The following is a 72089-nucleotide window of genomic DNA, read 5'->3' on the forward strand; positions in this document are numbered from 1 at the left end:
TGTTTGAGAGATCCTACCAGTCTTTGAAAACATCCTTGTGCCTTGTTTCAGTTCCAGTTTTTTTTATATTTTCTGCCTTGCACCCGATTATTCCTTCATTTGTTGGATGGCCTTGGGAATCTAATTCAGGTATTGATGGTTTTGGCTGATTGTCTCCCCTTGTAGCTGCTTTCTTCATTATTGTGTAAATTTAGATCATGAGCTCATGTTTAGCTAAACAGCTGACCTTGTAAGAGGCTTAGGTGTGAACGCTCGTAAGTTTCAGCAGAAAGTCGGCAAAGATTTATTTGTGTCCCTCCAATGAGTGGCCCGCAAGGACCCCATTTTCTACAAGTGTTGGTCCAATACTCCCTCTAGAGGCAGGGGACTCAGACAGGGCTGCTTTACGGGCCCCAATCTGGGGCAGGGGCTGTGGGCGGCCTGTGACCCGGGCAGGAGTCCCTCCGTGTGTGTCACAGGGACCCACCTGCCTGCGAACTTCGGTCAACTGGCAGAAAGCTACGATGCCCAGAACTATGCTTAGCTGTGCAGCGCGGTGTACTGCGCGGACACGTTCCACACACACTTCAAGTAAGAGGGCGGCCTGAGTGGAAAGGTGAGAGTTTGGGCAGCTGTGCAGACAAAGAAGGCGCCCTTTGGCCTGGGCCTAAAAACTTGTGACTCTCTACTGAGCCTGCCGGGCTCTGAGGGCCCTGCTCTGGGCCCCCTGCTCCCCTGCCCTTTGTTCAGTCACAGCAGGGATGGCCACACCCACTCCCTCAGTGAGGGCAGTGTTCCAAACTCCCTCAGCCCCGCCCCCTCTCCGCAGGTTACCATGGACTACAGAGGCTGCATTCTGAGGCCGGGGCGTTCCGAGAATGACAAGGGCAGACATGATGACCTTAAATGATTTCCTCTTGTGTCAGTGTTGGTAAACTTTAGGAGCTAGGAAATGTTCCACTTGACAGAAATGTTCAAATTTACTGGCATTTCATATATTCTCTGCTCTAACATTGTCCTGACTCTTTCTGTATATTCTCTAATTTTGTTTTGGTTTTCGTTAATCAAAGTGTGTCATTTAATTCTTTTCAAAGAAGATTCTTTGGACTTACTAAATCACCTCAATTTTATACGTTTTCTGTTGTATTAAGTTCTGCTCATATCTTTATTTATCTTTTCTCTATGTTCTCAGGGTTTATTGTTTTCATCTTCTGATGTCAATTAAAACACTTGGTTATTCATTTTAATAAATCTTTTTACTTGTAAAGATTTGAACTTTTGAAGATTCCAGCTTACTTGTACGTGTCTAAGGGTCAGGTCCTCTCCATTGTTGCTGGCCTAAGGCTTAGTTCACCATACAGCAATGTATATATTGACCTATTTTCCCCTCGACTTTCTGTGATTCCCTACATCTCACCTTTCTTTGCAGACAAGCCATTTGAAATACCCTTAACTTATTTCACAGCCAATAAGTCTTTGAAATAATGTGTATTTTTAAGAGAAATCTTCTTATATAATTAGGCAGAAAATCTGACCTGCCATAGTTTTCAAAACAGCATAATTTCACTCTTCTCAATGATTAATCTGTTGTATTACACAACCTTGGAGTATTTAGCTTTATCAATGACATGTCCTTGAAAAATGTTTTAGAGATCCTACCAGTCTTTGAAAACATCCTTGTGCCTTGTTTCAGTTCCAGTTTTATGTATATTTTCTGCCTTGCACCCGATTATTCCTACATCTGATGGATGGCCTTGGGAATCTAATTCTGGTATTAATGGTTTTGGCTGATTGTCTCCCCTTGTAGCTGCTTTCTTCAATATTGAGTAAATTTAGATCATGAGCTCATGTTTAGCTAAACAGCTGACATTGTAAGAGGCTTAGGTGTGAACGCTCGTAAGTTTCAGCAGAGAGTCGGCAAAGATTTATTTGTGTCCCTCCAATGAGTGGCCCGCAAGGACCCTGTTTTCTACAAGTGTTGGTCCAATACTCCCTCTAGAGGCAGGGGACTCAGACAGGGCTGTTTGCGGCCCCCGATCTGGGGCAGGGGCAGTGGGCGGCCTGTGACCCGGGCAGGAGCCTCTCCGCGTGTGTCCCAGGGACCCATCTGCCTGCGAACTTCGGTCACCTGGCAGGAAGCTACGATGCCCAGACCTATGCTTAGCTGTGCAGCGCGGTATACTGCGCGGACACGTTCCACACACACTTCAAGTTAGAGGGCGGCCTGAGTGGAAAGGTGAGAGTTTGGGCAGCTGTGCAGACAAAGAAGGCGCCCTTTGGCCTGGGCCTAAAAGCTTGTGACACTCCACTGGGCCTGCCGGGCTCTGAGGGCCCTGCCCTGGGCCCCCTGCTCCCCTGCCCTTTGTTCAGTCACTGCAGAGATGGCCACACCCACTCCCTCAGTGAGGGCAGTGTTCCAACCTCCCTCAGCCCCGCCCCCTCTCCGCAGGTTACCATGGACTACAGAGGCTGCATTCTGAGGCCAGGGCGTTCCGAGAATGCCAAGGGCAGACATGATGACCTTAAATGATTTCCTCTTGTGTCAGTGTCCGTAAACTTTAGGAGCTAGGAAATGGTCCACTTGACAGAAATGTTCAAATTTACTGGCATTTCATATATTCTCTGCTCTAACATTGTCCTGTCTCTTTCTGTATATCCTTTACTTATGTTTTGGTTTTCCTTAATCAAAGTGTGTCTTTTAAATCTTTTCAAAGAAGATTCTTTGGACTTACTAAATCACCTGAATTTTATACGTTTTCTGTTGTATTAAGTTCTGCTCATATCTTTATTTATCTTTTCTCTATGTTCTCAGGGTTTATTGTTTTCATCTTCTGATGTCAATTAAAACACTTGGTTATTCATTTTAATAAATGTTTTTACTTATAAGGATTTGAACTTTTGAAGATTCCAGCTTACTTGTACGTGTCTAAGGGTCAGGTCCTCTCCATTGTTGCTGGCCTAAGGCTTAGTTCACCATACAGCAATGTATATATTGACCTATTTTCCCCTCGACTTTCTGTGATTCCCTACATCTCACCTTTCTTTGCAGACAAGCCATTTGAAATACCCTTAACTTATTTCACAGCCAATAAGTCTTTGAAATAATGTGTATTTTTTAGAGAAATCTTCTTCTATAATTAGGCAGAAAATCTGACCTGCCATAGTTTTCAAAACAGCATAATTTCACTCTTCTCAATGATTAATCTGTTGTATTACACAACCTTGGAGTATTTAGCTTTATCAATGACATGTCCTTGAAAAATGTTTTAGAGATCCTACCAGTCTTTGAAAACATCCTTGTGCCTTGTTTCAGTTCCAGTTTTATGTATATTTTCTGCCTTGCACCCGATTATTCCTACATCTGATGGATGGCCTTGGGAATCTAATTCTGGTATTGATGGTTTTGGCTGATTGTCTCCCCTTGTAGCTGCTTTCTTCATTATTGTGTAAATTTAGATCATGAGCTCATGTTTAGCTAAACAGCTGACCTTGTAAGAGGCTTAGGTGTGAACGCTCGTAAGTTTCAGCAGAAAGTCGGCAAAGATTTATTTGTGTCCCTCCAATGAGTGGCCCGCAAGGACCCCGTTTTCTACAAGTGTTAGTCCAATACTCCCTCTAGAGGCAGGGGACTCAGACAGGGCTGCTTTGCGGCCCCCGATCTGGGGCAGGGGCAGTGGGCGGCCTGTGACCCGGGCAGGAGCCTCTCCGCATGTGTCCCAGGGACCCATCTGCCTGCGAACTTCGGTCACCTGGCAGGAAGCTACGATGCCCAGACCTATGCTTAGCTGTGCAGCGCGGTATACTGCGTGGACACGTTCCACACACACTTCAAGTTAGAGGGCGGCCTGAGTGGAAAGGTGAGAGTTTGGGCAGCTGTGCAGACAAAGAAGGCGCCCTTTGGCCTGGGCCTAAAAGCTTGTGACACTCCACTGGGCCTGCCGGGCTCTGAGGGCCCTGCCCTGGGCCCCCTGCTCCCCTGCCCTTTGTACAGTCACAGCAGATATGGCCACACCCACTCCCTCAGTGAGGGCAGTGTTCCAACCTCCCTCAGCCCCGCCCCCTCTCCGCAGTTTACCATGGACTACAGAGGCTGCATTCTGAGGCCAGGGCATTCCGAGAATGCCAAGGGCAGACATGATAACCTTAAATGATTTCCTCTTGTGTCAGTGTCGGTAAACTTTAGGAGCTAGGAAATGGTCCACTTGACAGAAATGTTCAAATTTACTGGCATTTCATATATTGTCTGCTCTAACATTGTCCTGACTCTTTCTGTATATCCTTTATTTATGTTTTGGTTTTCCTTAATCAAAGTGTGTCTTTTAAATCTTTTCAAAGAAGATTCTTTGGACTTACTAAATCACCTGAATTTTATACGTTTTCTGTTGTATTAAGTTCTGCTCATATCTTTATTTATCTTTTCTCTATGTTCTCAGGGTTTATTGTTTTCATCTTCTGATGTCAATTAAAACACTTGGTTATTCATTTTAATAAATCTTTTTACTTATAAAGATTTGAACTTTTGAAGATTCCAGCTTACTTGTACGTGTCTAAGGGTCAGGTCCTCTCCATTGTTGCTGGCCTAAGGCTTAGTTCACCATACAGCAATGTATATATTGACCTATTTTCCCCTCGACTTTCTGTGATTCCCTACATCTCACCTTTCTTTGCAGACAAGCCAGTTGAAATACACTTAACTTATTTCACAGCCAATAAGTCTTTGAAATAATGTGTATTTTTTAGAGAAATCTTCTTATATAATTAGGCAGAAAATCTGACCTGCCATAGTTTTCAAAACAGCATAATTTCACTCTTCTCAATGATTAATCTGTTGTATTACACAACCTTGGAGTATTTAGCTTTATCAATGACATGTCCTTGAAAAATGTTTTAGAGATCCTACCAGTCTTTGAAAACATCCTTGTGCCTTGTTTCAGTTCCAGTTTTATGTATATTTTCTGCCTTGCACCCGATTATTCCTACATCTGATGGATGGCCTTGGGAATCTAATTCTGGTATTAATGGTTTTGGCTGATTGTCTCCCCTTGTAGCTGCTTTCTTCAATATTGAGTAAATTTAGATCATGAGCTCATGTTTAGCTAAACAGCTGACATTGTAAGAGGCTTAGGTGTGAACGCTCGTAAGTTTCAGCAGAAAGTCGGCAAAGATTTATTTGTGTCCCTCCAATGAGTGGCCCGCAAGGACCCCGTTTTCTACAAGTGTTGGTCCAATACTCCCTCTAGAGGCAGGGGACTCAGACAGGGCTGCTTTGTGTCCCCCGATCTGGGGCAGGGGCAGTGGGCGGCCTGTGACCCGGGCAGGAGCCTCTCCGCGTGTGTCCCAGGGACCCATCTGCCTGCGAACTTCGGTCACCTGGCAGGAAGCTACGATGCCCAGACCTATGCTTAGCTGTGCAGCGCGGTATACTGCGCGGACACGTTCCACACACACTTCAAGTTAGAGGGCGGCCTGAGTGGAAAGGTGAGAGTTTGGGCAGCTGTGCAGACAGAGAAGGCGCCCTTTGGCCTGGGCCTAAAAGCTTGTGACACTCCACTGGGCCTGCCGGGCTCTGAGGGCCCTGCCCTGGGCCCCCTGCTCCCCTGCCCTTTGTTCAGTCACAGCAGAGATGGCCACACCCACTCCCTCAGTGAGGGTAGTGTTCCAACCTCCCTCAGCCCCGCCCCCTCTCCGCAGGTTACCATGGACTACAGAGGCTGCATTCTGAGGCCAGGGCGTTCCGAGAATGCCAAGGGCAGACATGATGACCTTAAATGATTTCCTCTTGTGTCAGTGTTGGTAAACTTTAGGAGCTAGGAAATGGTCCACTTGACAGAAATGTTCAAATTTACTGGCATTTCATATATTGTCTGATCTAACATTGTCCTAACTCTTTCTGTATATCCTTTACTTATGTTTTGGTTTTCCTTAATCAAAGTGTGTCTTTTAAATCTTTTCAAAGAAGATTCTTTGGACTTACTAAATCACCTGAATTTTATACGTTTTCTGTTGTATTAACTTCTGCTCATATCTTTATTTATCTTTTCTCTATGTTCTCAGGGTTTATTGTTTTCATCTTCTGATGTCAATTAAAACACTTGGTTATTCATTTTAATAAATCTTTTTACTTATAAAGATTTGAACTTTTGAAGATTCCAGCTTACTTGTACGTGTCTAAGGGTCAGGTCCTCTCCATTGTTGCTGGCCTAAGGCTTAGTTCACCATACAGCAATGTATATATTGACCTATTTTCCCCTCGACTTTCTGTGATTCCCTACATCTCACCTTTCTGTGCAGACAAGCCATTTGAAATACCCTTAACTTATTTCACAGCCAATAAGTCTTTGAAATAATGTGTATTTTTTAGAGAAATCTTCTTATATAATTAGGCAGAAAATCTGACCTGCCATAGTTTTCAAAACAGCATAATTTCACTCTTCTCAATGATTAATCTGTTGTATTACACAACCTTGGAGTATTTAGCTTTATCAATGACATGTCCTTGAAAAATGTTTTAGAGATCCTACCAGTCTTTGAAAACATCCTTGTGCCTTGTTTCAGTTCCAGTTTTATGTATATTTTCTGCCTTGCACCCGATTATTCCTACATCTGATGGATGGCCTTGGGAATCTAATTCTGGTATTAATGGTTTTGGCTGATTGTCTCCCCTTGTAGCTGCTTTCTTCAATATTGAGTAAATTTAGATCATGAGCTCATGTTTAGCTAAACAGCTGACATTGTAAGAGGCTTAGTTGTGAACGCTCGTAAGTTTCAGCAGAAAGTCGGCAAAGATTTATTTGTGTCCCTCCAATGAGTGGCCCGCAAGGACCCCGTTTTCTACAAGTGTTGGTCCAATACTCCCTCTAGAGGCAGGGGACTCAGACAGGGCTGCTTTGCGGCCCCCGATCTGGGGCAGGGGCAGTGGGCGGCCTGTGACCCGGGCAGGAGCCCCTCCGCGTGTGTCCCAGGGACCCATCTGCCTGCGAACTTCGGTCACCTGGCAGGAAGCTACGATGCCCAGACCTATGCTTAGCTGTGCAGCGCGGTATACTGCGCGGACACGTTCCACACACACTTCAAGTTAGAGGGCGGCCTGAGTGGAAAGGTGAGAGTTTGGGCAGCTGTGCAGACAAAGAAGGCGCCCTTTGGCCTGGGCCTAAAAGCTTGTGACACTCCACTGGGCCTGCCGGGCTCTGAGGGCCCTGCCCTGGGCCCCCTGCTCCCCTGCCCTTTGTTCAGTTACAGCAGAGATGGCCACACCCAATCCCTCAGTGAGGGCAGTGTTCCAACTTCCCTCAGCCCCGCCCCCTCTCCGCAGGTTACCATGGACTACAGAGGCTGCATTCTGAGGCCAGGGCGTTCCAAGAATGCCAAGGGCAGACATGATGACCTTAAATGATTTCCTCTTGTGTCAGTGTTGGTAAACTTTAGGAGCTAGGAAATGGTCCACTTGACAGAAATGTTCAAATTTACTGGCATTTCATATATTGTCTGCTCTAACATTGTCCTAACTCTTTCTGTATATCCTTTACTTATGTTTTGGTTTTCCTTAATCAAAGTGTGTCTTTTAAATCTTTTCAAAGAAGATTCTTTGGACTTACTAAATCACCTGAATTTTATACGTTTTCTGTTGTATTAAGTTCTGCTCATATCTTTATTTATCTTTTCTCTATGTTCTCAGGGTTTATTGTTTTCATCTTCTGATGTCAATTAAAACACTTGGTTATTCATTTTAATAAATCTTTTTACTTATAAAGATTTGAACTTTTGAAGATTCCAGCTTACTTGTACGTGTCTAAGGGTCAGGTCCTCTCCATTGTTGCTGGCCTAAGGCTTAGTTCACCATACAGCAATGTATATATTGACCTATTTTCCCCTCGACTTTCTGTGATTCCCTACATCTCACCTTTCTTTGCAAACAAGCCATTTGAAATACCCTTAACTTATTTCACAGCCAATAAGTCTTTGAAATAATGTGTATTTTTTAGAGAAATCTTCTTATATAATTAGGCAGAAAATCTGACCTGCCATTGTTTTCAAAACAGCATAATTTCACTCTTCTCAATGATTAATCTGTTGTATTACACAACCTTGGAGTATTTAGCTTTATCAATGACATGTCCTTGAAAAATGTTTTAGAGATCCTACCAGTCTTTGAAAACATCCTTGTGCCTTGTTTCAGTTCCAGTTTTATGTATATTTTCTGCCTTGCACCCGATTATTCCTACATCTGATGGATGGCCTTGGGAATCTAATTCTGGTATTGATGGTTTTGGCTGATTGTCTCCCCTTGTAGCTGCATTCTTCAATATTGTGTAAATTTAGATCATGAGCTCATGTTTAGCTAAACAGCTGACCTTGTAAGAGGCTTAGGTGTGAACGCTCGTAAGTTTCAGCAGAAAGTCGGCAAAGAGTTATTTGTGTCCCTCCAATGAGTGGCCCGCAAGGACCCCGTTTTCAACCAGTGTTGGTCCAATACTCCTTCTAGAGGCAGGGGACTCAGACAGGGCTGCTTTGCGGCCCCCGATCTGGGGCAGGGGCAGTGGGCGGCCTGTGACCCGGGCAGGAGCCTCTCCGCGTGTGTCCCAGGGACCCATCTGCCTGCGAACTTCGGTCACCTGGCAGGAAGCTACGATGCCCAGACCTATGCTTAGCTGTGCAGCGCGGTATACTGCGCGGACACGTTCCACACACACTTCAAGTTAGAGGGCGGCCTGAGTGGAAAGGTGAGAGTTTGGGCAGCTGTGCAGACAAAGAAGGCGCCCTTTGGCCTGGGCCTAAAAGCTTGTGACACTCCACTGGGCCTGCCGGGCTCTGAGGGCCCTGCCCTGGGCCCCCTGCTCCCCTGCCCTTTGTTCAGTCACAGCAGAGATGGCCACACCCACTCCCTCAGTGAGGGCAGTGTTCCAACCTCCCTCAGCCCCGCCCCCTCTCCGCAGGTTACCATGGACTACAGAGGCTGCATTCTGAGGCCAGGGCTTTCCGAGAATGCCAAGGGCAGACATGATGACCTTAAATGATTTCCTCTTGTGTCAGTGTCGGTAAACTTTAGGAGCTAGGAAATGGTCCACTTGACAGAAATGTTCAAATTTACTGGCATTTCATATATTGTCTGCTCTAACATTGTCCTAACTCTTTCTGTATATCCTTTACTTATGTTTTGGTTTTCCTTAATCAAAGTGTGTCTTTTAAATCTTTTCAAAGAAGATTCTTTTGACTTACTAAATCACCTGAATTTTATACGTTTTCTGTTGTATTAAGTTCTGCTCATATCTTTATTTATCTTTTCTCTATGTTCTCAGGGTATATTGTTTTCAACTTCTGATGTCAATTAAAACACTTGGTTATTCATTTTAATAAATCTTTTTACTTATAAAGATTTGAACTTTTGAAGATTCCAGCTTACTTGTACGTGTCTAAGGGTCAGGTCCTCTCCATTGTTGCTGGCCTAAGGCTTAGTTCACCATACAGCAATGTATATATTGACCTATTTTCCCCTCGACTTTCTGTGATTCCCTACATCTCACCTTTCTTTGCAGACAAGCTATTTGAAATACCCTTAACTTATTTCACAGCCAATAAGTCTTTGAAATAATGTGTATTTTTTAGAGAAATCTTCTTATATAATTAGGCAGAAAATCTGACCTGCTATAGGTTTCAAAACAGCATAATTTCACTCTTCTCAATGATTAATCTGTTGTATTACACAACCTTGGAGTATTTAGCTTTATCAATGACATGTCCTTGAAAAATTTTTTAGAGATCCTACCAGTCTTTGAAAACATCCTTGTGCCTTGTTTCAGTTCCAGTTTTATGTATATTTTCTGCCTTGCACCCGATTATTCCTACATCTGATGGATGGCCTTGGGAATCTAATTCTGGTATTGATGGTTTTGGCTGATTGTCTCCCCTTGTAGCTGCTTTATTCATTATTGTGTAAATTTAGATCATGAGCTCATGTTTAGCTAAACAGCTGACCTTGTAAGAGGCTTAGGTGTGAACGCTCGTAAGTTTCAGCAGAAAGTCGGCAAAGATTTATTTGTGTCCCTCCAATGAGTGGCCCGCAAGGACCCCGTTTTCTACAAGTGTTGGTCCAATACTCCCTCTAGAGGCAGGGGACTCAGACAGGGCTGCTTTGCGGCCCCCGATCTGGGGCAGGGGCAGTGGTCGGCCTGTGGCCCGGGCAGGAGCCTCTCCGCGTGTGTCCCAGGGACCCATCTGCCTGCGAACTTCGGTCACCTGGCAGGAAGCTACGATGCCCAGACCTATGCTTAGCTGTGCAGCGCGGTATACTGCGCGGACACGTTCCACACACACTTCAAGTTAGAGGGCGGCCTGAGTGGAAAGGTGAGAGTTTGGGCTGCTGTGCAGACAAAGAAGGCGCCCTTTGGCCTGGGCCTAAAAGCTTGTGACACTCCACTGGGCCTGCCGGGCTCTGAGGGCCCTGCCCTGGGCCCCCTGCTCCCCTGCCCTTTGTTCAGTCACAGCAGAGATGGCCACACCCACTCCCTCAGTGAGGGCAGTGTTCCAACCTCCCTCAGCCCCGCCCCCTCTCCGCAGGTTACCATGGACTACAGAGGCTGCATTCTGAGGCCAGGGCGTTCCGAGAATGCCAAGGGCAGACATGATGACCTTAAATGATTTCCTCTTGTGTCAGTGTTGGTAAACTTTAGGAGCTAGGAAATGGTCCACTTGACAGAAATGTTCAAATTTACTGGCATTTCATATATTCTCTGCTCTAACATTGTCCTGACTCTTTCTGTATATTCTTTACTTATGTTTTGGTTTTCCTTAATCAAAGTGTGTCTTTTAAATCTTTTCAAAGAAAATGCTTTGGACTTACTAAATCACCTGAATTTTATACGTTTTCTGTTGTATTAAGTTCTGCTCATATCTTTATTTATCTTTTCTCTATGTTCTCAGGGTTTATTGTTTTCATCTTCTGATGTCAATTAAAACACTTGGTTATTCATTTTAATAAATCTTTTTACTTATAAAGATTTGAACTTTTGAAGATTCCAGCTTATTTGTACGTGTCTAAGGGTCAGGTCCTCTCCATTGTTGCTGGCCTAAGGCTTAGTTCACCATACAGCAATGTATATATTGACCTATTTTCCCCTCGACTTTCTGTGATTCCCTACATCTCACCTTTCTTTGCAGACAAGCCATTTGAAATACCCTTAACTTATTTCACAGCCAAGAAGTCTTTGAAATAATGTGTATTTTTTAGAGAAATCTTCTTATATAATTAGGCAGAAAATCTGACCTGCCATAGTTTTCAAAACAGCATAATTTCACTCTTCTCAATGATTAATCTGTTGTATTACACAACCTTGGAGTATTTAGCTTTATCAATGACATGTCCTTGAAAAATGTTTTAGAGATCCTACCAGTCTTTGAAAACATCCTTGTGCCTTGTTTCAGTTCCAGTTTTATGTATATTTTCTGCCTTGCACCCGATTATTCCTACATCTGATGGATGGCCTTGGGAATCTAATTCTGGTATTAATGGTTTTGGCTGATTGTCTCCCCTTGTAGCTGCTTTCTTCAATATTGTGTAAATTTAGATCATGAGCTCATGTTTAGCTAAACAGCTGACATTGTAAGAGGCTTAGGTGTGAACGCTCGTAAGTTTCAGCAGAAAGTCGGCAAAGATTTATTTGTGTCCCTCCAATGAGGGGCCCGCAAGGACCCCGTTTTCTACAAGTGTTGGTCCAATACTCCCTCTAGAGGCAGGGGACTCAGACAGGGCTGCTTTGCGTCCCCCGATCTGGGGCAGGGGCAGTGGGCGGCCTGTGACCCGGGCAGGAGCCCCTCCGCGTGTGTCCCATGGACCCATCTGCCTGCGAACTTCGGTCACCTGGCAGGAAGCTACGATGCGCAGACTTATGCTTAGCTGTGCAGCGCGGTATACTGCGCGGACACGTTCCACACACACTTCAAGTTAGAGGGCGGCCTGAGTGGAAAGGTGAGAGTTTGGGCAGCTGTGCAGACAAAGAAGGCGCCCTTTGGCCTGGGCCTAAAAGCTTGTGACACTCCACTGGGCCTGCCGGGCTCTGAGGGCCCTGCCCTGGGCCCCCTGCTCCCCTGCCCTTTGTTCAGTCACAGCAGAGATGGCAACACCCACTCCCTCAGTGAGGGCAGTGTTCCAACCTCCCTCAGCCCCGCCCCCTCTCCGCAGGTTACCATGGACTACAGAGGCTGCATTCTGAGGCCAGGGCGTTCCGAGAATGCCAAGGGCAGACATGATGACCTTAAATGATTTCCTCTTGTGTCAGTGTTGGTAAACTTTAGGAGCTAGGAAATGGTCCACTTGACAGAAATGTTCAAATTTACTGGCATTTCATATATTGTCTGCTCTAACATTGTCCTAACTCTTTCTGTATATCCTTTACTTATGTTTTGGTTTTCCTTAATCAAAGTGTGTCTTTTAAATCTTTTCAAAGAAGATTCTTTGGACTTACTAAATCACCTGAATTTTATACGTTTTCTGTTGTATTAAGTTCTGCTCATATCTTTATTTATCTTTTCTCTATGTTCTCAGGGTTTATTGTTTTCATCTTCTGATGTCAATTAAAACACTTGGTTATTCATTTTAATAAATCTTTTTACTTATAAAGATTTGAACTTTTGAAGATTCCAGCTTACTTGTTCGTGTCTAAGGGTCAGGTCCTCTCCATTGTTGCTGGCCTAAGGCTTAGTTCACCATACAGCAATGTATATATTGACCTATTTTCCCCTCGACTTTCTGTGATTCCCTACATCTCACCTTTCTTTGCAGACAAGCCATTTGAAATACACTTAACTTATTTCACAGCCAATAAGTCTTTGAAATAATGTGTATTTTTTAGAGAAATCTTCTTCTATAATTAGGCAGAAAATCTGACCTGCCATAGTTTTCAAAACAGCATAATTTCACTCTTCTCAATGATTAATCTGTTGTATTACACAACCTTGGAGTATTTAGCTTTATCAATGACATGTCCTTGAAAAATGTTTTAGAGATCCTACCAGTCTTTGAAAACATCCTTGTGCCTTGTTTCAGTTCCAGTTTTATGTATATTTTCTGCCTTGCACCCGATTATTCCTACATCTGATGGATGGCCTTGGGAATCTAATTCTGGTATTGATGGTTTTGGCTGATTGTCTCCCCTTGTAGCTGCTTTATTCATTATTGTGTAAATTTAGATCATGAGCTCATGTTTAGCTAAACAGCTGACCTTGTAAGAGGCTTAGGTGTGAACGCTCGTAAGTTTCAGCAGAAAGTCGGCAAAGATTTATTTGTGTCCCTCCAATGAGTGGCCCGCAAGGACCCCGTTTTCTACAAGTGTTGGTCCAATACTCCCTCTAGAGGCAGGGGACTCAGACAGGGCTGCTTTGCGGCCCCCGATCTGGGGCAGGGGCAGTGGTCGGCCTGTGGCCCGGGCAGGAGCCTCTCCGCGTGTGTCCCAGGGACCCATCTGCCTGCGAACTTCGGTCACCTGGCAGGAAGCTACGATGCCCAGACCTATGCTTAGCTGTGCAGCGCGGTATACTGCGCGGACACGTTCCACACACACTTCAAGTTAGAGGGCGGCCTGAGTGGAAAGGTGAGAGTTTGGGCTGCTGTGCAGACAAAGAAGGCGCCCTTTGGCCTGGGCCTAAAAGCTTGTGACACTCCACTGGGCCTGCCGGGCTCTGAGGGCCCTGCCCTGGGCCCCCTGCTCCCCTGCCCTTTGTTCAGTCACAGCAGAGATGGCCACACCCACTCCCTCAGTGAGGGCAGTGTTCCAACCTCCCTCAGCCCCGCCCCCTCTCCGCAGGTTACCATGGACTACAGAGGCTGCATTCTGAGGCCAGGGCGTTCCGAGAATGCCAAGGGCAGATATGATGACCTTAAATGATTTCCTCTTGTGTCAGTGTTGGTAAACTTTAGGAGCTAGGAAATGGTCCACTTGACAGAAATGTTCAAATTTACTGGCATTTCATATATTCTCTGCTCTAACATTGTCCTGACTCTTTCTGTATATTCTTTACTTATGTTTTGGTTTTCCTTAATCAAAGTGTGTCTTTTAAATCTTTTCAAAGAAAATGCTTTGGACTTACTAAATCACCTGAATTTTATACGTTTTCTGTTGTATTAAGTTCTGCTCATATCTTTATTTATCTTTTCTCTATGTTCTCAGGGTTTATTGTTTTCATCTTCTGATGTCAATTAAAACACTTGGTTATTCATTTTAATAAATCTTTTTACTTATAAAGATTTGAACTTTTGAAGATTCCAGCTTATTTGTACGTGTCTAAGGGTCAGGTCCTCTCCATTGTTGCTGGCCTAAGGCTTAGTTCACCATACAGCAATGTATATATTGACCTATTTTCCCCTCGACTTTCTGTGATTCCCTACATCTCACCTTTCTTTGCAGACAAGCCATTTGAAATACCCTTAACTTATTTCACAGCCAATAAGTCTTTGAAATAATGTGTATTTTTTAGAGAAATCTTCTTATATAATTAGGCAGAAAATCTGACCTGCCATAGTTTTCAAAACAGCATAATTTCACTCTTCTCAATGATTAATCTGTTGTATTACACAACCTTGGAGTATTTAGCTTTATCAATGACATGTCCTTGAAAAATGTTTTAGAGATCCTACCAGTCTTTGAAAACATCCTTGTGCCTTGTTTCAGTTCCAGTTTTATGTATATTTTCTGCCTTGCACCCGATTATTCCTACATCTGATGGATGGCCTTGGGAATCTAATTCTGGTATTAATGGTTTTGGCTGATTGTCTCCCCTTGTAGCTGCTTTCTTCAATATTGTGTAAATTTAGATCATGAGCTCATGTTTAGCTAAACAGCTGACATTGTAAGAGGCTTAGGTGTGAACGCTCGTAAGTTTCAGCAGAAAGTCGGCAAAGATTTATTTGTGTCCCTCCAATGAGGGGCCCGCAAGGACCCCGTTTTCTACAAGTGTTGGTCCAATACTCCCTCTAGAGGCAGGGGACTCAGACAGGGCTGCTTTGCGTCCCCCGATCTGGGGCAGGGGCAGTGGGCGGCCTGTGACCCGGGCAGGAGCCCCTCCGCGTGTGTCCCATGGACCCATCTGCCTGCGAACTTCGGTCAACTGGCAGGAAGCTACGATGCGCAGACTTATGCTTAGCTGTGCAGCGCGGTATACTGCGCGGACACGTTCCACACACACTTCAAGTTAGAGGGCGGCCTGAGTGGAAAGGTGAGAGTTTGGGCAGCTGTGCAGACAAAGAAGGCGCCCTTTGGCCTGGGCCTAAAAGCTTGTGACACTCCACTGGGCCTGCCGGGCTCTGAGGGCCCTGCCCTGGGCCCCCTGCTCCCCTGCCCTTTGTTCAGTCACAGCAGAGATGGCCACACCCACTCCCTCAGTGAGGGCAGTGTTCCAACCTCCCTCAGCCCCGCCCCTTCTCCGCAGGTTACCATGGACTACAGAGGCTGCATTCTGAGGCCAGGGCGTTCCGAGAATGCCAAGGGCAGACATGATGACCTTAAATGATTTCCTCTTGTGTCAGTGTTGGTAAACTTTAGGAGCTAGGAAATGGTCCACTTGACAGAAATGTTCAAATGTACTGGCATTTCATATATTGTCTGCTCTAACATTGTCCTAACTCTTTCTGTATATCCTTTACTTATGTTTTGGTTTTCCTTAATCAAAGTGTGTCTTTTAAATCTTTTCAAAGAAGATTCTTTGGACTTACTAAATCACCTGAATTTTATACGTTTTCTGTTGTATTAAGTTCTGCTCATATCTTATTTATCTTTTCTCTATGTTCTCAGGGTTTATTGTTTTCATCTTCTGATGTCAATTAAAACACTTGGTTATTCATTTTAATAAATCTTTTTACTTATAAAGATTTGAACTTTTGAAGATTCCAGCTTACTTGTACGTGTCTAAGGGTCAGGTCCTCTCCATTGTTGCTGGCCTAAGGCTTAGTTCACCATACAGCAATGTATATATTGACCTATTTTCCCCTCGACTTTCTGTGATTCCCTACATCTCACCTTTCTTTGCAGACAAGCCATTTGAAATACCCTTAACGTAGTTCACAGCCAATAAGTCTTTGAAATAATGTGTATTTTTTAGAGAAATCTTCTTATATAATTAGGCAGAAAATCTGACCTGCCATAGTTTTCAAAACAGCATAATTTCACTCTTCTCAATGATTAATCTGTTGTATTACACAACCTTGGAGTATTTAGCTTTATCAATGACATGTCCTTGAAAAATGTTTTAGAGATCCTACCAGTCTTTGAAAACATCCTTGTGCCTTGTTTCAGTTCCAGTTTTATGTATATTTTCTGCCTTGCACCCGATTATTCCTACATCTGATGGATGGCCTTGGGAATCTAATTCTGGTATTAATGGTTTTGGCTGATTGTCTCCCCTTGTAGCTGCTTTCTTCAATATTGTGTAAATTTAGATCATGAGCTCATGTTTAGCTAAACAGCTGACATTGTAAGAGGCTTAGGTGTGAACGCTCGTAAGTTTCAGCAGAAAGTCGGCAAAGATTTATTTGTGTCCCTCCAATGAGTGGCCCGCAAGGACCCCGTTTTCTACAAGTGTTGGTCCAATACTCCCTCTAGAGGCAGGGGACTCAGACAGGGCTGCTTTGCGTCCCCCGATCTGGGGCAGGGGCAGTGGGCGGCCTGTGACCCGGGCAGGAGCCCCTCCGCGTGTGTCCCATGGACCCATCTGCCTGCGAACTTCGGTCACCTGGCAGGAAGCTACGATGCCCAGACCTATGCTTAGCTGTGCAGCGCGGTATACTGCGCGGACACGTTCCACACACACTTCAAGTTAGAGGGCGGCCTGAGTGGAAAGGTGAGAGTTTGGGCAGCTGTGCAGACAAAGAAGGCGCCCTTTGGCCTGGGCCTAAAAGCTTGTGACACTCCACTGGGCCTGCCGGGCTCTGAGGGCCCTGCCCTGGGCCCCCTGCTCCCCTGCCCTTTGTTCAGTCACAGCAGAGATGGCCACACCCACTCCCTCAGTGAGGGCAGTGTTCCAACCTCCCTCAGCCCCGCCCCCTCTCCGCAGGTTACCATGGACTACAGAGGCTGCATTCTGAGGCCAGGGCGTTCCGACAATGCCAAGGGCAGACATGATGACCTTAAATGATTTCCTCTTGTGTCAGTGTTGGTAAACTTTAGGAGCTAGGAAATGGTCCACTTGACAGAAATGTTCAAATTTACTGGCATTTCATATATTGTCTGCTCTAACATTGTCCTAACTCTTTCTGTATATCCTTTACTTATGTTTTGGTTTTCCTTAATCAAAGTGTGTCTTTTAAATCTTTTCAAAGAAGATTCTTTGGACTTACTAAATCACCTGCATTTTATACGTTTTCTGTTGTATTAAGTTCTGCTCATATCTTTATTTATCTTTTCTCTATGTTCTCAGGGTTTATTGTTTTCATCTTCTGATGTCAATTAAAACACTTGGTTATTCATTTTAATAAATCTTTTTACTTATAAAGATTTGAAATTTTGAAGATTCCAGCTTACTTGTTCGTGTCTAAGGGTCAGGTCCTCTCCATTGTTGCTGGCCTAAGGCTTAGTTCACCATACAGCAATGTATATATTGACCTATTTTCCCCTCGACTTTCTGTGATTCCCTACATCTCACCTTTCTTGGAAGACAAGCCATTTGAAATACCCTTAACTTATTTCACAGCCAATAAGTCTTTGAAATAATGTGTATTTTTTAGAGAAATCTTCTTATATAATTAGGCAGAAAATCTGACCTGCCATAGTTTTCAAAACAGCATAATTTCACTCTTCTCAATGATTAATCTGTTGTATTACACAACCTTGGAGTATTTAGCTTTATCAATGACATGTCCTTGAAAAATGTTTTAGAGATCCTACCAGTCTTTGAAAACATCCTTGTGCCTTGTTTCAGTTCCAGTTTTATGTATATTTTGTGCCTTGCACCCGATTATTCCTACATCTGATGGATGGCCTTGGGAATCTAATTCTGGTATTAATGGTTTTGGCTGATTGTCTCCCCTTGTAGCTGCTTTCTTCAATATTGAGTAAATTTAGATCATGAGCTCATGTTTAGCTAAACAGCTGACATTGTAAGAGGCTTAGGTGTGAACGCTCGTAAGTTTCAGCAGAAAGTCGGCAAAGATTTATTTGTGTCCCTCCAATGAGTGGCCCGCAAGGACCCCGTTTTCTACAAGTGTTGGTCCAATACTCCCTCTAGAGGCAGGGGACTCAGACAGGGCTGCTTTGCATCCCCCGATCTGGGGCAGGGGCAGTGGGCGGCCTGTGACCCGGGCAGGAGCCCCTCCGCGTGTGTCCCGGGGACCCATCTGCCTGCGAACTTCGGTCACCTGGCAGGAAGCTACGATGCCCAGACCTATGCTTAGCTGTGCAGCGCGGTATACTGCGCGGACACGTTCCACACACACTTCAAGTTAGAGGGCGGCCTGAGTGGAAAGGTGAGAGTTTGGGCAGCTGTGCAGACAAAGAAGGCGCCCTTTGGCCTGGGCCTAAAAGCTTGTGACACTCCACTGGGCCTGCCGGGCTCTGAGGGCCCTGCCCTGGGCCCCCTGCTCCCCTGCCCTTTGTTCAGTCACAGCAGAGATGGCCACACCCACTCCCTCAGTGAGGGCAGTGTTCCAACCTCCCTCAGCCCCGCCCCTTCTCCGCAGGTTACCATGGACTACAGAGGCTGCATTCTGAGGCCAGGGCGTTCCGAGAATGCCAAGGGCAGACATGATGACCTTAAATGATTTCCTCTTGTGTCAGTGTTGGTAAACTTTAGGAGCTAGGAAATGGTCCACTTGACAGAAATGTTCAAATGTACTGGCATTTCATATATTGTCTGCTCTAACATTGTCCTAACTCTTTCTGTATATCCTTTACTTATGTTTTGGTTTTCCTTAATCAAAGTGTGTCTTTTAAATATTTTCAAAGAAGATTCTTTGGACTTACTAAATCACCTGAATTTTATACGTTTTCTGTTGTATTAAGTTCTGCTCATATCTTTATTTATCTTTTCTCTATGTTCTCAGGGTTTATTGTTTTCATCTTCTGATGTCAATTAAAACACTTGGTTATTCATTTTAATAAATCTTTTTACTTATAAAGATTTGAACTTTTGAAGATTCCAGCTTACTTGTACGTGTCTAAGGGTCAGGTCCTCTCCATTGCTGCTGGCCTAAGGCTTAGTTCACCATACAGCAATGTATATATTGACCTATTTTCCCCTCGACTTTCTGTGATTCCCTACATCTCACCTTTCTTTGCAGACAAGCCATTTGAAATACCCTTAACTTATTTCACAGCCAATAAGTCTTTGAAATAATGTGTATTTTTTAGAGAAATCTTCTTATATAATTAGGCAGAAAATCTGACCTGCCATAGTTTTCAAAACAGCATAATTTCACTCTTCTCAATGATTAATCTGTTGTATTACACAACCTTGGAGTATTTAGCTTTATCAATGACATGTCCTTGAAAAATGTTTTAGAGATCCTACCAGTCTTTGAAAACATCCTTGTGCCTTGTTTCAGTTCCAGTTTTATGTATATTTTCTGCCTTGCACCCGATTATTCCTACATCTGATGGATGGCCTTGGGAATCTAATTCTGGTATTAATGGTTTTGGCTGATTGTCTCCCCTTGTAGCTGCTTTCTTCAATATTGTGTAAATTTAGATCATGAGCTCATGTTTAGCTAAACAGCTGACATTGTAAGAGGCTTAGGTGTGAACGCTCGTAAGTTTCAGCAGAAAGTCGGCAAAGATTTATTTGTGTCCCTCCAATGAGTGGCCCGCAAGGACCCCGTTTTCTACAAGTGTTGGTCCAATACTCCCTCTAGAGGCAGGGGACTCAGACAGGGCTGCTTTGCGTCCCCCGATCTGGGGCAGGGGCAGTGGGCGGCCTGTGACCCGGGCAGGAGCCCCTCCGCGTGTGTCCCATGGACCCATCTGCCTGCGAACTTCGGTCACCTGGCAGGAAGCTACGATGCCCAGACCTATGCTTAGCTGTGCAGCGCGGTATACTGCGCGGACACGTTCCACACACACTTCAAGTTAGAGGGCGGCCTGAGTGGAAAGGTGAGAGTTTGGGCAGCTGTGCAGACAAAGAAGGCGCCCTTTGGCCTGGGCCTAAAAGCTTGTGACACTCCACTGGGCCTGCCGGGCTCTGAGGGCCCTGCCCTGGGCCCCCTGCTCCCCTGCCCTTTGTTCAGTCACAGCAGAGATGGCCACACCCACTCCCTCAGTGAGGGCAGTGTTCCAACCTCCCTCAGCCCCGCCCCCTCTCCGCAGGTTACCATGGACTACAGAGGCTGCATTCTGAGGCCAGGGCGTTCCGACAATGCCAAGGGCAGACATGATGACCTTAAATGATTTCCTCTTGTGTCAGTGTTGGTAAACTTTAGGAGCTAGGAAATGGTCCACTTGACAGAAATGTTCAAATTTACTGGCATTTCATATATTGTCTGCTCTAACATTGTCCTAACTCTTTCTGTATATCCTTTACTTATGTTTTGGTTTTCCTTAATCAAAGTGTGTCTTTTAAATCTTTTCAAAGAAGATTCTTTGGACTTACTAAATCACCTGCATTTTATACGTTTTCTGTTGTATTAAGTTCTGCTCATATCTTTATTTATCTTTTCTCTATGTTCTCAGGGTTTATTGTTTTCATCTTCTGATGTCAATTAAAACACTTGGTTATTCATTTTAATAAATCTTTTTACTTATAAAGATTTGAAATTTTGAAGATTCCAGCTTACTTGTACGTGTCTAAGGGTCAGGTCCTCTCCATTGTTGCTGGCCTAAGGCTTAGTTCACCATACAGCAATGTATATATTGACCTATTTTCCCCTCGACTTTCTGTGATTCCCTACATCTCACCTTTCTTGGCAGACAAGCCATTTGAAATACCCTTAACTTATTTCACAGCCAATAAGTCTTTGAAATAATGTGTATTTTTTAGAGAAATCTTCTTATATAATTAGGCAGAAAATCTGACCTGCCATAGTTTTCAAAACAGCATAATTTCACTCTTCTCAATGATTAATCTGTTGTATTACACAACCTTGGAGTATTTAGCTTTATCAATGACATGTCCTTGAAAAATGTTTTAGAGATCCTACCAGTCTTTGAAAACATCCTTGTGCCTTGTTTCAGTTCCAGTTTTATGTATATTTTCTGCCTTGCACCCGATTATTCCTACATCTGATGGATGGCCTTGGGAATCTAATTCTGGTATTAATGGTTTTGGCTGATTGTCTCCCCTTGTAGCTGCTTTCTTCAATATTGTGTAAATTTAGATCATGAGCTCATGTTTAGCTAAACAGCTGACATTGTAAGAGGCTTAGGTGTGAACGCTCGTAAGTTTCAGCAGAAAGTCGGCAAAGATTTATTTGTGTCCCTCCAATGAGTGGCCCGCAAGGACCCCGTTTTCTACAAGTGTTGGTCCAATACTCCCTCTAGAGGCAGGGGACTCAGACAGGGCTGCTTTGCGTCCCCCGATCTGGGGCAGGGGCAGTGGGCGCCCTGTGACCCGGGCAGGAGCCCCTCCGCGTGTGTCCCATGGACCCATCTGCCTGCGAACTTCGGTCACCTGGCAGGAAGCTACGATGCCCAGACCTATGCTTAGCTGTGCAGCGCGGTATACTGCGCGGACACGTTCCACACACACTTCAAGTTAGAGGGCGGCCTGAGTGGAAAGGTGAGAGTTTGGGCAGCTGTGCAGACAAAGAAGGCGCCCTTTGGCCTGGGCCTAAAAGCTTGTGACACTCCACTGGGCCTGCCGGGCTCTGAGGGCCCTGCCCTGGGCCCCCTGCTCCCCTGCCCTTTGTTCAGTCACAGCAGAGATGGCCACACCCACTCCCTCAGTGAGGGCAGTGTTCCAACCTCCCTCAGCCCCGCCCCCTCTCCGCAGGTTACCATGGACTACAGAGGCTGCATTCTGAGGCCAGGGCGTTCCGACAATGCCAAGGGCAGACATGATGACCTTAAATGATTTCCTCTTGTGTCAGTGTTGGTAAACTTTAGGAGCTAGGAAATGGTCCACTTGACAGAAATGTTCAAATTTACTGGCATTTCATATATTGTCTGCTCTAACATTGTCCTAACTCTTTCTGTATATCCTTTACTTATGTTTTGGTTTTCCTTAATCAAAGTGTGTCTTTTAAATCTTTTCAAAGAAGATTCTTTGGACTTACTAAATCACCTGCATTTTATACGTTTTCTGTTGTATTAAGTTCTGCTCATATCTTTATTTATCTTTTCTCTATGTTCTCAGGGTTTATTGTTTTCATCTTCTGATGTCAATTAAAACACTTGGTTATTCATTTTAATAAATCTTTTTACTTATAAAGATTTGAAATTTTGAAGATTCCAGCTTACTTGTACGTGTCTAAGGGTCAGGTCCTCTCCATTGTTGCTGGCCTAAGGCTTAGTTCACCATACAGCAATGTATATATTGACCTATTTTCCCCTCGACTTTCTGTGATTCCCTACATCTCACCTTTCTTGGCAGACAAGCCATTTGAAATACCCTTAACTTATTTCACAGCCAATAAGTCTTTGAAATAATGTGTATTTTTTAGAGAAATCTTCTTATATAATTAGGCAGAAAATCTGACCTGCCATAGTTTTCAAAACAGCATAATTTCACTCTTCTCAATGATTAATCTGTTGTATTACACAACCTTGGAGTATTTAGCTTTATCAATGACATGTCCTTGAAAAATGTTTTAGAGATCCTACCAGTCTTTGAAAACATCCTTGTGCCTTGTTTCAGTTCCAGTTTTATGTATATTTTCTGCCTTGCACCCGATTATTCCTACATCTGATGGATGGCCTTGGGAATCTAATTCTGGTATTAATGGTTTTGGCTGATTGTCTCCCCTTGTAGCTGCTTTCTTCAATATTGTGTAAATTTAGATCATGAGCTCATGTTTAGCTAAACAGCTGACATTGTAAGAGGCTTAGGTGTGAACGCTCGTAAGTTTCAGCAGAAAGTCGGCAAAGATTTATTTGTGTCCCTCCAATGAGTGGCCCGCAAGGACCCCGTTTTCTACAAGTGTTGGTCCAATACTCCCTCTAGAGGCAGGGGACTCAGACAGGGCTGCTTTGCGTCCCCCGATCTGGGGCAGGGGCAGTGGGCGCCCTGTGACCCGGGCAGGAGCCCCTCCGCGTGTGTCCCATGGACCCATCTGCCTGCGAACTTCGGTCACCTGGCAGGAAGCTACGATGCCCAGACCTATGCTTAGCTGTGCAGCGCGGTATACTGCGCGGACACGTTCCACACACACTTCAAGTTAGAGGGCGGCCTGAGTGGAAAGGTGAGAGTTTGGGCAGCTGTGCAGACAAAGAAGGCGCCCTTTGGCCTGGGCCTAAAAGCTTGTGACACTCCACTGGGCCTGCCGGGCTCTGAGGGCCCTGCCCTGGGCCCCCTGCTCCCCTGCCCTTTGTTCAGTCACAGCAGAGATGGCCACACCCACTCCCTCAGTGAGGGCAGTGTTCCAACCTCCCTCAGCCCCGCCCCCTCTCCGCAGGTTACCATGGACTACAGAGGCTGCATTCTGAGGCCAGGGCGTTCCGACAATGCCAAGGGCAGACATGATGACCTTAAATGATTTCCTCTTGTGTCAGTGTTGGTAAACTTTAGGAGCTAGGAAATGGTCCACTTGACAGAAATGTTCAAATTTACTGGCATTTCATATATTGTCTGCTCTAACATTGTCCTAACTCTTTCTGTATATCCTTTACTTATGTTTTGGTTTTCCTTAATCAAAGTGTGTCTTTTAAATCTTTTCAAAGAAGATTCTTTGGACTTACTAAATCACCTGCATTTTATACGTTTTCTGTTGTATTAAGTTCTGCTCATATCTTTATTTATCTTTTCTCTATGTTCTCAGGGTTTATTGTTTTCATCTTCTGATGTCAATTAAAACACTTGGTTATTCATTTTAATAAATCTTTTTACTTATAAAGATTTGAAATTTTGAAGATTCCAGCTTACTTGTACGTGTCTAAGGGTCAGGTCCTCTCCATTGTTGCTGGCCTAAGGCTTAGTTCACCATACAGCAATGTATATATTGACCTATTTTCCCCTCGACTTTCTGTGATTCCCTACATCTCACCTTTCTTGGCAGACAAGCCATTTGAAATACCCTTAACTTATTTCACAGCCAATAAGTCTTTGAAATAATGTGTATTTTTTAGAGAAATCTTCTTATATAATTAGGCAGAAAATCTGACCTGCCATAGTTTTCAAAACAGCATAATTTCACTCTTCTCAATGATTAATCTGTTGTATTACACAACCTTGGAGTATTTAGCTTTATCAATGACATGTCCTTGAAAAATGTTTTAGAGATCCTACCAGTCTTTGAAAACATCCTTGTGCCTTGTTTCAGTTCCAGTTTTATGTATATTTTCTGCCTTGCACCCGATTATTCCTACATCTGATGGATGGCCTTGGGAATCTAATTCTGGTATTAATGGTTTTGGCTGATTGTCTCCCCTTGTAGCTGCTTTCTTCAATATTGTGTAAATTTAGATCATGAGCTCATGTTTAGCTAAACAGCTGACATTGTAAGAGGCTTAGGTGTGAACGCTCGTAAGTTTCAGCAGAAAGTCGGCAAAGATTTATTTGTGTCCCTCCAATGAGTGGCCCGCAAGGACCCCGTTTTCTACAAGTGTTGGTCCAATACTCCCTCTAGAGGCAGGGGACTCAGACAGGGCTGCTTTGCGTCCCCCGATCTGGGGCAGGGGCAGTGGGCGGCCTGTGACCCGGGCAGGAGCCCCTCCGCGTGTGTCCCATGGACCCATCTGCCTGCGAACTTCGGTCACCTGGCAGGAAGCTACGATGCCCAGACCTATGCTTAGCTGTGCAGCGCGGTATACTGCGCGGACACGTTCCACACACACTTCAAGTTAGAGGGCGGCCTGAGTGGAAAGGTGAGAGTTTGGGCAGCTGTGCAGACAAAGAAGGCGCCCTTTGGCCTGGGCCTAAAAGCTTGTGACACTCCACTGGGCCTGCCGGGCTCTGAGGGCCCTGCCCTGGGCCCCCTGCTCCCCTGCCCTTTGTTCAGTCACAGCAGAGATGGCCACACCCACTCCCTCAGTGAGGGCAGTGTTCCAACCTCCCTCAGCCCCGCCCACTCTCCGCAGGTTACCATGGACTACAGAGGCTGCATTCTGAGGCCAGGGCGTTCCGAGAATGCCAAGGGCAGACATGATGACCTTAAATGATTTCCTCTTGTGTCAGTGTCGGTAAACTTTAGGAGCTAGGAAATGGTCCACTTGACAGAAATGTTCAAATTTACTGGCATTTCATATATTGTCTGCTCTAACATTGTCCTAACTCTTTCTGTATATCCTTTACTTATGTTTTGGTTTTCCTTAATCAAAGTGTGTCTTTTAAATCTTTTCAAAGAAGATTCTTTGGACTTACTAAATCACCTGAATTTTATACGTTTTCTGTTGTATTAAGTTCTGCTCATATCTTTATTTATCTTTTCTCTATGTTTTCAGGGTTTATTGTTTTCATCTTCTGATGTCAATTAAAACACTTGGTTATTCATTTTAATAAATCTTTTTACTTATAAAGATTTGAACTTTTGAAGATTCCAGCTTACTTGTACGTGTCTAAGGGTCAGGTCCTCTCCATTGTTGCTGGCCTAAGGCTTAGTTCACCATACAGCAATGTATATATTGACCTATTTTCCCCTCGACTTTCTGTGATTCCCTACATCTCACCTTTCTTGGCAGACAAGCCATTTGAAATACCCTTAACTTATTTCACAGCCAATAAGTCTTTGAAATAATGTGTATTTTTTAGAGAAATCTTCTTATATAATTAGGCAGAAAATCTGACCTGCCATAGTTTTCAAAACAGCATAATTTCACTCTTCTCAGTGATTAATCTGTTGTATTACACAACCTTGGAGTATTTAGCTTTATCAATGACATGTCCTTGAAAAATGTTTTAGAGATCCTACCAGTCTTTGAAAACATCCTTGTGCCTTGTTTCAGTTCCAGTTTTATGTATATTTTCTGCCTTGCACCCGATTATTCCTACATCTGATGGATGGCCTTGGGAATCTAATTCTGGTATTGATGGTTTTGGCTGATTGTCTCCCCTTGTAGCTGCTTTCTTCAATATTGTGTAAATTTAGATCATGAGCTCATGTTTAGCTAAACAGCTGACATTGTAAGAGGCTTAGGTGTGAACGCTCGTAAGTTTCAGCAGAAAGTCGGCAAAGATTTATTTGTGTCCCTCCAATGAGTGGCCCGCAAGGACCCCGTTTTCTACAAGTGTTGGTCCAATACTCCCTCTAGAGGCAGGGGACACAGACAGGGCTGCTTTGCGTCCCCCGATCTGGGGCAGGGGCTGTGGGCGGCCTGTGACCCGGGCAGGAGCCCCTCCGCGTGTGTCCCATGGACCCATCTGCCTGCGAACTTCGGTCACCTGGCAGGAAGCTACGATGCCCAGACCTATGCTTAGCTGTGCAGCGCGGTATACTGCGCGGACACGTTCCACACACACTTCAAGTTAGAGGGCGGCCTGAGTGGAAAGGTGAGAGTTTGGGCAGCTGTGCAGACAAAGAAGGCGCCCTTTGGCCTGGGCCTAAAAGCTTGTGACACTCCACTTGGCCTGCCTGACTCTGAGGGCCCTGCCCTGGGCCCGCTGCTCCCCTGCCCTTTGTTCAGTCACAGCAGAGATGGCCACACCCACTCCCTCAGTGAGGGCAGTGTTCCAACCTCCCTCAGCCCCGCCCCCTCTCCGCAGGTTACCATGGACTACAGAGGCTGCATTCTGAGGCCAGGGCGTTCCGAGAATGCCAAGGGCAGACATGATGACCTTAAATGATTTCCTCTTGGGTCAGTGTTGGTAAACTTTAGGAGCTAGGAAATGGTCCACTTGACAGAAATGTTCAAATTTACTGGCATTTCATATATTGTCTGCTCTAACATTGTCCTAACTCTTTCTGTATATCCTTTACTTATGTTTTGGTTTTCCTTAATCAAAGTGTGTCTTTTAAATCTTTTCAAAGAAGATTCTTTGGACTTACTAAATCACCTGAATTTTATACGTTTTCTGTTGTATTAAGTTCTGCTCATATCTTTATTTATCTTTTTTCTATGTTCTCAGGGTTTATTGTTTTCATCTTCTGATGTCAATTAAAACACTTGGTTATTCATTTTAATAAATCTTTTTACTTATAAAGATTTGAACTTTTGACGATTCCAGCTTACTTGTTCGTGTCTAAGGGTCAGGTCCTCTCCATTGTTGCTGGCCTAAGGCTTAGTTCACCATACAGCAATGTATATATTGACCTATTTTCCCCTCGACTTTCTGTGATTCCCTACATCTCACCTTTCTTTGCAGACAAGCCATTTGAAATACCCTTAACTTATTTCACAGACAATAAGTCTTTGAAATAATGTGTATTTTTTAGAGAAATCTTCTTATATAATTAGGCAGAAAATCTGACCTGCCATAGTTTTCAAAACAGCATAATTTTACTCTTCTCAATGATTAATCTGTTGTATTACACAACCTTGGAGTATTTAGCTTTATCAATGACATGTCCTTGAAAAATGTTTTAGAGATCCTACCAGTCTTTGAAAACATCCTTGTGCCTTGTTTCAGTTCCAGTTTTATGTATATTTTCTGCCTTGCACCCGATTATTCCTACATCTGATGGATGGCCTTGGGAATCTAATTCTGGTATTGATGGTTTGGGCTGATTGTCTCCCCTTGTAGCTGCTTTCTTCAATATTGTGTAAATTTAGATCATGAGCTCATGTTTAGCTAAACAGCTGACCTTGTAAGAGGCTTAGGTGTGAACGCTCGTAAGTTTCAGCAGAAAGTCGGCAAAGAGTTATTTGTGTCCCTCCAATGAGTGGCCCGCAAGGACCCCGTTTTCTACAAGTGTTGGTCCAATACTCCCTCTAGAGGCAGGGGACTCAGACAGGGCTGGTTTGCGGCCCCCGATCTGGGGCAGGGGCAGTGGGCGGCCTGTGACCCGGGCAGGAGCCTCTCCGCGTGTGTCCCAGGGACCCATCTGCCTGCGAACTTCGGTCACCTGGCAGGAAGCTACGATGCCCAGACCTATGCTTAGCTGTGCAGCGCGGTATACTGCGCGGACACGTTCCACACACACTTCAAGTTAGAGGGCGGCCTGAGTGGAAAGGTGAGAGTTTGGGCAGCTGTGCAGACAAAGAAGGCGCCCTTTGGCCTGGGCCTAAAAGCTTGTGACACTCCACTGGGCCTGCCGGGCTCTGAGGGCCCTGCCCTGGGCCCCCTGCTCCCCTGCCCTTTGTTCAGTCACAGCAGAGATGGCCACACCCACTCCCTCAGTGAGGGCAGTGTTCCAACCTCCCTCAGCCCCGCCCCCTCTCCGCAGGTTACCATGGACTACAGAGGCTGCATTCTGAGGCCAGGGCGTTCCGAGAATGCCAAGGGCAGACATGATGACCTTAAATGATTTCCTCTTGTGTCAGTGTCGGTAAACTTTAGGAGCTAGGAAATGGTCCACTTGACAGAAATGTTCAAATTTACTGGCATTTCATATATTGTCTGCTCTAACATTGTCCTAACTCTTTCTGTATATCCTTTACTTATGTTTTGGTTTTCCTTAATCAAAGTGTGTCTTTTAAATCTTTTCAAAGAAGATTCTTTGGACTTACTAAATCACCTGAATTTTATCCGTTTTCTGTTGTATTAAGTTCTGCTCATATCTTTATTTATCTTTTCTCTATGTTTTCAGGGTTTATTGTTTTCATCTTCTGATGTCAATTAAAACACTTGGTTATTCATTTTAATAAATCTTTTTAGTTATAAAAATTTGAACTGTTGAAGATTCCAGCTTACTTGTACGTGTCTAAGGGTCAGGTCCTCTCCATTGTTGCTGGCCTAAGGCTTAGTTCACCATACAGCAATGTATATATTGACCTATTTTCCCCTCGACTTTCTGTGATTCCCTACATCTCACCTTTCTTTGCAGACAAGCCATTTGAAATACCCTTAACTTATTTCACAGCCAATAAGTCTTTGAAATAATGTGTATTTTTTAGAGAAATCTTCTTATATATTTAGGCAGAAAATCTGACCTGCCATAGTTTTCAAAACAGCATAATTTCACTCTTCTCAATGATTAATCTGTTGTATTACACAACCTTGGAGTATTTAGCTTTATCAATGACATGTCCTTGAAAAATGTTTTAGAGTTCCTACCAGTCTTCTAAAACATCCTTGTGCCTTGTTTCAGTTCCAGTTTTATGTATATTTTCTGCCTTGCACCAGATTATTCCTATATCTGATGGATGGCCTTGGGAATCTAATTCTGGTATTGATGGTTTTGGCTGATTGTCTCCCCTTGTAGCTGCTTTCTTCATTATTGTGTAAATTTAGATCATGAGCTCATGTTTAGCTAAACAGCTGACCTTGTAAGAGGCTTAGGTGTGAACGCTCGTAAGTTTCAGCAGAAAGTCGGCAAAGATTTATTTGTGTCCCTCCAATGAGTGGCCCGCAAGGACCCCGTTTTCTACAAGTGTTGGTCCAATACTCCCTCTAGAGGCAGGGGACTCAGACAGGGCTTCTTTGCGGCTCCCGATCTGTGGCAGGGGCATTGGGCGGCCTGTGACCCAGGCAGGAGCCTCTCCGCGTGTGTCCCAGGGACCCATCTGCCTGCGAACTTCGGTCACCTGGCAGGAAGCTACGATGCCCAGACGTATGCTTAGCTGTGCAGCGCGGTATACTGCGCGGACACGTTCCACACACACTTCAAGTAAGAGGGCGGCCTGAGTGGAAAGGTGAGAGTTTGGGCAGCTGTGCAGACAAAGAAGGCGCCCTTTGGCCTGGGCCTAAAAGCTTGTGACACTCCACTGGGCCTGCCGGGCTCTGAGGGCCGTGCCCTGGGCCCTCTGCTCCCCTGCCCTTTGTTCAGTCACAGCTGTGATGGCCACACCCACTCCCTCAGTGAGGGCAGTGTTCCAACCTACCTCAGCCCCGCCCCCTCTCCGCAGGTTACCATGGACTACAGAGGCTGCATTCTGAGGCCAGGGCGTTCCGAGAATGCCAAGGGCAGACATGATGACCTTAAATGATTTCCTCTTGTGTCAGTGTTGGAAAACTTTAGGAGCTAGGAAATGGTCCACTTTACAGAAATGTTCAAATTTACTGGCATTTCATATATTGTCTGCTCTAACATTGTCCTGACTCTTTCTGTATATTCTTTACTTATGTTTTGGTTTTCCTTAATCAAAGTGTTTCTTTTAAATCTTTTCAAAGAAAATTCTTTGGACTTACTAAATCACCTGAATTTTATACGTTTTCTGTTGTATTAAGTTCTGCTCATATCTTTATTTATCTTTTCTCTATGTTCTCAGGGTTTATTGTTTTCATCTTCTGATGTCAATTAAAACACTTGGTTATTCATTTTAATAAATCTTTTTACTTATAAAGATTTGAACTTTTGAAGATTCCAGCTTACTTGTACGTGTCTAAGGGTCAGGTCCTCCCCATTGTTGCTGGCCTAAGGCATAGTTCACCATACAGCAATGTATATATTGACCTATTTTCCCCTCGACTTTCTGTGATTCCCTACATCTCACCTTTCTTTGCAGACAAGCCATTTGAAATACCCTTAACTTATTTCACAGCCAATAAGTCTTTGAAATAATGTGTATTTTTTAGAGAAATCTTCTTATATAATTAGGCAGAAAATCTGACCTGCCATAGTTTTCAAAACAGCATAATTTCACTCTTCTCAATGATTAATCTGTTGTATTACACAACCTTGGATTATTTAGCTTTATCAATGACATGTCCTTGAAAAATGTTTTAGAGATCCTACCAGTCTTTGAAAACATCCTTGTGCCTTGTTTCAGTTCCAGTTTTATGTATATTTTCTGCCTTGCACCCGATTATTCCTACATCTGATGGATGGCCTTGGGAATCTAATTCTGGTATTGATGGTTTTGGCTGATTGTCTCCCCTTGTAGATGCTTTCTTCATTATTGTGTAAATTTAGATCATGAGCTCATGTTTAGCTAAACAGCTGACCTTGTAAGAGGCTTAGGTGTGAACGCTCGTAAGTTTCAGCAGAAAGTCGGCAAAGATGTATTTGTGTCCCTCCAATGAGTGGCCCGCAAGGACCCCGTTTTCTACAAGTGTTGGTCCAATACTCCCTCTAGAGGCAGGGGACTCAGAGAGGGCTGCTTTGCGGCCCCCGATCTGGGGCAGGGGCCGTGGGTGGCCTGTGACCCGGCCAGGAGCCTCTCCGCGTGTGTCCCAGGGACCCATCTGCCTGCGAACCTCGGTCACCTGGCAGGAAGCTACGATGCCCAGACATATGCTTAGCTGTGCAGCGCGATGTACTGCGCGGACACGTTCCACACACACTTCAAGTAAGAGGGCGGCCTGAGTGGAAAGGTGAGAGTTTGGGCAGCTGTGCAGACAAAGAAGGCGCCCTTTGGCCTGGGCCTAAAAGCTTGTGACACTCCACTGGGCCTGCCGGGCTCTGAGGGCCCTGCCCTGGGCCCCCTGCTCCCCTGCCCTTTGTTCAGTCACAGCAGAGATGGCCACACCCACTCCCTCAGTGAGGGCAGTGTTCCAACCTCCCTCAGCCCCGCCCCCTCTCCGCAGGTTACCATGGACTACAGAGGCTGCATTCTGAGGCCAGGGCGTTCTGAGAATGCCAAGGGCAGACATGATGACCTTAAATGATTTCCTCTTGTGTCCGTGTTGGTAAACTTTAGGAGCTAGGAAATGGTCCACTTTACAGAAATGTTCAAATTTACTGGCATTTCATATATTCTCTGCTCTAACATTGTCCTGACTCTTTCTGTATATTCTTTACTTATGTTTTGGTTTTCCTTAATCAAAGTGTGTCTTTTAATTCTTTTCAAAGAAGATTCTTTGGACTTACTAAATCACCTGAATTTTATACGTTTTCTGTTGTATTAAGTTCTGCTCATATCTTTATTTATCTTTTCTCTATATTCTCAGGGTTTATTGTTTTCATCTTCTGATGTCAATTAAAACACATGGTTATTCATTTTAATAAATCTTTTTACTTATAAAAGATTTGAACTTTTGAAGATTCCATCTTACTTGTTCGTGTCTAAGGGTCAGGTCCTCTCCATTGTTGCTGGCCTAAGCTTAGTTCACCATACAGCAATGTATATATTGACCTATTTTCCCCTCGACTTTCTGTGATTCCCTACATCTCACCTTTCTTTGCAGACAAGCCATTTGAAATACCCTTAACTTATTTCACAGCCAATAAGTCTTTGAAATAATGTGTATTTTTTAGAGAAATCTTCTTATATAATTAGGCAGAAAATCTGACCTGCCATAGTTTTCAAAACAGCATAATTTCACTCTTCTCAATGATTAATCTGTTGTATTACACAACCTTGGAGTATTTAGCTTTATCAATGACATGTCCTTGAAAAATGTTTTAGAGTTCCTACCAGTCTTCTAAAACATCCTTGTGCCTTGTTTCAGTTCCAGTTTTATGTATATTTTCTGCCTTGCACCAGATAATTCCTATATCTGATGGATGGCCTTGGGAATCTAATTCTGGTATTGATGGTTTTGGCTGATTGTCTCCCCTTGTAGCTGCTTTCTTCATTATTGTGTAAATTTAGATCATGAGCTCATATTTAGCTAAACAGCTGACCTTGTAAGAGGCTTAGGTGTGAACGCTCGTAAGTTTCAGCAGAAAGTCGGCAAAGATTTATTTGTGTCCCTCCAATGAGTGGCCCGCAAGGACCCCGTTTTCTACAAGTGTTGGTCCAATACTCCCTCTAGAGGCAGGGGACTCAGACAGAGCTGCTTTGCGGCTCCCGATCTGTGGCAGGGGCATTGGGCGGCCTGTGACCCAGGCAGGAGCCTCTCCGCGTGTGTCCCAGGGACCCATCTGCCTGCGAACTTCGGTCACCTGGCAGGAAGCTACGATGCCCAGACGTATGCTTAGCTGTGCAGCGCGGTATACTGCACGGACAGGTTCCACACACACTTCAAGTAAGAGGGCGGCCTGAGTGGAAAGGTGAGAGTTTGGGCAGCTGTGCAGACAAAGAAGGCGCCCTTTGGCCTGGGCCTAAAAGCTTGTGACACTCCACTGGGCCTGCCGGGCTCTGAGGGCCCTGCCCAGGGCACCCTGCTCCCCTGCCCTTTGTTCAGTCACAGCAGAGATGGCCACACCCACTCCCTCAGTGAGGGCAGTGTTCCAACCTCCCTCAGCCCCGCCCCCTCTCCGCAGGTTACCATGGACTACAGAGGCTGCATTCTGAGGCCAGGGCGTTCCGAGAATGCCAAGGGCAGACATGATGACCTTAAATGATTTCCTCTTGTGTCAGTGTTGGTAAACTTTAGGAGCTAGGAAATGGTCCACTTGACAGAAATGTTCAAATTTACTGGCATTTCATATATTCTGTGCTCTAACATTTTCCTGACTCTTTCTGTATATTCTTTACTTATGTTTTGGTTTTCCTTAATCAAAGTGTGTCTTTTAAATCTTTTCAAAGAAGATTCTTTGGACTTACTAAATCACCTGAATTTTATACGTTTTCTGTTGTATTAAGTTCTGCTCATATCTTTATTTATCTTTTTTCTATGTTCTCAGGGTTTATTGTTTTCATCTTCTGATGTCAATTAAAACACTTGGTTATTCATTTTAATAAATCTTTTTACTTATAAAGATTTGAACTTTTGAAGATTCCAGCTTACTTGTTCGTGTCTAAGGGTCAGGTCCTCTCCATTGTTGCTGGCCTAAGCTTAGTTCACCATACAGCAATGTATATATTGCCCTATTTTCCCCTCGACTTTCTGTGATTCCCTACATCTCACCTTTCTTTGCAGACAAGCCATTTGAAATACCCTTAACTTATTTCACAGCCAATAAGTCTTTGAAATAATGTGTATTTTTTAGAGAAATCTTTTTATATAATTAGGCAGAAAATCTGACCTGGCATAGTTTTCAAAACAGCATAATTTCACTCTTCTCAATGATTAGTCTGTTGTATTACACAACCTTGGAGTATTTAGCTTTATCAATGACATGTCCTTGAAAAATGTTTTAGAGATCCTACCAGTCTTTGAAAACATCCTTGTGCCTTGTTTCAGTTCCAGTTTTATGTATATTTTCTGCCTTGCACCAGATTATTCCTATATCTGATGGTTGGCCTTGGGAATCTAATTCTGGTATTGATGGTTTTGGCTGATTATCTCCCCTTGTAGCTGCTTTCTTCATTATTGTGTAAATTTAGATCATGAGCTCATGTTTAGCTAAACAGCTGACCTTGTAAGAGGCTTAGGTGTGAACGCTCGTAAGTTTCACCAGAAAGTCGGCAAAGATTTATTTGTGTCCCTCCAATGAGTGGCCCCCAAGGACGCCGTTTTCTACAAGTGTTGGTCCAATACTCCCTCTAGAGGCAGGGGACTCAGACAGGGCTGCTTTGCGGCCCCCGATCTGTGGCAGGGGCAGTGGGCGGCCTGTGACCCGGGCAGGAGCCTCTCCGCGTGTGTCCCAGGGACCCATCTGCCTGCGAACTTCGGTCACCTGGCAGGAAGCCACGATGCCCAGACGTATGCTTAGCTGTGCAGCGCGGTATACTGCACGGACAGGTTCCACACACACTTCAAGTAAGAGGGCGGCCTGAGTGGAAAGCTGAGAGTTTGGGCAGCTGTGCAGACAAAGAAGGCGCCCTTTGGCCTGGGCCTAAAAGCTTGTGACACTCCACTGGGCCTGCCGGGCTCTGAGGGCCCTGCCCTGGGCCCCCTGCTCCCCTGCCCTTTGTTCAGTCACAGCAGAGATGGCCACACCCACTCCCTCAGTGAGGGCAGTGTTCCAATGTCCCTCAGCCCAGCCCCCTCTCCGCAGGTTACCATGGACTACAGAGGCTGCATTCTGAGGCCAGGGCGTTCCGAGAATGCCAAGGGCAGACATGATGACCTTAAATGATTTCCTCTTGTGTCAGTGTTGGTAAACTTTAGGAGCTAGGAAATGGTCCACTTGACAGAAATGTTCAAATTTACTGGCATTTCATATATTCTGTGCTCTAACATTTTCCTGACTCTTTCTGTATATTCTTTACTTATGTTTTGGTTTTCCTTAATCAAAGTGTGTCTTTTAAATCTTTTCAAAGAAGACTCTTTGGACTTACTAAATCACCTGAATTTTATACGTTTTCTGTTGTATTAAGTTCTGCTCATATCTTTATTTATCTTTTTTCTATGTTTTCAGGGTTTATTGTTTTCATCTTCTGATGTCAATTAAAACACTTGGTTATTCATTTTAATAAATCTTTTTACTTGTAAAGATTTGAACTTTTGAAGATTCCAGCTTACTTGTACGTGTCTAAGGGTCAGGTCCTCTCCATTGTTGCTGGCCTAAGGCTTAGTTCACCATACAGCAATGTATATATTGACCTATTTTCCCCTCGACTTTCTGTGATTCCCTACATCTCACCTTTCTTTGCAGACAAGCCATTTGAAATACCCTTAACTTATTTCACAGCCAATAAGTCTTTGAAATAATGTGTATTTTTTAGAGAAATCTTCTTATATAATTAGGCAGAAAATCTGACCTGGCATAGTTTTCAAAACAGCATAATTTCACTCTTCTCAATGATTAATCTGTTGTATTACACAACCTTGGAGTATTTAGCTTTATCAATGACATGTCCTTGAAAAATGTTTTAGAGATCCTACCAGTCTTTGAAAACATCCTTGTGCCTTGTTTCAGTTCCAGTTTTATGTATATTTTCTGCCTTGCACCCGATTATTCCTACATCTGATGGATGGCCTTGGGAATCTAATTCTGGTATTGATGGTTTTGGCTGATTGTCTCCCCTTGTAGCTGCTTTCTTCATTATTGTGTAAATTTAGATCATGAGCTCATGTTTAGCTAAACAGCTGACCTTGTAAGAGGCTTAGGTGTGAACGCTCGTAAGTTTCAGCAGAGAGTCGGCAAAGATTTATTTGTGTCCCTCCAATGAGTGGCCCGCAAGGACCCCGTTTTCTACAAGTGTTGGTCCAATACTCCCTCTAGAGGCAGGGGACTCAGACAGGGCTGCTTTGCGGCCCCCGATCTGGGGCAGGGGCAGTGGGCGGCCTGTGACCCGGGCAGGAGCCTCTCCGCGTGTGTCCCAGGGACCCATCTGCCTGCGAACTTCGGTCACCTGGCAGGAAGCTACGATGCCCAGACGTATGCTTAGCTGTGCAGCGCGGTATACTGCACGGACAGGTTCCACACACACATCAAGTAAGAGGGCGGCCTGAGTGGAAAGGTGAGAGTTTGTGCAGCTGTGCAGACAAAGAAGGCGCCCTTTGGCCTGGGCCTAAAAGCTTGTGACACTCCACTGGGCCAGCCGGGCTCTGAGGGCCCTGCCCTGGGCCCCCTGCTCCCCTGCCCTTTGTTCAGTCACAGCAGAGATGGCCACAACTACTCCCTAAGTGAGGGCAGTGTTCCAACCTCCCTCAGCCCCGCCCCCTCTCCGCAGGTTACCATGGACTACAGAGGCTGCATTCTGAGGCCAGGGCGTTCCGAGAATGCCAAGGGCAGACATGATGACCTTAAATGATTTCCTCTTGTGTCAGTGTTGGTAAACTTTAGGAGCTAGGAAATGGTCCACTTGACAGAAATGTTCAAATTTACTGGCATTTCATATATTCTCTGCTCTAACATTGTCCTGACTCTTTCTGTATATTCTTTACTTATGTTTTGGTTTTCCTTAATCAAAGTGTGTCTTTTAATTCTTTTCAAAGAAGATTCTTTGGACTTACTAAATCACCTGAATTTTATACGTTTTCTGTTGTATTAAGTTCTGCTCATATCTTTATTTATCTTTTCTCTATGTTCTCAGGGTTTATTGTTTTCATCTTCTGATGTCAATTAAAACACATGGTTATTCATTTTAATAAATCTTTTTACTTATAAAGATTTGAACTTTTGAAGATTCCAGCTTACTTGTTCGTGTCTAAGGGTAAGGTCCTCTCCATTGTTGCTGGCCTAAGGCTTAGTTCACCATACAGCAATGTATATATTGACCTATTTTCCCCTCGACTTTCTGTGATTCCCTACATCTCACCTTTCTTTGCAGACAAGCCATTTGAAATACCCTTAACTTATTTCACAGGCAATAAGTCTTTGAAATAATGTGTATTTTTTAGAGAAATCTTCTTCTATAATTAGGCAGAAAATCTGACCTGCCATAGTTTTCAAAACAGCATAATTTCACTCTTCTCAATGATTAATCTGTTGTATTACACAACCTTGGAGTATTTAGCTTTATCAATGACATGTCCTTGAAAAATGTTTTAGAGATCCTACCAGTCTTTGAAAACATCCTTGTGCCTTGTTTCAGTTCCAGTTTTATGTATATTTTCTGCCTTGCACCCGATTATTCCTACATCTGATGGATGGCCTTGGGAATCTAATTCTGGTATTGATGGTTTTGGCTGATTGTCTCCCCTTGTAGCTGCTTTCTTCATTATTGTGTAAATTTAGATCATGAGCTCATGTTTAGCTAAACAGCTGACCTTGTAAGAGGCTTAGGTGTGAACGCTCGTAAGTTTCAGCAGAGAGTCGGCAAAGATTTATTTGTGTCCCTCCAATGAGTGGCCCGCAAGGACCCCGTTTTCTACAAGTGTTGGTCCAATACTCCCTCTAGAGGCAGGGGACTCAGACAGGGCTGCTTTGCGGCCCCCGATCTGGGGCAGGGGCAGTGGGCGGCCTGTGACCCGGGCAGGAGCCTCTCCGCGTGTGTCCCATTGACCCATCTGCCTGCGAATTTCGGTCACCTGGCAGGAAGCTACGATGACCAGAACTATGCTTAGCTGTGCAGCACGGTGTACTGCGCGGACACGTTCCACACACACTTCAAGTAAGAGGGCGGCCTGAGTGGAAAGGTGAGAGTTTGGGCAGCTGTGCAGACAAAGAAGGCGCCCTTTGGCCTGGGCCTAAAAACTTGTGACACTCCACTGGGCCTGCCGGGCTCTGAGGGCCCTGCCCTGGGCCCCCTGCTCCCCTGCCCTTTGTTCAGTCACTGCAGAGTTGGCCACACCCACTCCCTCAGTGAGGGCAGTGTTCCAACCTCCCTCAGCACCGCCCCCTCTCCGCAGGTTACCATGGACTACAGAGGCTGCATTCTGAGGCCAGGGCGTTCCGAGAATGCCAAGGGCAGACATGATGACCTTAAATGATTTCCTCTTGTGTCAGTGTTGGTAAACTTTAGGAGCTAGGAAATGGTCCACTTTACAGAAATGTTCAAATTTACTGGCATTTCATATATTCTCTGCTCTAACATTGTCCTGACTCTTTCTGTATATTCTTTTCTTATGTTTTGGTTTTCCTTAATCAAAGTGTGTCTTTTAATTCTTTTCAAAGAAGATTCTTTGGACTTACTAAATCACCTGAATTTTATACGTTTTCTGTTGTATTAAGTTCTGCTCATATCTTTATTTATCTTTTTTCTATGTTCTCAGGGTTTATTGTTTTCATCTTCTGATGTCAATTAGAACACTTGGTTATTCATTTTAATAAATCTTTTTACTTATAAAGATTTGAACTTTTGAAGATTCCAGCTTACTTGTTCGTGTCTAAGGGTCAGGTCCTCTCCATTGTTGCTTGCCTAAGGCTTAGTTCACCATACAGCAATGTATATATTGACCTATTTTCCCCTCGACTTTCTGTGATTCCCTACATCTCACCTTTCTTTGCAGACAAGCCATTTGAAATACCCTTAACTTATTTCACAGGCAATAAGTCTTTGAAATAATGTGTATTTTTTAGAGAAATCTTCTTATATAATTAGGCAGAAAATCTGACCTGCCATAGTTTTCAAAACAGCATAATTTCACTCTTCTCAATGATTAATCTGTTGTATTACACAACCTTGGAGTATTTAGCTTTATCAATGACATGTCCTTGAAAAATGTTTTAGAGATCCTACCAGTCTTTGAAAACATCCTTGTGCCTTGTTTCAGTTCCAGTTTTATGTATATTTTCTTCCTTGCACCCGATTATTCCTACATCTGATGGATGGCCTTGGGAATCTAATTCTGGTATTGATGGTTTTGGCTGATTGTCTCCCCTTGTAGCTGCTTTCTTCATTATTGTGTAAATTTAGATCATGAGCTCATGTTTAGCTAAACAGCTGACCTTGTAAGAGGCTTAGGTGTGAACGCTCGTAAGTTTCAGCAGAGAGTCGGCAAAGATTTATTTGTGTCCCTCCAATGAGTGGCCCGCAAGGACCACGTTTTCTACAAGTGTTGGTCCAATACTCCCTCTAGAGGCAGGGGACTCAGACAGGGTTGCTTTGCGGCCCCCGATCTGGGGCAGGGGCAGTGGGCGGCCTGTGACCCGGGCAGGAGCCTCTCCGCGTGGGTCCCAGTGACCCATCTGCCTGCGAATTTCGGTCAACTGGCAGGAAGCTACGATGACCAGAACTATGCTTAGCTGTGCAGCACGGTGTACTGCGCGGACACGTTCCACACACACTTCAAGTAAGAGGGCGGCCTGAGTGGAAAGGTGAGAGTTTGGGCAGCTGTGCAGACAAAGAAGGCGCCCTTTGGCCTGGGCCTAAAAACTTGTGACACCCCACTGGGCCTGCCGGGCTCTGAGGGCCCTGCCCTGGGCCCGCTGCTCCCCTGCCCTTTGTTCAGTCACTGCAGAGATGGCCACACCCACTCCCTCAGTGAGGGCAGTGTTCCAACCTCCCTCAGCCCCGCCCCCTCTCTGCAGGTTACCATGGACTACAGAGACTGCATTCTGAGGCCAGGGCGTTCCGAGAATGCCAAGGGCAGACATGATGACCTTAAATGATTTCCTCTTGTGTCAGTGTTGGTAAACTTTAGGAGCTAGGAAATGGTCCACTTTACAGAAATGTTCAAATTTACTGGCATTTCATATATTCTCTGCTCTAACATTGTCCTGACTCTTTCTGTATATTCTTTACTTATGTTTTGGTTTTCCTTAATCAAAGTGTGACTTTTAATTCTTTTCAAAGAAGATTCTTTGGACTTACTAAATCACCTGAATTTTATACGTTTTCTGTTGTATTAAGTTCTGCTCATATCTTTATTTATCTTTTCTCTATGTTCTCAGGGTTTATTGATTTCATCTTCTGATGTCAATTAAAACACTTGGTTATTCATTTTAATAAAACTTTTTACTTATAAAGATTTGAACTTTTGAAGTTTCCAGCTTACTTGTCCGTGTCTAAGGGTCAGGTCCTCTCCATTGTTGCTGGCCTAAGGCTTAGTTCACCATACAGCAATGTATATATTGACCTATTTTCCCCTCGACTTTCTGTGATTCCCTACATCTCACCTTTCTTTGCAGACAAGCCATGTGAAATACCCTTAACTTATTTCACAGCCAAGAAGTCTTTGAAATAATGTGTATTTTTTAGAGAAATCTTCTTATATAATTAGGCAGAAAATCTGACCTGCCATAGTTTTCAAAACAGCATAATTTCACTCTTCTCAATGATTAATCTGTTGTATTACACAACCCTGGAGTATTTAGCTTTATCAATGACATGTCCTTGAAAAAAGTTTTAGAGATCCTACCAGTCTTTGAAAACATCCTTGTGCCTTGTTTCAATTCCAGTTTTTTGTATATTTTCTGCCTTGCACCCGATTATTCCTACATCTGATGGATGGCCTTGGGAATCTAATTCTGGTATTGATGGTTTTGGCTGATTGTCTCCCCTTGTAGCTGCTTTCTTCAATATTGTGTAAATTTAGATCATGAGCTCATGTTTAGCTAAACAGCTGACCTTGTAAGAGGCTTAGGTGTGAACGCTCGTAAGTTTCAGCAGAAAGTCGGCAAAGATTTATTTGTGTCCCTCCAATGAGTGGCCCGCAAGGACCCCGTTTTCTACAAGTGTTGGTCCAATACTCCCTCTAGAGGCAGGGGACTCAGACAGGGCTGCTTTGCGGCGCCCGATCTGGGGAAGGGGCAGTGGGCGGCCTGTGACCCGGGCAGGAGCCTCTCCGCGTGTTTCCCAGGGTCCCATCTGCCTGCGAACTTTGGTCACCTGGCAGGAAGCTACGATGCCCAGACCTATGCTTAGCTGTGCAGCGCGGTATACTGCGCGGACACGTTCCACACACACTTCAAGTAAGAGGGCGGCCTGAGTGGAAAGGTGAGAGTTTGGGCAGCTGTGCAGACAAAGAAGGCGCCCTTTGGCCTGGGCCTAAAAGCTTGTGACACTCCAGTGGGCCAGCCGGTCTCTGAGGGCCCTGCCCTGGGCCCCCTGCTCCCCGGCCATTTGTTCAGTCACAGCAGAGATGGCCACACCCACTCCCTCAGTGAGGGCAGTGTTCCAACCTCCCTCAGCCCCGCCCCCTCTCTGCAGGTTACCATGGACTACAGAGGCTGCATTCTGAGGCCAGGGCGTTCCGAGAATGCCAAGGGCAGACATGATGACCTTAAATGATTTCCTCTTGTGTCAGTGTTGGTAAACTTTAGGAGCTAGGAAATGGTCCACTTTACAGAAATGTTCAAATTTACTGGCATTTCATATATTCTCTGCTCTAACATTGTCCTGACTCTTTCTGTATATTCTTTACTTATGTTTTGGTTTTCCTTAATCAAAGTGTGTCTTTTAATTCTTTTCAAAGAAGATTCTTTGGACTTACTAAATCACCTGAATTTTATACGTTTTCTGTTGTATTAAGTTCTGCTCATATCTTTATTTATCTTTTTTCTATGTTCTCAGGGTTTATTGTTTTCATCTTCTGATGTCAATTAAAACACTTGGTTATTCATTTTAATAAATCTTTTTACTTATAAAGATTTGAACTTTTGAAGATTCCAGCTTACTTGTACGTGTCTAAGGGTCAGGTCCTCTCCATTGTTGCTGGCCTAAGGCTTAGTTCACCATACAGCAATGTATATATTGACCTATTTTCCCCTCGACTTTCTGTGATTCCCTACATCTCACCTTTCTTTGCAGACAAGCCATTTGAAATACCCTTAACTTATTTCACAGCCAAGAAGTCTTTGAAATAATGTGTATTTTTTAGAGAAATCTTCTTATATAATTAGGCAGAAAATCTGACCTGCCATAGTTTTCAAAACAGCATAATTTCACTCTTCTCAATGATTAATCTGTTGTATTACACAACCTTGGAGTATTTAGCTTTATCAATGACATGTCCTTGAAAAATGTTTTAGAGATCCTACCAGTCTTTGCAAACATCCTTGGGCCTTGTTTCAGTTCCAGTTTTATGTATATTTTCTGCCTTGCACCCGATTATTCCTACATCTGATGGATGGCCTTGGGAATCTAATTCTGGTATTGATGGTTTTGGCTGATTGTCTCCCCTTGTAGCTGCTTTCTTCAATATTGTGTAAATTTAGATCATGAGCTCATGTTTAGCTAAACAGCTGACCTTGTAAGAGGCTTAGGTGTGAACGCTCGTAAGTTTCAGCAGAAAGTCGGCAAATATTTTTTTGTGTCCCTCCAATGAGTGGCCCGCAAGGACCCCGTTTTCTACAAGTGTTGGTCCAATACTCCCTCTAGAGGCAGGGGACTCAGACAGGGCTGCTTTGCGGCCCCCGATCTGGGGCAGGGGCAGTGGGCGGCCTGTGACCCGAACAGGAGCCTCTCCGCGTGTGTCCCAGTGACCCATTTGCCTGCGAAATTCGGTCACCTGGCAGGAAGCTACGATGCCCAGAACTATGCTTCGCTGTGCAGAGCGGTGTACTGCGCGGACACGTTTTACACACACTTCAAGTAAGAGGGCGGCCTGAGTGGAAAGGTGAGAGTTTGGGCAGCTGTGCAGACAAAGAAGGCGCCCTTTGGCCTGGGCCTAAAAACTTGTGACACTCCACTGGGCCTGCCGGGCTCTGAGGGCCCTGCCCTGGGCCCCCTGCTCCCCTGCCCTTTGTTCAGTCAGAGCAGAGATGGCCACACCCACTCCCTCAGTGAGGGCAGTGTTCCAACCTCCCTCAGCCCCGCCCCCTCTCTGCAGGTTACCATGGACTACAGAGGCTGCATTCTGAGGCCAGGGCGTTCCGAGAATGCCAAGGGCAGACATGATGACCTTAAATGATTTCCTCTTGTGTCAGTGTTGGTAAATTTTAGGAGCTAGGAAATGGTCCACTTTACAGAAATGTTCAAATTTACTGGCATTTCATATATTCTCTGCTCTAACATTTTCCTGACTCTTTCTGTATATTCTTTACTTATGTTTTGGTTTTCCTTAATCAAAGTGTTTCTTTTAATTCTTTTCAAAGAAGATTCTTTGGACTTACTAAATCACCTGAATTTTATACGTTTTCTGTTGTATTAAGTTCTGCTCATATCTTTATTTATCTTTTCTCTATGTTCTCAGGGTTTATTGTTTTCATCTTCTGATGTCAATTAAAACACTTGGTTATTCATTTTAATAAATCTTTTTACTTATAAAGATTTGAACTTTTGAAGATTCCAGCTTACTTGTCCGTGTCTAAGGGTCAGGTCCTCTCCATTGTTGCTGGCCTAAGGCTTAGTTCACCATACAGCAATGTATATATTGACCTATTTTCCCCTCGACTTTCTGTGATTCCCCACATCTCACCTTTCTTTGCAGACAAGCCATTTGAAATACCCTTAACTTATTTCACAGCCAATAAGTCTTTGAAATAATGTGTATTTTTTAGAGAAATCTTCTTATATAATTAGGCAGAAAATCTGACCTGCCATAGTTTTCAAAACAGCATAATTTCACTCTTCTCAATGATTAATCTGTTGTATTACACAACCTTGGAGTATCTAGCTTTATCAATGACATGTCCTTGAAAAATGTTTTAGAGATCCTACCAGTCTTTGAAAACATCCTTGTGCCTTGTTTCAGTTCCAGTTTTATGTATATTTTCTGCCTTGCACCCGATTATTCCTACATCTGATGGATGGCTTTGGGAATCTAATTCTGGTATTGATGGTTTTGGCTGATTGTCTCCTCTTGTAGCTGCTTTCTTCAATATTGTGTAAATTTAGATCATGAGCTCATGTTTAGCTAAACAGCTGTCCTTGTAAGAGGCTTAGGTGCGAACGATCGTAAGTTTCAGAAGAAAGTCGCCAAAGATTTATTTGTGACCCTCCAATGAGTGGCCCGCAAGGACCCCGTTTTCTACAAGTGTTGGTCCAATACTCCCTCTAGAGGCAGGGGACTCAGACAGGGCTGCTTTGCGGCCCCCGATCTGGGGCAGGGGCAGTGGGAGGCCTGTGACCCGGGCAGGAGCCTCTCCGCGTGTGTCCCAGGGACCCATCTGCCTGCGAACTTCGGTCACCTGGCAGGAAGCTACGATGCCCACACCTATGCTTAGCTGTGCAGAGCGGTATACTGCACGGACACGTTCCACAAACACTTCAAGTAAGAGGGCGGCCTGAGTGGAAACGTGAGAGTTTGGGCAGCTGTGCAGACAAAGAAGGCGCCCTTTGGCCTGGGCCGAAAAGCTTGTGACACTCCACTGGGCCTGCCGGGCTCTGAGGGCCCTGCCCTGGGCCCCCTGCTCCCCTGTCCTTTGTTCAGTCACAGCAGAGATGGCCACACCCACTCCCTCAGTGAGGGCAGTGTTCCAAGCTCCCTTAGCCCCGCCCCCTCTCCGCAGGTTACCATGGACTACAGAGGCTGCATTCTGAGGCCAGAGCGTTCCGAGAATGCCAAGGGCAGACATGATGACCTTAAATGATTTCCTCTTGTGTCAGTGTTGGTAAACTTTAGGAGCTAGGAAATGGTCCACTTTACAGAAATGTTCAAATTTACTGGCATTTCATATATTCTCTGCTCTAACATTGTCCTCACTCTTTCAGTATATTCTTTACTTATGTTTTGGTTTTCCTTAATCAAAGTGTGTCTTTTAATTCTTTTCAAAGAAGATTCTTTGGACTTACTAAATCACCTGAATTTTATACGTTTTCTGTTGTATTAAGTTCTGCTCATATCTTTATTTATCTTTTCTCTATGTTCTCAGGGTTTATTGTTTTCATCTTCTGATGTCAATTAAAACACTTGGTTATTCATTTTAATAAATCTTTTTACTTATAAAGATTTGAACTTTTGACGATTCCAGCTTACTTGTTCATGTCTAAGGGTCAGGTCCTCTCCATTGTTGCTGGCCTAAGGCTTAGTTCACCATACAGCTATGTATATATTGACCTATTTTCCCCTCGACTTTCTGTGATTCCCTACATCTCACCTTTCTTTGCAGACAAGCCATGTGAAATACCCTTAACTTATTTCACAGCCAAGAAGTCTTTGAAATAATGTGTATTTTTTAGAGAAATCTTCTTATATAATTAGGCAGAAAATCTGACCTGCCATAGTTTTCAAAACAGCATAATTTCACTCTTCTCAATGATTAATCTGTTGTATTACACAACCTTGGAGTATTTAGCTTTATCAATGACATGTCCTTGAGAAATGTTTTAGAGATCCTACCAGTCTTTGAAAACATCCTTGTGCCTTGTTTCAGTTCCAGTTTTATGTATATTTTCTGCCTTGCACCCGATTATTCCTACATCTGATGGATGGCCGTGGGAATCTAATTCTGGTATTGATGGTTTTGGCTGATTGTCTCCCCTTGTAGCTGCTTTCTTCATTATTGTGTAAATTTAGATCATGAGCTCATGTTTAGCTAAACAGCTGACCTTGTAAGAGGCTTAGGTGTGAACGCTCGTAAGTTTCAGCAGAAAGTCGGCAAAGATTTATATGTGTCCCTCCAATGAGTGGCCCGCAAGGACCCCATTTTCTACAAGTGTTGGTCCAATAATCCCTCTAGAGGCAGCGGAATCAGACAGGGCTGCTTTGCGGCCCCAGATCTGGGGCAGGGGCAGTGGGCGGCCTGTCACCCGGCAGGAGCCTCTCCGCGTGTGTCCCAGAGACCCATCTGCCTGCGAACTTCGGTCACCTGGCAGGAAGCTACGATGCCCAGACCTATGCTTAGCTGTGCAGCGCGGTGTACTGCGCGGACACGTTCCACACACACTTTAAGTAAGAGGGCGGCCTGAGTGGAAAGGTGAGAGTTTGGGCAGCTGTGCAGACAAAGAAGGCGCCCTGTGGCCTGGGCCTAAAAGCTTGTGACACTCCACTGGTCCTGCCGGGTTCTGAGGGCCCTGCCCTGGGCCCCCTGCTCCCCTGCCGTTTGTTCAATCACAGCAGAGATGGCCACACCCACTCCCTCAGTGAGGGCAGTGTTCCAACCTCCCTCAGCCCCGCCCCCTCTCCACAGGTTACCATGGACTACAGAGGCTGCATTCTGTGGCCAGGGCGTTCCGAGAATGCCAAGGGCAGACATGATGACCTTAAATGATTTCCTCTTGTGTCAGTGTTGGTAAACTTTAGGAGCTAGGAAATGGTCCACTTTACAGAAATGTTCAAATTTACTGGCATTTCATATATTCTCTGCTCTAACATTGTCCTGACTCTTTCTGTATATTCTTTACTTATGTTTTGGTTTTCCTTAATCAAAGTGTGTCTTTTAAATCTTTTCAAAAAGATTCTTTGGACTTACTAAATCACCTGAATTTTATACGTTTTCTGTTGTATTAAGTTCTGCTCATATCTTTATTTATCTTTTCTCTATGTTCTCAGGGTTTATTGTTTTCATCTTCTGATGTCAATTAAAACACTTGTTATTCATTTTAATAAATCTTTTTACTTATAAAGATTTGAACTTTTGAAGATTCCAGCTTACTTGTCCGTGTCTAAGGGTCAGGTCCTCTCCATTGTTGCTGGCCTAAGGCTTAGTTCACCATACAGCAATGTATATATTGACCTATTTTCCCCTCGACTTTCTGTGATTCCCTACATCTCACCTTTCTTTGCAGACAAGCCATTTGAAATACCCTTAACTTATTTCACAGCCAATAAGTCTTTGAAATAATGTGTATTTTTTAGAGAAATCTTCTTATATAATTAGGCAGAAAATCTGACCTGCCATAGTTTTCAAAACAGCATAATTTCACTCTTCTCAATGATTAATCTGTTGTATTACACAACCTTGGAGTATTTAGCTTTATCAATGACATGTCCTTGAGAAATGTTTCAGAGATCCTACCAGTCTTTGAAAACATCCTTGTGCCTTGTTTCAGTTCCAGTTTTATGTATATTTTCTGCCTTGCACCCGATTATTCCTTCATCTGATGGATGGCCTTGGGAATCTAATTCAGGTATTGATGGTTTTGGCTGATTGTCTCCCCTTGTAGCTGCTTTCTTCAATATTGTGTAAATTTAGATCATGAGCTCCTGTTTAGCTAAACAGCTGACCTTGTAAGAGGCTTAGGTGTGAACGCTCGTAAGTTTCAACAGAAAGTCGGCAAAGATTTATTTGTGTCCCTCCAATGAGTGGCCCGCAAGGACCCCGTTTTCTACAAGTGTTGGTCCAATACTCCCTCTAGAGGCTGGGGACTCAGATAGGGCTGCTTTGCGGCCCCCGATCTGGGGCAGAGGTAGTGGGCGGCCTGTGACCCGGGCAGGAGCCTCTCCGCATGTGTCCCAGGGACCCATCTGCCTGCGAACTTCGGTCACATGGCAGGAAGCTACGATGCCCAGAACTATGCTTAGCTGTGCAGCGCGGTGTACTCGGCGTACACGTTCCACACACACTTCAAGTAAGAGGGCGGCCTGAGTGGAAAGGTGAGAGTTTGGGCAGCTGTGCAGACAAAGAAGGCGCCCTTTGGCCTGGGCCTAAAAACTTGTGACACTCCACTGGGCCTGCCGGGCTCTGAGGGCACTGCCCTGAGCCCCCTGCTCCCCTGCCCTTTGTTCATTCACAGCAGAGATGGCCACACCCACTCCCTCAGTGAGGGCAGTGTTCCAACCTCCCTCATCCCCGCCCCCTCTCCGCAGGTTACCATGGACTACAGAGGCTGCATTCTGAGGCCAGGGCGTTCCGGGAATGCCAAGGGCAGACATGATGACCTTAAATGATTTCCTCTTGTGTCAGTGTTGGTAAACTTTAGGAGCTAGGAAATGGTCCACTTTACAGAAATGTTCAAATTTACTGGCATTTCATATATTCTCTGCTCTAACATTGTCCAGACTCTTTCTGTATATTCTTTACTTATGTTTTGGTTTTCCTTAATCAAAGTGTGTCTTTTAATTCTTTTCAAAGAAGATTCTTTGGACTTACTAAATCACCTGAATTTTATACGTTTTCTGTTGTATTAAGTTCTGCTCATATCTTTATTTATCTTTTCTCTATGTTCTCAGGGTTTATTGTTTTCATCTTCTGATGTCAATTAAAACACTTGGTTATTCATTTTAATAAATCTTTTTACTTATAAAGATTTGAACTTTTGAAGATTCCAGCTTACTTGTTCGTGTCTAAGGGTCAGGTCCTCTCCATTGTTGCTGGCCTAAGGCTTAGTTCACCATACAGCAATGTATATATTGACCTATTTTCCCCTCGACTTTCTGTGATTCCCTACATCTCACCTTTCTTTGCAGACAAGCCATTTGAAATACCCTTAACTTATTTCACAGCCAAGAAGTCTTTGAAATAATGTGTATTTTTTAGAGAAATCTTCTTATATAATTAGGCAGAAAATCTGACCTGCCATAGTTTTCAAAACTGCATAATTTCACTCTTCTCAATGATTAATCTGTTGTATTACACAACCTTGGAGTATTTAGCTTTATCAATGACATGTCCTTGAAAATTGTTTTAGAGATCCTACCAGTCTTTGAAAACATCCTTGTGCCTTGTTTCAGTTCCAGTTTTATGTATATTTTCTGCCTTGCACCCGATTATTCCTTCATCTGATGGATGGCCTTGGGAATCTAATTCAGGTATTGATGGTTTTGGCTGATTGTCTCCCCTTGTAGCTGCTTTCTTCAATATTGTGTAAATTTAGATCATGAGCTCATGTTTAGCTAAACAGCTGACCTTGTAAGAGGCTTAGGTGTGAACGCTCGTAAGTTTCAGCAGAAAGTCAGCAAAGATTTATTTGTTTCCCTCCAATGAGTGGCTCGCAAGGACCCCGTTTTCTACAAGTGTTGGTCCAATACTCCCTCTAGAGGCAGGGGACTCAGATAGGGCTGCTTTGCGGCCCCCGATCTGGGGCAGGGGGAGTGGGCGGCCTGTGACCCGGGCAGGAGCCTCTCCGCATGTGTCCCAGGGACCCATCTGCCTGCGAACTTCGGTCACATGGCAGGAAGCTACGATGCCCAGAACTATGCTTAGCTGTGCAGCGCGGTGTACTCCGCATACACGTTCCACACACACTTCAAGTAAGAGGGCGGCCTGAGTGGAAAGGTGAGAGTTTGGGCAGCTGTGCAGACAAAGAAGGCGCCCTTTGGCCTGGGCCTAAAAACTTGTGACACTCCACTGGGCCTGCCGGGCTCTGAGGGCCCTGCCCTGGGCCCCCTGCTCCCCTGCCCTTTGTTCAGTCACAGCAGAGATGGCCACAACCACTCCCTCAGTGAGGGCAGTGTTCCAACCTCCCTCAGCCCCGCCCCCTCTCTGCAGTTTACCATGGACTACAGAGGCTGCATTCTGAGGCCAGGGCGTTCCGAGAATGCCAAGGGCAGACATGATGACCTTAAATGATTTCCTCTTGTGTCAGTGTTGGTAAACTTTAGGAGCTAGGAAATGGTCCACTTTACAGAAATGTTCAAATTTACTGGCATTTCATATATTCTCTGCTCTAACATTGTCCTGACTCTTTCTGTATATTCTTTACTTATGTTTTGGTTTTCCTTAATCAAAGTGTGTCTTTTAATTCTTTTCAAAGAAGATTCTTTGGACTTACTAAATCACCTGAATTTTATACGTTTTCTGTTGTATTAAGTTCTGCTCATATCTTTATTTATCTTTTCTCTATGTTCTCAGGGTTTATTGTTTTCATCTTCTGATGTCAATTAAAACACTTGGTTATTCATTTTAATAAATCTTTTTACTTATAAAGATTTGAACTTTTGACGATTCCAGCTTACTTGTTCGTGTCTAAGGGTCAGGTCCTCTCCATTGTTGCTGGCCTAAGGCTTAGTTCACCATACAGCAATGTATATATTGACCTATTTTCCCCTCGACTTTCTGTGATTCCCTACATCTCACCTTTCTTTGCAGACAAGCCATTTGAAATACCCTTAACTTATTTCACAGCCAATAAGGCTTTGAAATAATGTGTATTTTTTAGAGAAATCTTCTTATATAATTAGGCAGAAAATCTGACCTGCCATAGTTTTCAAAACAGCATAATTTCACTCTTCTCAATGATTAATCTGTTGTATTACACAACCTTGGAGTATTTAGCTTTATCAATGACATGTCCTTGAGAAATGTTTTAGAGATCCTACCAGTCTTTGCAAACATCCTTGTGCCTTGTTTCAGTTCCAGTTTTATGTATATTTTCTGCCTTGCACCCGATTATTCCTACATCTGATGGATGGCCTTGGGAATCTAATTCTGGTATTGATGGTTTTGGCTGATTGTCTCCCCTTGTAGCTGCTTTCTTCATTATTGTGTAAATTTAGATCATGAGCTCATGTTTAGCTAAACAGCTGACCTTGTAAGAGGCTTAGGTGTGAACGCTCGTAAGTTTCAGCAGAAAGTCGGCAAAGATTTATTTGTGTCCCTCCAATGAGTGGCCCGCAAGGACCCCATTTTCTACAAGTGTTGGTCCAATAATCCCTCTAGAGGCAGCGGAATCAGACAGGGCTGCTTTGCGGCCCCAGATTTGGGGCAGGGGCAGTGGGCCGCCTGTCACCCGGCAGGAGCCTCTCCGCGTGTGTCCCAGAGACCCATCTGCCTGCAACCTTCGGTCACCTGGCAGGAAGCTACGATGCCCAGACCTATGCTTAGCTGTGCAGCGCGGTGCACTGCGCGGACACGTTCCACACACACTTTAAGTAAGAGGGCGGCCTGAGTGGAAAGGTGAGAGTTTGGGCAGCTGTGCAGACAAAGAAGGCGCCCTTTGGCCTGGGCCTAAAAGCTTGTGACACTCCACTGGTCCTGCCGGGTTCTGAGGGCCCTGCCCTGGGCCCCCTGCTCCCCTGCCCTTTGTTCAGTCACAGCAGAGATGGCCACACCCACTCCCTCAGTGAGGGCAGTGTTCCAACCTCCCTCAGCCCCGCCCCCTCTCCGCAGGTTACCATGGACTACAGAGGCTGCATTCTGTGGCCAGGGCGTTCCGAGAATGCCAAGGGCAGACATGATGACCTTAAATGATTTCCTCTTGTGTCAGTGTTGGTAAACTTTAGGAGCTAGGAAATGGTCCACTTTACAGAAATGTTCAAATTTACTGGCATTTCATATATTCTCTGCTCTAACATTGTCCAGACTCTTTCTGTATATTCTTTACTTATGTTTTGGTTTTCCTTAATCAAAGTGTGTCTTTTAATTCTTTTCAAAGAAGATTCTTTGGACTTACTAAATCACCTGAATTTTATACGTTTTCTGTTGTATTAAGTTCTGCACATATCTTTATTTATCTTTTCTCTATGTTCTCAGGGTTTATTGTTTTCATCTTCTGATGTCAATTAAAACACTTGGTTATTCATTTTAATAAATCTTTTTACTTATAAAGATTTGAACTTTTGACGATTCCAGCTTACTTGTTCGTGTCTAAGGGTCAGGTCCTCTCCATTGTTGCTGGCCTAAGGCTTAGTTCACCATACAGCAATGTATATATTGACCTATTTTCCCCTCGACTTTCTGTGATTCCCTACATCTCACCTTTCTTTGCAGACAAGCCATTTGAAATACCCTTAACTTATTTCACAGCCAATAAGTCTTTGAAATAATGTGTATTTTTTAGAGAAATCTTCTTATATAATTAGGCAGAAAATCTGACCCGCCATAGTTTTCAAAACAGCATAATTTCACTCTTCTCAATGATTAATCTGTTGTATTACACAACCTTGGAGTATTTAGCTTTATCAATGACATGTCCTTGAGAAATGTTTTAGAGATCCTACCAGTCTTTGCAAACATCCTTGTGCCTTGTTTCAGATCCAGTTTTATGTACATTTTCTGCCTTGCACCCGATTATTCCTACATCTGATGGATGGCCTTGGGAATCTAATTCTGGTATTGATGGTTTTGGCTGATTGTCTCCCCTTGTAGGTGCTTTCTTCATTATTCTGTAAATTTAGATCATGAGCTCATGTTTAGCTAAACAGCTGACCTTGTAAGAGGCTTAGGTGTGAACGCTCGTAAGTTTCAGCAGAAAGTCGGCAAAGATTTATTTGTGTCCCTCCAATGAGTGGCCCGCAAGGACCCCATTTTCTACAAGTGTTTCTCCAATACTCCCTCTAGAGGCAGCGGAATCAGACAGGGCTGCTTTGCGGCCCCAGATCTGGGGCAGGGGCAGTGGGCGGCCTGTCACCCGGCAGGAGCCTCTCCGCGTGTGTCCCAGAGACCCATCTGCCTGCGAACTTTGGTCACCTGGCAGGAAGCTACGATGCCCAGACCTATGCTTAGCTGTGCAGCGCGGTGTACTGCGCGGACACGTTCCACGCACAGTTTAAGTAAGAGGGCGGCCTGAGTGGAAAGGTGAGAGTTTGGGCAGCTGTGCAGACAAAGAAGGCGCCCTTTGGCCTGGGCCTAAAAGCTTGTGACACTCCACTGGTCCTGCCGGGTTCTGAGGGCCCTGACCTGGGCCCCCTGCTCCCCTGCCCTTTGTTCAGTCACAGCAGAGATGGCCACACCCACTCCCTCAGTGAGGGCAGTGTTCCAACCTCCCTCAGCCCCGCCCCCTCTCCTCAGGTTACCATGGACTACAGAGGCTGCATTCTGTGGCCAGGGCGTTCCGAGAATGCCAAGGGCAGACATGATGACCTTAAATGATTTCCTCTTGTGTCAGTGTTGGTAAACTTTAGGAGCTAGGAAATGGTCCACTTTACAGAAATGTTCAAATTTACTGGCATTTCATATATTCTCTGCTCTAACATTGTCCTGACTCTTTCTGTATATTCTTTACTTATGTTTTGGTTTTCCTTAATCAAAGTGTGTCTTTTAATTCTTTTCAAAGAAGATTCTTTGGACTTACTAAATCACCTGAATTTTATACGTTTTCTGTTGTATTAAGTTCTGCACATATCTTTATTTATCTTTTCTCTATGTTCTCAGGGTTTATTGTTTTCATCTTCTGATGTCAATTAAAACACTTGGTTATTCATTTTAATAAATCTTTTTACTTATAAAGATTTGAACTTTTGACGATTCCAGCTTACTTGTTCGTGTCTAAGGGTCAGGTCCTCTCCATTGTTGCTGGCCTAAGGCTTAGTTCACCATACAGCAATGTATATATTGACCTATTTTCCCCTCGACTTTCTGTGATTCCCTACATCTCACCTTTCTTTGCAGACAAGCCATTTGAAATACCCTTAACTTATTTCACAGCCAATAAGTCTTTGAAATAATGTGTATTTTTTAGAGAAATCTTCTTATATAATAAGGCAGAAAATCTGACCTGCCATAGTTTTCAAAACAGCATAATTTCACTCTTCTCAATGATTAATCTGTTGTATTACACAACCTTGGAGTATTTAGCTTTATCAATGACATGTCCTTGAGAAATGTTTTAGAGATCCTACCAGTCTTTGCAAACATCCTTGTGCCTTGTTTCAGATCCAGTTTTATGTACATTTTCTGCCTTGCACCCGATTATTCCTACATCTGATGGATGGCCTTGGGAATCTAATTCTGGTATTGATGGTTTTGGCTGATTGTCTCCCCTTGTAGCTGCTTTCTTCATTATTGTGTAAATTTAGATCATGAGCTCATGTTTAGCTAAACAGCTGACCTTGTAAGAGGCTTAGGTGTGAACGCTCGTAAGTTTCAGCAGAAAGTCGGCAAAGATTTATTTGTGTCCCTCCAATGAGTGGCCCGCAAGGACCCCATTTTCTACAAGTGTTTCTCCAATACTCCCTCTAGAGGCAGCGGAATCAGAAAGGGCTGCTTTGCGGCCCCAGATCTGGGGCAGGGGCAGTGGGCGGCCTGTCACCCGGCAGGAGCCTCTCCGCGTGTGTCCCAGAGACCCATCTGCCTGCGAACTTCGGTCACCTGGCAGGAAGCTACGATGCCCAGACCTATGCTTAGCTGTGCAGCGCGGTGTACTGCGCGGACACGTTCCACGCACAGTTTAAGTAAGAGGGCGGCCTGAGTGGAAAGGTGAGAGTTTGGGCAGCTGTGCAGACAAAGAAGGCGCCCTTTGGCCTGGGCCTAAAAGCTTGTGACACTCCACTGGTCCTGCCGGGTTCTGAGGGCCCTGCCCTGGGCCCCCTGCTCCCCTGCCCTTTGTTCAGTCACAGCAGAGATGGCCACACCCACTCCCTCAGTGAGGGCAGTGTTCCAACCTCCCTCAGCCCCGCCCCCTCTCCGCAGGTTACCATGGACTACAGAGGCTGCATTCTGTGGCCAGGGCGTTCCGAGAATGCCAAGGGCAGACATGATGACCTTAAATGATTTCCTCTTGTGTCAGTGTTGGTAAACTTTAGGAGCTAGGAAATGGTCCACTTTACAGAAATGTTCAAATTTACTGGCATTTCATATATTCTCTGCTCTAACATTGTCCTGACTCTTTCTGTATATTCTTTACTTATGTTTTGGTTTTCCTTAATCAAAGTGTGTCTTTTAAATCTTTTCAAAGAAGATTCTTTGGACTTACTAAATCACCTGAATTTTATACGTTTTCTGTTGTAGTAAGTTGTGCTCATATCTTTATTTATCTTTTTTCTATGTTCTCAGGGTGTATTGTTTTCATCTTCTGATGTCAATTAAAACACTTGGTTATTCATTTTAATAAATCTTTTTACTTATAAAGATTTGAACTTTTGAAGATTCCAGCTTACTTGTCCGTGTCTAAGGGTCAGGTCCTCTCCATTGTTGCTGGCCTAAGGCTTAGTTCACCATACAGCAATGTATATATTGACCTATTTTCCCCTCGACTTTCTGTGATTCCCTACATCTCACCTTTCTTTGCAGACAAGCCATTTGAAATACCCTTAACTTATTTCACAGCCAATAACTCTTTGAAATAATGTGTATTTTTTAGAGAAATCTTCTTATATAATTAGGCAGAAAATCTGACCTGCCATAGTTTTCAAAACAGCATAATTTCACTCTTCTCAATGATTAATCTGTTGTATTACACAACCTTGGAGTATTTAGCTTTATCAATGACATGTCCTTGAAAAATGTTTCAGAGATCCTACCAGTCTTTGAAAACATCCTTGTGCCTTGTTTCAGTTCCAGTTTTATGTATATTTTCTGCCTTGCACCCGATTATTCCTTCATCTGATGGATGGCCTTGGGAATCTAATTCAGGTATTGATGGTTTTGGCTGATTGTCTCCCCTTGTAGCTGCTTTCTTCAATATTGTGTAAATTTAGATCATGAGCTCATGTTTAGCTAAACAGCTGACCTTGTAAGAGGCTTAGGTGTGAACGCTCGTAAGTTTCAGCAGAAAGTCGGCAAAGATTTATTTGTGTCCCTCCAATGAGTGGCCCGCAAGGACCCCGTTTTCTACAAGTGTTGGTCCAATACTCCCTCTAGAGGCAGGGGACTCAGATAGGGCTGCTTTGCGGCCCCCGATCTGGGGCAGTGGGAGTGGGCGGCTTGTGACCCGGGAAGGAGCCTCTCCGCATGTGTCCCAGGGACCCATCTGCCTGCGAACTTCGGTCACATGGCAGGAAGCTACGATGCCCAGAACTATGCTTAGCTGTGCAGCGCGGTGTACTCCGCGTACACGTTCCACACACACTTCAAGTAAGAGGGCGGCCTGAGTGGAAAGGTGAGAGTTTGGGCAGCTGTGCAGACAAAGAAGGCGCCCTTTGGCCTGGGCCCAAAAACTTGTGACACTCCACTGGGCCTGCCGGGCTCTGAGGGCCCTGCCCTGAGCCCCCTGCTCCCCTGCCCTTTGTTCAGTCACAGCAGAGATGGCCACACCCACTCCCTCAGTGAGGGCAGTGTTCCAACCTCCCTCAGCCCCGCCCCCACTCTGCAGTTTACCATGGACTACAGAGGCTGCATTCTGAGGCCAGGGCGTTCCGAGAATGCCAAGGGCAGACATGATGACCTTAAATGATTTCCTCTTGTGTCAGTGTTGGTAAACTTTAGGAGCTAGGAAATGGTCCACTTTACAGAAATGTTCAAATTTACTGGCATTTCATATATTCTCTGCTCTAACATTGTCCTGACTCTTTCTGTATATTCTTTACTTATGTTTTGGTTTTCCTTAATCAAAGTGTGTCTTTTAAATCTTTTCAAAGAAGATTCTTTGGACTTACTAAATCACCTGAATTTTATACGTTTTCTGTTGTATTAAGTTCTGCTCATATCTTTATTTATCTTTTCTCTATGTTCTCAGGGTTTATTGTTTTCATCTTCTGATGTCAATTAAAACACTTGGTTATTCATTTTAATAAATCTTTTTACTTATAAAGATTTGAACTTTTGACGATTCCAGCTTACTTGTTCGTGTCTAAGGGTCAGGTCCTCTCCATTGTTGCTGGCCTAAGGCTTAGTTCACCATACAGCAATGTATATATTGACCTATTTTCCCCTCGACTTTCTGTGATTCCCTACATCTCACCTTTCTTTGCAGACAAGCCATTTGAAATACCCTTAACTTATTTCACAGCCAATAAGTCTTTGAAATAATGTGTATTTTTTAGAGAAATCTTCTTATATAATTAGGCAGAAAATCTGACCTGCCATAGTTTTCAAAACAGCATAATTTCACTCTTCTCAATGATTAATCTGTTGTATTACACAACCTTGGAGTATTTAGCTTTATCAATGACATGTCCTTGAGAAATGTTTTAGAGATACTACCAGTCTTTGCAAACATCCTTGTGCCTTGTTTCAGATCCAGTTTTATGTACATTTTCTGCCTTGCACCCGATTATTCCTACATCTGATGGATGGCCTTGGGAATCTAATTCTGGTATTGATGGTTTTGGCTGATTGTCTCCCCTTGTAGCTGCTTTCTTCATTATTGTGTAAATTTAGATCATGAGCTCATGTTTAGCTAAACAGCTGACCTTGTAAGAGGCTTAGGTGTGAACGCTCGTAAGTTTCAGCAGAAAGTCGGCAAAGATTTATTTGTGTCCCTCCAATGAGTGGCCCGCAAGGACCCCATTTTCTACAAGTGTTTCTCCAATACTCCCTCTAGAGGCAGCGGAATCAGACAGGGCTGCTTTGCGGCCCCAGATCTGGGGCAGGGGCAGTGGGCGGCCTGTCACCCGGCAGGAGCCTCTCCGCGTGTGTCCCAGGGACCCATCTGCCTGCGAACTTCGGTCACCTGGCAGGAAGCTACGATGCCCAGACCTATGCTTAGCTGTGCAGAGCGGTATACTGCACGGACACGTTCCACACACACTTCAAGTAAGAGGGTGGCCTGAGTGGAAACGTGAGAGTTTGGGCAGCTGTGCAGACAAAGAAGGTGCCATTTGGCCTGGGCCTAAAAGCTTGTGACACTCCACTGGGCCTGCCGGGCTCTGAGGGCCCTGCCCTGGGCCCACTGCTCCCCTGCCCTTTGTTCAGTCACAGCAGAGATGGACACACCCACTCCGTCAGTGAGGGCAGTGTTCCAACCTCCCTCAGCCCAGCCCCCTCTCCGCAGTTTACCATGGACTACAGAGGCTGCATTCTGTGGCCAGGGCGTTCCGAGAATGCCAAGGGCAGACATGATGACCTTAAATGATTTCCTCTTGTGTCAGTGTTGGTAAACTTTAGGAGCTAGGAAATGGTCCACTTTACAGAAATGTTCAAATTTACTGGCATTTCATATATTCTCTGCTCTAACATTGTCCTGACTCTTTCTGTATATTCTTTACTTATGTTTTGGTTTTCCTTAATCAAAGTGTGTCTTTTAAATCTTTTCAAAGAAGATTCTTTGGACTTACTAAATCACCTGAATTTTATACGTTTTCTGTTGTATTAAGTTGTGCTCATATCTTTATTTATCTTTTTTCTATGTTCTCAGGGTGTATTGTTTTCATCTTCTGATGTCAATTAAAACACTTGGTTATTCATTTTAATAAATCTTTTTACTTATAAAGATTTGAACTTTTGAAGATTCCAGCTTACTTGTCCGTGTCTAAGGGTCAGGTCCTCTCCATTGTTGCTGGCCTAAGGCTTAGTTCACCATACAGCAATGTATATATTGACCTATTTTCCACTCGACTTTCTGTGATTCCCTACATCTCACCTTTCTTTGCAGACAAGCCATTTGAAATACCCTTAACTTATTTCACAGCCAATAACTCTTTGAAATAATGTGTATTTTTTAGAGAAATCTTCTTATATAATTAGGCAGAAAATCTGACCTGCCATAGTTTTCAAAACAGCATAATTTCACTCTTCTCAATGATTAATCTGTTGTATTACACAACCTTGGAGTATTTAGCTTTATCAATGACATGTCCTTGAAAAATGTTTCAGAGATCCTACCAGTCTTTGAAAACATCCTTGTGCCTTGTTTCAGTTCCAGTTTTATGTATATTTTCTGCCTTGCACCCGATTATTCCTTCATCTGATGGATGGCCTTGGGAATCTAATTCAGGTATTGATGGTTTTGGCTGATTGTCTCCCCTTGTAGCTGCTTTCTTCAATATTGTGTAAATTTAGATCATGAGCTCATGTTTAGCTAAACAGCTGACCTTGTAAGAGGCTTAGGTGTGAACGCTCGTAAGTTTCAGCAGAAAGTCGGCAAAGATTTATTTGTGTCCCTCCAATGAGTGGCCCGCAAGGACCCCGTTTTCTACAAGTGTTGGTCCAATACTCCCTCTAGAGGCAGGGGACTCAGATAGGGCTGCTTTGCGGCCCCCGATCTGGGGCAGTGGGAGTGGGCGGCTTGTGACCCGGGCAGGAGCCTCTCCGCATGTGTCCCAGGGACCCATCTGCCTGCGAACTTCGGTCACATGGCAGGAAGCTACGATGCCCAGAACTATGCTTAGCTGTGCAGCGCGGTGTACTCCGCGTACACGTTCCACACACACTTCAAGTAAGAGGGCGGCCTGAGTGGAAAGGTGAGAGTTTGGGCAGCTGTGCAGACAAAGAAGGCGCCCTTTGGCCTGGGCCCAAAAACTTGTGACACTCCACTGGGCCTGCCGGGCTCTGAGGGCCCTGCCCTGAGCCCCCTGCTCCCCTGCCCTTTGTTCAGTCACAGCAGAGATGGCCACACCCACTCCCTCAGTGAGGGCAGTGTTCCAACCTCCCTCAGCCCCGCCCCCACTCTGCAGTTTACCATGGACTACAGAGGCTGCATTCTGAGGCCAGGGCGTTCCGAGAATGCCAAGGGCAGACATGATGACCTTAAATGATTTCCTCTTGTGTCAGTGTTGGTAAACTTTAGGAGCTAGGAAATGGTCCACTTTACAGAAATGTTCAAATTTACTGGCATTTCATATATTCTCTGCTCTAACATTGTCCTGACTCTTTCTGTATATTCTTTACTTATGTTTTGGTTTTCCTTAATCAAAGTGTGTCTTTTAAATCTTTTCAAAGAAGATTCTTTGGACTTACTAAATCACCTGAATTTTATACGTTTTCTGTTGTATTAAGTTCTGCTCATATCTTTATTTATCTTTTCTCTATGTTCTCAGGGTTTATTGTTTTCATCTTCTGATGTCAATTAAAACACTTGGTTATTCATTTTAATAAATCTTTTTACTTATAAAGATTTGAACTTTTGACGATTCCAGCTTACTTGTTCGTGTCTAAGGGTCAGGTCCTCTCCATTGTTGCTGGCCTAAGGCTTAGTTCACCATACAGCAATGTATATATTGACCTATTTTCCCCTCGACTTTCTGTGATTCCCTACATCTCACCTTTCTTTGCAGACAAGCCATTTGAAATACCCTTAACTTATTTCACAGCCAAGAAGTCTTTGAAATAATGTGTATTTTTTAGAGAAATCTTCTTATATAATTAGGCAGAAAATCTGACCTGCCATAGTTTTCAAAACAGCATAATTTCACTCTTCTCAATGATTAATCTGTTGTATTACACAACCTTGGAGTATTTAGCTTTATCAATGACATGTCCTTGAGAAATGTTTTAGAGATCCTACCGGTCTTTGCAAACATCCTTGTGCCTTGTTTCAGTTCCAGTTTTATGTATATTTTCTGCCTTGCACCCTATTATTCCTACATCTGATGGATGGCCTTGGGAATCTAATTCTGGTATTGATGGTTTTGGCTGATTGTCTCCCCTTGTAGCTGCTTTCTTCATTATTGTGTAAATTTAGATCATGAGCTCATGTTTAGCTAAACAGCTGACCTTGTAAGAGGCTTAGGTGTGAACGCTCGTAAGTTTCAGCAGAAAGTCGGCAAAGATTTATTTGTGTCCCTCCAATGAGTGGCCCGCAAGGACCCCATTTTCTAAAAGTGTTGGTCCAATACTCCCTCTAGAGGCAGCGGAATCAGACAGGGCTGCTTTCTGGCCCCAGATCTGGGGCAGGGGCAGTGGGCGGCCTGTCACCCGGCAGGAGCCTCTCCGCGTGTGTCCCAGAGACCCATCTGCCTGCGAACTTCGGTCACCTGGCAGGAAGCTACGATGCCCAGACCTATGCTTAGCTGTGCAGCGCGGTGTACTGCGCGGACACGTTCCACACACACTTTAAGTAAGAGGGCGGCCTGAGTGGAAAGGTGAGAGTTTGGGCAGCTGTGCAGACAAAGAAGGCGCCCTTTGGCCTGGGCCTAAAAGCTTGTGACACTCCACTGGGCCTGCCGGGCTCTGAGGGCCCTGCCCTGGGCCCACTGCTCCCCTGCCCTTTGTTCAGTCACAGCAGAGATGGCCACACCCACTCCGTCAGTGAGGGCAGTGTTCCAACCTCCCTCAGCCCAGCCCCCTCTCCGCAGGTTACCATGGACTACAGAGGCTGCATTCTGTGGCCAGGGCGTTCCGAGAATGCCAAGGGCAGACATGATGACCTTAAATGATTTCCTCTTGTGTCAGTGTTGGTAAACTTTAGGAGCTAGGAAATGGTCCACTTTACAGAAATGTTCAAATTTACTGGCATTTCATATATTCTCTGCTCTAACATTGTCCTGACTCTTTCTGTATATTCTTTACTTATGTTTTGGTTTTCCTTAATCAAAGTGTGTCTTTTAAATCTTTTCAAAGAAGATTCTTTGGACTTACTAAATCACCTGAATTTTATACGTTTTCTGTTGTATTAAGTTGTGCTCATATCTTTATTTATCTTTTTTCTATGTTCTCAGGGTGTATTGTTTTCATCTTCTGATGTCAATTAAAACACTTGGTTATTCATTTTAATAAATCTTTGTACTTATAAAGATTTGAACTTTTGAAGATTCCAGCTTACTTGTACGTGTCTAACGGTCAGGTCCTCTCCATTGTTGCTGGCCTAAGGCTTAGTTCACCATACAGCAATGTATATATTGACCTATTTTCCCCTCGACTTTCTGTGATTCCCTACATCTCACCTTTCTTTGCAGACAAGCCATTTGAAATACCCTTAACTTATTTCACAGCCAATAAGTCATTGAAATAATGTGTATTTTTTAGAGAAATCTTCTTATATAATTAGGCAGAAAATCTGACCTGCCATAGTTTTCAAAACAGCATAATTTCACTCTTCTCAATGATTAATCTGTTGTATTACACAACCTTGGAGTATTTAGCTTTATCAATGACATGTCCTTGAAAATTGTTTTAGAGATCCTACCAGTCTTTGAAAACATCCTTGTGCCTTGTTTCAGTTCCAGTTTTATGTATATTTTCTGCCTTGCACCCGATTATTCCTTCATCTGATGGATGGCCTTGGGAATCTAATTCAGGTATTGATGGTTTTGGCTGATTGTCTCCCCTTGTAGCTGCTTTCTTCAATATTGTGTAAATTTAGATCATGAGCTCATGTTTAGCTAAACAGCTGACCTTGTAAGAGGCTTAGGTGTGAACGCTCGTAAGTTTCAGCAGAAAGTCGGCAAAGATTTATTTGTGTCCCTCCAATGAGTGGCCCGCAAGGACCCCGTTTTCTACAAGTGTTGGTCCAATACTCCCTCTAGAGGCAGGGGACTCAGATAGGGCTGCTTTGCGGCCCCCGATCTGGGGCAGGGGGAGTGGGCGGCCTGTGACCCGGGCAGGAGCCTCTCCGCATGTGTCCCAGGGACCCATCTGCCTGCGAACTTCGGTCACATGGCAGGAAGCTACGATGCCCAGAACTATGCTTAGCTGTGCAGCGCGGTGTACTCCGCGTACACGTTCCACACACACTTCAAGTAAGAGGGCGGCCTGAGTGGAAAGGTGAGAGTTTGGGCAGCTGTGCAGACAAAGAAGGCGCCCTTTGGCCTGGGCCTAAAAGCTTGTGACACTCCACTGGGCCTGCCGGGCTCTGAGGGCCCTGCCCTGGGCCCCCTGCTCGCCTGCCCTTTGTTCAGTCACAGCAGAGATGGCCACACCCACTCCCTCAGTGAGGGCAGTGTTCCAACCTCCCTCAGCCCCGCCCCCTCTCCGCAGGTTACCATGGACTACAGAGGCTGCATTCTGAGGCCAGGGCGTTCCAAGAATGCCAAGGGCAGACATGATTACCTTAAATGATTTCCTCTTGTGTCAGTGTTGGTAAACTTTAGGAACTAGGAAATGGTCCACTTTACAGAAATGTTCAAATTTACTGGCATTTCATATATTGTCTGCTCTAACATTGTCCTGACTCTTTCTGTATATTCTTTACTTATTTTTTGGTTTTCCTTAATCAAAGTGTGTCTTTTAAATCTTTTCAAAGAAGATTCTTTGGAGTTACTAAATCACCTGAATTTTATACGTTTTCTGTTGTATTAAGTTCTGCTCATATCTTTATTTATCTTTTTTCTATGTTCTCAGGGTTTATTGTTTTGATCTTCTGATGTCAATTAAAACACTTGGTTATTCATTTTAATAAATCTTTTTACTTATAAAGATTTGAACTTTTGAAGATTCCAGCTTACTTGTCCGTGTCTAAGGGTCAGGTCCTCTCCATTGTTGCTGGGCTAAGGCTTAGTTCACCATACAGCAATGTATATATTGACCTATTTTCCCCTCGACTTTCTGTGATTCCCTACATCTCACCTTTCTTTGCAGACAAGCCATTTGAAATACCCTTAACTTATTTCACAGCCAATAAGTCTTTGAAATAATGTGTATTTTTTAGAGAAATCTTCTTATATAATTAGGCAGAAAATCTGACCTGCCATAGTTTTCAAAACAGCATAATTTCACTCTTCTCAATGATTAATCTGTTGTATTACACAACCTTGGAGTATTTAGCTTTATCAATGACATGTCCTTGAAAATTGTTTTAGAGATCCTACCAGTCTTTGAAAACATCCTTGTGCCTTGTTTCAGTTCCAGTTTTATGTATATTTTCTGCCTTGCACCCGATTATTCCTTCATCTGATGGATGGCCTTGGGAATCTAATTCAGGTATTGATGGTTTTGGCTGATTGTCTCCCCTTGTAGCTGCTTTCTTCAATATTGTGTAAATTTAGATCATGAGCTCATGTTTAGCTAAACAGCTGACCTTGTAAGAGGCTTAGGTGTGAACGCTCGTAAGTTTCAGCAGAAAGTCGGCAAAGATTTATTTGTGTCCCTCCAATGAGTGGCCCGCAAGGACCCCGTTTTCTACAAGTGTTGGTCCAATACTCCCTCTAGAGGCAGGGGACTCAGATAGGGCTGCTTTGCGGCCCCCGATCTGGGGCAGGGGGAGCGGGCGGCCTGTGACCCGGGCAGGAGCCTCTCCGCATGTGTCCCAGGGACCCATCTGCCTGCGAACTTCGGTCACATGGCAGGAAGCTACGGTGCCCAGAACTATGCTTAGCTGTGCAGCGCGGTGTACTCCGCGTACACGTTCCACACACACTTCAAGTAAGAGGGTGGCCTGAGTGGAAAGGTGAGAGTTTGGGCAGCTGTGCAGACAAAGAAGGCGCCCTTTGGCCTGGGCCTAAAAGTTTGTGACACTCCACTGGGCCTGCCGGGCTCTGAGGGCCCTGCCCTGGGCCCCCTGCTCGCCTGCCCTTTGTTCAGTCACAGCAGAGATGGCCACACCCACTCCCTCAGTGAGGGCAGTGTTCCAACCTCCCTCAGCCCCGCCCCCTCTCCGCAGGTTACCATGGACTACACAGGATGCATTCTGAGGCCAGGGCGTTCCAAGAATGCCAAGGGCAGACATGATTACCTTAAATGATTTCCTCTTGTGTCAGTGTTGGTAAACTTTAGGAACTAGGAAATGGTCCACTTTACAGAAATGTTCAAATTTACTGGCATTTCATATATTGTCTGCTCTAACATTGTCCTGACTCTTTCTGTATATTCTTTACTTATGTTTTGGTTTTCCTTAATCAAAGTGTGTCTTTTAAATCTTTTCAAAGAAGATTCTTTGGAGTTACTAAATCACCTGAATTTTATACGTTTTCTGTTGTATTAAGTTCTGCTCATATCTTTATTTATCTTTTTTCTATGTTCTCAGGGTTTATTGTTTTGATCTTCTGATGTCAATTAAAACACTTGGTTATTCATTTTAATAAATCTTTTTACTTATAAAGATTTGAACTTTTGAAGATTCCAGCTTACTTGTCCGTGTCTAAGGGTCAGGTCCTCTCCATTGTTGCTGGCCTAAGGCTTAGTTCACCATACAGCAATGTATATATTGACCTATTTTCCCCTCGACTTTCTGTGATTCCCTACATCTCACCTTTCTTTGCAGACAAGCCATTTGAAATACCCTTAACTTATTTCACAGCCAATAAGTCTTTGAAATAATGTGTATTTTTTAGAGAAATCTTCTTATATAATTAGGCAGAAAATCTGACCTGCCATAGTTTTCAAAACAGCATAATTTCACTCTTCTCAATGATTAATCTGTTATATTACACAACCTTGGAGTATTTAGCTTTATCAATGACATGTCCTTGAAAATTGTTTTAGAGATCCTACCAGTCTTTGAAAACATCCTTGTGCCTTGTTTCAGTTCCAGTTTTATGTATATTTTCTGCCTTGCACCCGATTATTCCTTCATCTGATGGATGGCCTTGGGAATCTAATTCAGGTATTGATGGTTTTGGCTGATTGTCTCCACTTGTAGCTGCTTTCTTCAATATTGTGTAAATTTAGATCATGAGCTCATGTTTAGCTAAACAGCTGACCTTGTAAGAGGCTTAGGTGTGAACGCTCGTAAGTTTCAGCAGAAAGTCGGCAAAGATTTATTTGTGTCCCTCCAATGAGTGGCCCGCAAGGACCCCGTTTTCTACAAGTGTTGGTCCAATACTCCCTCTAGAGGCAGGGGACTCAGATAGGGCTGCTTTGCGGCCCCCGATCTGGGGCAGGGGGAGTGGGCGGCCTGTGACCCAGGCAGGAGCCTCTCCGCATGTGTCCCAGGGACCCATCTGCCTGCGAACTTCGGTCACATGGCAGGAAGCTACGATGCCCAGAACTATGCTTAGCTGTGCAGCGCGGTGTACTCCGCGTACACGTTCCACACACACTTCAAGTAAGAGGGCGGCCTGAGTGGAAAGGTGAGAGTTTGGGCAGCTGTGCAGACAAAGAAGGCGCCCTTTGGCCTGGGCCTAAAAACTTGTGACACTCCACTGGGCCTGCCGGGCTCTGAGGGCCCTGCCCTGGGCCCCCTGCTCCCCTGCCCTTTGTTCAGTCACAGCAGAGATGGCCACACCCACTCCCTCAGTGAGGGCAGTGTTCCAACCTCCCTCATCCCCGCCCCCTCTCCACAGGTTACCATGGACTACAGAGGCTGCATTCTGTGGCCAGGGCGTTCCGAGAATGCCAAGGGCAGACATGATGACCTTAAATGATTTCCTCTTGGGTCAGTGTTGGTAAACTTTAGGAGCTAGGAAATGGTCCACTTTACAGAAATGTTCAAATTTACTGGCATTTCATATATTCTCTGCTCTAACATTGTCCTGACTCTTTCTGTATATTCTTTACTTATGTTTTGGTTTTCCTTAATCAAAGTGTGTCTTTTCAATCTTTTCAAAGAAGATTCTTTGGACTTACTAAATCACCTGAATTTTATACGTTTTCTCTTGTATTAAGTTCTGCTCATATCTTTATTTATCTTTTTTCTATGTTCTCAGGGTGTATTGTTTTCATCTTCTGATGTCAATTAAAACACTTGGTTATTCATTTTAATAAATCTTTGTACTTATAAAGATATGAACTTTTGAAGATTCCAGCTTACTTGTACGTGTCTAAGGGTCAGGTCCTCTCCATTGTTGCTGGCCTAAGGCTTAGTTCACCATACAGCAATGTATATATTGACCTATTTTCCCCTCGACTTTCTGTGATTCCCTACATCTCACCTTTCTTTGCAGACAAGCCATTTGAAATACCCTTAACTTATTTCACAGCCAATAAGGCTTTGAAATAATGTGTATTTTTTAGAGAAATCTTCTTATATAATTAGGCAGAAAATCTGACCTGCCATAGTTTTCAAAACAGCATAATTTCACTCTTCTCAATGATTAATCTGTTGTATTACACAACCTTGGAGTATTTAGCTTTATCAATGACATGTCCTTGAAAATTGTTTTAGAGATCCTACCAGTCTTTGAAAACATCCTTGTGCCTTGTTTCAGTTCCAGTTTTATGTATATTTTCTGCATTGCACCCGATTATTCCTTCATCTGATGGATGGCCTTGGGAATCTAATTCAGGTATTGATGGTTTTGGCTGATTGTCTCCCCTTGTAGCTGCTTTCTTCAATATTGTGTAAATTTAGATCATGAGCTCATGTTTAGCTAAACAGCTGACCTTGTAAGAGGCTTAGGTGTGAACGCTCGTAAGTTTCAGCAGAAAGTCGGCAAAGATGTATTTGTGTCCCTCCAATGAGTGGCCCGCAAGGACCCCGTTTTCTACAAGTGTTGGTCCAATACTCCCTCTAGAGGCAGGGGACTCAGATAGGGCTGCTTTGCGGCCCCCGATCTGGGGCAGGGGGAGTGGGCGGCCTGTGACCCGGGCAGGAGCCTCTCCACATGTGTCCCAGGGACCCATCTGCCTGCGAACTTCGGTCACATGGCAGGAAGCTACGATGCCCAGAACTATGCTTAGCTGTGCAGCGCGGTGTACTCCGCGTACACGTTCCACACACACTTCAAGTAAGAGGGCGGCCTGAGTGGAAAGGTGAGAGTTTGGGCAGCTGTGCAGACAAAGAAGGCGCCCTTTGGCCTGGGCCTAAAAACTTGTGACACTCCACTGGGCCTGCCGGGCTCTGAGGGCCCTGCCCTGGGCCCCCTGCTCCCCTGCCCTTTGTTCAGTCACAGCAGAGATGGCCACACCCACTCCCTCAGTGAGGGCAGTGTTCCAACCTCCCTCAGCCCCGCCCCCTCTCCGCAGGTTACCATGGACTACAGAGGCTGCATTCTGAGGCCAGGGCGTTCCGAGAATGCCAAGGGCAGACATGATGACCTTAAATGATTTCCTCTTGTGTCAGTGTTGGTAAACTTTAGGAGCTAGGAAATGGTCCACTTTACAGAAATGTTCAAATTTACTGGCATTTCATATATTCTCTGCTCTAACATTGTCCTGACTCTTTCTGTATATTCTTTACTTATGTTTTGGTTTTCCTTAATCAAAGTGTGTCTTTTAATTCTTTTCAAAGAAGATTCTTTGGACTTACTAAATCACCTGAATTTTATACGTTTTCTGTTGTATTAAGTTCTGCTCATATCTTTATTTATCTTTTCTCTATGTTCTCAGGGTTTATTGTTTTCATCTTCTGATGTCAATTAAAACACTTGGTTATTCATTTTTTTTTTTTTTTTTTTTTTTTTTTTTACTGTACGCGGGCCTCTCACTGTTGTGGCCTCTCCCGTTGCGGAGCACAGGCTCCGGACGCACAGACTCAGCGGCCATGGCTCACGGGCCCAGCCGCTCCGCGGCATATGGGATCCTCCCAGACCGGGGCACGAACCCGTATCCCCTGCATCGGCATGCGGACTCTCAACCACTGCGCCACCAGGGAGGCCCTTGGTTATTCATTTTAATAAATCTTTTTACTTATAAAGATTTGAACTTTTGACGATTCCAGCTTACTTGTTCGTGTCTAAGGGTCAGGTCCTCTCCATTGTTGCTGGCCTAAGGCTTAGTTCACCATACAGCAATGTATATATTGACCTATTTTCCCCTCGACTTTCTGTGATTCCCTACATCTCACCTTTCTTTGCAGACAAGCAATTTGAAATACCCTTAACTTATTTCACAGCCAATAAGTCTTTGAAATAATGTGTATTTTTTAGAGAAATCTTCTTATATAATTAGGCAGAAAATCTGACCTGCCATAGTTTTCAAAACAGCATAATTTCACTCTTCTCAATGATTAATCTGTTGTATTACACAACCTTGGAGTATTTAGCTTTATCAATGACATGTCCTTGAGAAATGTTTTAGAGATCCTACCAGTCTTTGCAAACATCCTTGTGCCTTGTTTCAGTTCCAGTTTTATGTATATTTTCTGCCTTGCACCCGATTATTCCTACATCTGATGGATGGCCTTGGGAATCTAATTCTGGTATTGATGGTTTTGGCTGATTGTCTCCCCTTGTAGCTGCTTTCTTCATTATTGTGTAAATTTAGATCATGAGCTCATGTTTAGCTAAACAGCTGACCTTGTAAGAGGCTTAGGTGTGAACGCTCGTAAGTTTCAGCAGAAAGTCGGCAAAGATTTATTTGTGTCCCTCGAATGAGTGGCCCGCAAGGACCCCATTTTCTACAAGTGTTTCTCCAATACTCCCTCTAGAGGCAGCGGAATCAGACAGGGCTGCTTTGCGGCCCCAGATCTGGGGCAGGGGCAGTGGGCGGCCTGTCACCCGGCAGGAGCCTCTCCACGTGTGTCCCAGAGACCCATCTGCCTGCGAACTTCGGTCACCTGGCAGGAAGCTACGATGCCCAGACCTATGCTTAGCTGTGCAGCGCGGTGTACTGCGCGGACACGTTCCACGCACACTTCAAGTAAGAGGGCGGCCTGAGTGGAAAGGTGAGAGTTTGGGTAGCTGTGCAGACAAAGAAGGCGCCCTTTGGCCTGGGCCTAAAAGCTTGTGACACTCCAGTGGGCCAGCCGGGCTCTGAGGGCCCTGCCCTGGGCCTGCTGCTCCCCTGCCCTTTGTTCAGTCACAGCAGAGATGGCCACACCCACTCCCTCAGTGAGGGCAGTGTTCCAACCTCCCTCAGCCCCGCCCCCTCTCTGCAGGTTACCATGGACTACAGAGGCTGCATTCTGAGGCCAGGGCGTTCCGAGAATGCCAAGGGCAGACATGAAGACCTTAAATGATTTCCTCTTGTGTCAGTGTTGGTAAACTTTAGGAGCTAGGAAATGGTCCACTTTACAGAAATGTTCAAATTTTCTGGCATTTCATATATTCTCTGCTCTAACATTGTCCTGACTCTTTCTGTATATTCTTTACTTATGTTTTGGTTTTCCTTAATCAAAGTGTGTCTTTTAAATCTTTTCAAAGAAGATTCTTTGGACTTACTAAATCACCTGAATTTTATACGTTTTCTGTTGTATTAAGTTGTGCTCATATCTTTATTTATCTTTTTTCTATGTTCTCAGGGTTTATTGTTTTCATCTTCTGATGTCAATTAAAACACTTGGTTATTCATTTTAATAAATCTTTTTACTTATAAAGATTTGAACTTTTGAAGATTCCAGCTTACTTGTCCGTGTCTAAGGGTCAGGTCCTCTCCATTGTTGCTGGCCTAAGGCTTAGTTCACCATACAGCAATGTATATATTGACCTATTTTCCCCTCGACTTTCTGTGATTCCCTACATCTCACCTTTCTTTGCAGACAAGCCATTTGAAATACCCTTAACTTATTTCACGGCCAATAAGTCTTTGAAATAATGTGTATTTTTTAGAGAAATCTTCTTATATAATTAGGCAGAAAATCTGACCTGCCATAGTTTTCAAAACAGCATAATTTCACTCTTCTCAATGATTAATCTGTTGTATTACACAACCTTGGAGTATTTAGCTTTATCAATGACATGTCCTTGAAAAATGTTTTAGAGATCCTACCAGTCTTTGAAAACATCCTTGTGCCTTGTTTCAGTTCCAGTTTTATGTATATCTTCTGCCTTGCACCCGATTATTCCTTCATCTGATGGATGGCCTTGGGAATCTAATTCAGGTATTGATGGTTTTGGCTGATTGTCTCCCCTTGTAGCTGCTTTCTTCAATATTGTGTAAATTTAGATCATGAGCTCATGTTTAGCTAAACAGCTGACCTTGTAAGAGGCTTAGGTGTGAATGCTCGTAAGTTTCAGCAGAAAGTCGGCAAAGATGTATTTGTGTCCCTCCAATGAGTGGCCCGCAAGGACCCCGTTTTCTACAAGTGTTGGTCCAATACTCCCTCTAGAGGCAGGGGACTCAGATAGGGCTGCTTTGCGGCCCCCGATCTGGGGCAGGGGGAGTGGGTGGCCTGTGACCCGGGCAGGAGCCTCTCCGCATGTGTCCCATGGACCCATCTGCCTGCGAACTTCGGTCACATGGCAGGAAGCTACGATGCCCAGAAATATGCTTAGCTGTGCAGCGCGGTGTACTCCGCTTACACGTTCCACACACACTTCAAGTAAGAGGGCGGCCTGAGTGGAAAGGTGAGAGTTTGGGCAGCTGTGCAGACAAAGAAGGCGCCCTTTGGCCTGGGCCTAAAAACTTGTGACACTCCACTGGGCCTGCCGGGCTCTGAGGGCCCTGCCCTGGGCCCCCTGCTCCCCTGCCCTTTGTTCAGTCACAGCAGAGATGGCCACACCCACTCCCTCAGTGAGGGCAGTGTTCCAACCTCCCTCAGCCCCGCCCCCTCTCTGCAGGTAACCATGGACTACAGAGGCTGTATTCTGAGGCCAGGGCATTCCGAGAATGCCAAGGGCAGACATGATGACCTTAAATGATTTCCTCTTGTGTCAGTGTTGGTAAACTTTAGGAAGTAGGAAATGGTCCACTTTACAGAAATGTTCAAATTTACTGGCATTTCATATATTCTCTGCTCTAACATTGTCCTGACTCTTTCTGTATATTCTTTACTTATGTTTTGGTTTTCCTTAATCAAAGTGTGTCTTTTAATTCTTTTCAAAGAAGATTCTTTGGACTTACTAAATCACCTGAATTTTATACGTTTTCTGTTGTATTAAGTTCTGCTCATATCTTTATTTATCTTTTCTCTATGTTCTCAGGGTTTATTGTTTTCATCTTCTGATGTCAATTAAAACACTTGGTTATTCATTTTAATAAATCTTTTTACTTATAAAGATTTGAACTTTTGACGATTCCAGCTTACTTGTTCGTGTCTAAGGGTCAGGTCCTCTCCATTGTTGCTGGCCTAAGGCTTAGTTCACCATACAGCAATGTATATATTGAACTATTTTCCCCTCGACTTTCTGTGATTCCCTACATCTCACCTTTCTTTGCAGACAAGCCATTTGAAATACCCTTAACTTATTTCACAGCCAATAAGTCTTTGAAATAATGTGTATTTTTTAGAGAAATCTTCTTATATAATTAGGCAGAAAATCTGACCTGCCATAGTTTTCAAAACAGCATAATTTCACTCTTCTCAATGATTAATCTGTTGTATTACACAACCTTGGAGTATTTAGCTTTATCAATGACATGTCCTTGAAAAATGTTTTAGAGATCCTACCAGTCTTTGAAAACATCCTTGTGCCTTGTTTCAGTTCCAGTTTTATGTATATTTTCTGCCTTGCACCCGATTATTCCTACATCTGATGGATGGCCTTGGGAATCTAATTCTGGTATTGATGGTTTTGGCTGATTGTCTCCCCTTGTAGCTGCTTTCTTCATTATTGTGTAAATTTAGATCATGAGCTCATGTTTAGCTAAACAGCTGACCTTGTAAGATTCTTAGGTGTGAACGCTCGTAAGTTTCAGCAGAAAGTCGGCAAATATTTATTTGTGTCCCTCCAATGAGTGGCCCGCAATGACCCCACTTTCTACAAGTGTTTCTCCAATACTCCCTCTAGAGGCAGCGGAATCAGACAGGGCTGCTTTGCGGCCCCAGATCTGGGGCAGGGGCAGTGGGCGGCCTGTCACCCGGCAGGAGCCTCTCCGCGTGTGTCCCAGAGACCCATCTGCCTGTGAACTTCGGTCACCTGGCAGGAAGCTACGATGCCCAGACCTATGCTTAGCTGTGCAGCGCGGTGTACTGCGC

The sequence above is a fragment of the Mesoplodon mirus genome, assembly GCF_964341445.2.
Source record: "Mesoplodon mirus genome assembly, chromosome: 1".
Lineage (NCBI taxonomy): Eukaryota > Metazoa > Chordata > Mammalia > Artiodactyla > Ziphiidae > Mesoplodon > Mesoplodon mirus.